The sequence below is a fragment of the Rattus norvegicus genome, chromosome 7 (assembly GCF_036323735.1).
Source record: "Rattus norvegicus strain BN/NHsdMcwi chromosome 7, GRCr8, whole genome shotgun sequence".
In the NCBI taxonomy this organism is placed as follows: domain Eukaryota; kingdom Metazoa; phylum Chordata; class Mammalia; order Rodentia; family Muridae; genus Rattus; species Rattus norvegicus.
The window spans coordinates 17,044,742-17,116,830 of NC_086025.1; the positions used below are offsets into that span (position 1 = coordinate 17,044,742).

General features: G+C 43.6%; 1 protein-coding gene and 1 pseudogene across 22 annotated transcripts; both read left to right on the forward strand.

Moving 5' to 3' along the window:
- Nucleotides 1–3,067: 3,067 nt before the first annotated feature.
- LOC134479832 (putative sperm motility kinase W) lies at nt 3,068–54,323 on the forward strand. 22 transcript variants are annotated; one of them, XR_010053608.1, is made up of 13 exons: nt 3,075–30,602; nt 41,460–44,150; nt 44,289–44,429; nt 44,689–44,906; nt 45,135–45,263; nt 45,351–45,465; nt 46,280–46,433; nt 47,718–47,755; nt 48,357–48,650; nt 48,967–49,174; nt 49,246–49,448; nt 53,465–53,651; nt 53,815–54,323. XR_010053608.1 is itself a non-coding variant. In XM_063264531.1 (2 exons), the coding sequence occupies exon 1, from the start codon at nt 29,121–29,123 to the stop codon at nt 30,597–30,599; it is 1,479 nt and encodes a 492-aa protein (XP_063120601.1). In that variant the 5' UTR covers nt 3,068–29,120; the 3' UTR covers nt 30,600–30,602; nt 40,444–41,439. The 22 variants fall into 22 exon arrangements, 1 of the variants encoding a protein (XP_063120601.1); XR_010053609.1 differs by having other exon boundaries at nt 48,357–48,525; XR_010053606.1 differs by having other exon boundaries at nt 44,711–44,906; nt 48,357–48,525.
- On the forward strand, nt 23,719–28,227 carry Ddx21-ps5 (DExD-box helicase 21, pseudogene 5; annotated as a pseudogene).
- Nucleotides 54,324–72,089: the final 17,766 nt, after the last annotated feature.

Genomic DNA, 72,089 nt, shown 5'->3' on the forward strand with positions numbered 1-72,089 from the left:
TGTCCTCTGGGAGAGCAGCAGCTGGAGTTCTTAACTGCTGAGTCATCTTCTACTCCCAGCCCCCACTCTTGAAGAAAAGCAAGTTTTAAAATAGTTTACACTTAACTGTACTCTGCACTGATGTCTGAAAGGGACCTCCGAGGAATACCCAGCCCTCAGCTACTCTGTCACACAAAGGCAGAAACACAGGCCTCCAAAATGTTCCTCAGGACCTAGCACTAAGGTCGCAGACAAAAGAGAATCACAGGCTGCTCACTGAGTTTCCAGCTGTCTGAGAGGATCCCAAGTAACCTTGACAAGGAAACAGACCCAGACAAGAACTGACACAAGCTCATTGTGCCTGGGGAAGAAATGCTAACTGCCGCTCTCTGAAGCCCAATCTTCCTAACTGGGTCAGCACATCAATCCAAGTAGATTCATTGTACACCCATTTTCCAGGATTATGAACACTATTCCGGGAACAATTGTTTAGAATTAGTACTTGGTGCTCCCTTTAATGGGAAGACGGAGGTTATCTGCTTAGTTAGGAAAGAAAACTTAGTTGCCTGCTGAAGTTGCTACAGTACAAAGCAGGCCTCTAGCTGTCAAACTGGGGGAGGAAGTAAGGCTCTGGAACTCTGCTGTCAGTAGGCCACACAGGTTGACCTAAGCTGCACAAAGTCCTACCACAGATGAGGGGAAGGTAGGGTGGAAGGTATGACGCAGAGTTTCTCATTATTCGTTACTGTTAGTTGATGTTACTATATTGCTTTCAAGCAGATTGGACTGGATCCTACTTCTCTCAACATAAACACAAGCACTCTACTACAGTAGCTGCTGCTGGTGTTAATTTTTTTCTCCCTAATAACTGCAGAATGACATCTCATTCCCTGAACTTCCATTTCTAGGATGCATCAAGTTTAATGCATTGCCTTGAATGAGAATTTGGACATTTACATTATTTATTTTACCACTGGATAGAATGTCTAAGAAATTTTAGGGAGCTGGGGCTACCAGTTAGTGGCACAATATATGTTCAGCATGCATGAAGCTCCTGGTCCAATCCTTATCATCATAAACATATAGTCAAAGTAACTACTTACATTTAATTAAAAACATTCCTTCTAGGGACAGGCAGGGTGGAGAACACGTTTAATCCTAGCACTCAGGAGGCAGAGGCAAGAGGATCCCTGTGAGCTTGAGGCCAGCTTGGTCTACAAATCAAGTTTCAGGACAGCCATGGCTGTTATAGAGAAACGATGTCTCAAAAAACAGAAAAACAAACAAATATGCTTCTGTATCCTATTTAGACTCCATAACCAATTATACATCCTTTGCTTCAAATTTTGGTGAAAAAGGTCATCACCATATTCCAAAGAGATTGTAAAATCTATATTATATATATATATATATATGTATATATATATATATATTCATGTATCATACATCATATATTATATATTATATTCTCTTTACAGCCCTGACTCACATCCACCTATGACTCCAGCTACAAAGGACCTTTATGTCTCTGTGGGCTCCAGAATTCACTACACACACCACCTCCCCTGTTAAAATTAAGATAGATCTGAAAAACTATTTAAAGATTTACAGTGCCATTTTTGTTGTTATAGATTTTGGATCTGATTTCTATGATCTGATGAGCTTTCTTCTTATTCAAAATAGAGAGAATTTAGGGGAAATGGCTTAGTGGGTAAAATGCTCACCACAGAAGTCTGAGGACTTGAGTTCTCCATATTCACATTAAACAACAACAACAACAACAACAACAACAGCAACAACAACAACAACAAGTACAGCTGTGATCTCAGTATTGGAGGTACTGGGTAGAGGATCCCAAGATCCCAAGATTGGCCAGTTATTCTATGAGCTTTCTGCTCACTGAATGAAGGTGGGTAAATGCTCTTGTTGCCAAACCAGCATGTGATCCCTGTGACCCACATGGTAAAAGAAAAGAATCAACTCCCAAAAATTGTCCTCCAACTTCCACACCAGCATCATGGTGTGAATATCCCTTCCCCAAATAAACAAATGTAATAATTGTTCTAAAAACGTAGAGAGTGATGAGGAAGGTACTTACTTTTGACCTTTGGCCTCTACAAGTGTGAGCATACACACAGACCCACACACACACACACACACACACTCACACACACACACTCACACACACACACACACACAGAGAGAGAGAGAGAGAGAGAGAGAGAGAGAGAGAGAGAGAGAGAGAGAGAGAGATTCTTTTGAAGATTGGGGCATGTGTATGTGTGTGTGTTGAGAGGAAAAGAAGGAGGAGGAAGAGGAAGAAGAAGGAGGAGGAGGAAGAAGGGGAAGAGGAAGAGGAAGAGGAAGAGGAAGAGAGAATGTGTTTATATGCAATATGGGCATACAGGTGCCTGTAGAAGCCAGAAAAGAAAATCTGATGCCCTGGTGCTGGAGTTACAAGACACAGTGAGCCACCCAATCTGGATGCTAGGAGCTGAACCCCAGGTTCTCTATAAGAGCAGCAAGTGCTTTTAACCACTGACTCATCTCTCCAGCTCCTAATATCTTTGAGTGTTGAGTAAAATTGAGGCGCGGTCTAAGAAATCTTAAGTCTAAATTGTATTATAAATGGAGATTTAATTCTAAACTATTTTTATAAGGCCCTTAGCTTATTGTAATTCTTAGAAATCTTGAGACAGCACTCTTGCCCTCTTAGGGGTAGAACATGCCTTAAAATGCACATGTTTATAGTAAGCAGCTCAATAGTGTTCGGGATCTGTACACATCGTGAATCTGTCACTGCTGTCAAGGAAGTGAGCACACTTATCCCTAGTCAAAGTTTTCTTCTGAATTTGTTTAGTCCCTCCCCTGTCACCCTTACTGCCCAATCTCTGACCTGTTTCTTATCACTACTAATCTGTTTACATTTATTTATCTAATAGAATCCTGCTGTGAGGAACGTTGTGGAGTCACGCTGGCTTTAGTTACCATCATCATTTTGAGGTTAATCTTGGTATTGCATACATGAACGTTCATTTGCCTTCACTGCTTAAAAAGCACTGTGTTGTATAGCTACATAACTCCTTTTTAAGTGTTCATGGACGTTCGGATTTGGAGTTATTACAAATCAGACTTTCAAATGTTTATTTATTATTTTTAAATGTTTATTATTTCTTTTATGTGTATGGTTGTTTTTGTCTGCCTGTATGTCCTGCACCATGTGTACCTGATGGCCTAAAAGACCATAAAAAGACTCCGGATGCCCTAGGACTAGAGTTACAGATGGTTGTGTCACATGGGTGCTAGGAACAGAAACTGGGTCATCTACAAAAGCAAACTGTGTTCTTAACCCACCTCTCCTTCTCTCAAACCCTTATGTATTGAGACGGGATCTCACAGGCTGATCTCAGCTCCAAATGTAACCAAGGATGACCTTGACTCCTGATTCTCCTTCTACTTCCTCAGAATTGGGATTACAGGCATGTGTCACCCCACTGTGCTACAAAGTGAGACTTTTATAGACAGTCATATACATGTCTTCATATGGACATGCACTTTTGTTTCTCTTTTATAAATGTATATATAGTAGCAGGCCTGGGGCATAGGGAAAGTGCTGGTTTAAGAAGTTGCTAAATAGGGGCTCACAGAGATGGCCCTGCAGCTGAGAGTGCTTCTTGCTCTTCCCTGGGACCTGAGTTTGGTCCCCAAGCTCTCAAGTATGGTGAATCCCTGTTGCTTCTAATGCCAGTATCAGGAAAATCTGGTCAGCTAGGGCAGCTGTACTCACATGAGCATTCACACACACACACACACACACACACACACACACACACACACACACACACACACACACACACACACACACACAGTCACACAGACAGGCTCCTAAAAATAAGTCTTTAAAAAAAAACTTTTAAAAGGTGTCAAGTGTTTCCTAATCTGTCAGGCCATCTCACGTTCCTCTGGTAGGTTACTCTAGCTTACCTGCCCCGAATCTTTCTCGGTATTTAACACGACCAGTTGTGGATATTTAACAGGAATCTCTGTGATATTTCCCAGAAAAATAGCCGGGCTTTCTTACTTATTGCCAACATAGACCGTCTCTCTGGAGAAACCTTGGTGCACATATATTTTCTGTGGTGCTCTGTCTGTCTCCTTTGCATTGCTCACTGCCAAGTTCTTGCATGGTTTGGGGACTTAGACTTGACAAGAATGGTGAAGGATGGAAGACAGACAGATGGGCACATGGACAGAAAGCTGTGATAATGTGGTCCAGACTCACTGCTGGAGAAACCTCAGCACCCTGGAAGCTCAGTGTGTTCAGTATAGAGTTGAAGAGAGGCAGGGTGACTGCATTCAGCTGAACAAGGACTGGGCTATTGTACACAGATCAAGGTAGCATGGTTTCTGGGTCATGGCTGTATCAAGCAGACAGGTTTAGCTAGTCTTGGTAGGAGTACTCTCTGTAGGGGAGCAGTCTTCCGGCTACAAATATCCAGGGCAGAACATTATGGTGGACGTTTTCTGAGCAATTCTTTTTCTCCATGCCCACCAAAAGGCTGGTTAGTGACCATTTCACTGACAGGAGTGAGTTCCAGTCAGGACCTGTCTCTGATTATGGCTCTCTAGAGTGGGAAGGTCAGAGCCATAAGCTTCTTCTCAGAACTGTGACAGACAGATCCCCTCCACCTAGTGAACACTGAATTACAGCCTGCAGTCCTCCACACCTGCAGGCCCTCCCTTCTGCTTCAAATAGATCTTAAAACAGCAAGATAAGAGGAACAGCCAGCTGCATCTAATGCTTAAACATTCTAGGTCATTTTCTGTCTCTGATGACATTTCACTTGACCGTAGCACTGCACTTTTTATTTGTATGGTGCTCATGTGCGATAGTCAACTGGTCAACATCAATAGCACAAGAAATCTGAATGGAGGAAAATGTTAATGAGTTAACTCCTGCATTAATATCCTATAGGATGGTATATAGGGAGTTTCTTCATCAATGACTACTATGGGAGCATGGTGTCCCATCTGGAGATGTGCCAATAGAAGGCATCATTATCTGAGCAGGAAAGTCAGGTCAGCATGCCAGTCAGCAGCTCTCCTCTGCCACTCTGCCAGCTCTCTTTCACTCCCTGCCTACAGGATCATGCCTCGTCTGAGTTTCTGCCTTGACTTCTCGTCATAGATGGACAATGGTCAGGAAATAGGAGCCACATTAAATCTTGACAATGGTCAGGATATAGGAGCCACATTAAATCATTTGTGCTCCTTGTTGCTTTTGGTCATAGTGTCTGTCAAATCAATGCAAAGTAACTTATGCCAGACACACATTTTTGTACACTGGTCCACATCAGGCAGTGGTTGTTTTGTGGCAGAGCAAGAAGGAAGGGAGGCTGATAGACCCTCCCCCCACTTTTAGAAAGGGTATTGTTGGGCAGAACCTTGGGGGATGGGCAAGCCTAACTGTCAGAAACTGTAGTTTAACTTACATTGCCTACTTTACTGCCAGAGATGAGGTACTCAGATACTCTGCCTTTATCTCCACAAGAGGTTTCTCACTTTGGAGCATGGAGGTCCCAAGTCAGGGTTTCTCTGTGTAGCCCTGACTATCCTGGAATTCCCTCAGTACACCAGGCTGGCAAGTAACTCATGGATCCACCTGCCTATGTTGCTGGAAGTAAAGGTGTGCACCTCCACCACAAGGCTTCCTCAAGGCATTTGCAATCATTCAACTACCAAATGTGGAGGGTCTAGTGACCATCCCCAGGCACCAGGCACAGGGATAGCAGCTAATGGGAAGCAGGCCCAGTAGCCCAAGGGAACAAAGTTCAGAGGGGCAGGAGGAATACATTTAGACACTCTACACAGCGGGGTGATGGTCTTTCTACAGCAATCTCCCCTAAGGTGTTCAGAGCAAAGGATTCTTTTGCCCGTAGCACATTAAATAGGCAGCACAGATAGCCATAACCCCCTTGGTTTGAGGGAAGTGGGAAGGGAATCAGCCATGTTTGGATTCCTTTTGGAGTTAAATCCTAAAAGCACAGATAGACATAACCCCCTTGGTTTGAGGGAAGTGGGAAGGGAATCAACCATGTTTGGATTCTTTTTGGAGTTAAATCCTAATGGCTCCATATTCTGTGTGCAGGCCCCAGCCTATTGGCCTCCACAGTTGAACAGTGAAGAGGCAGGAAGGACTGAGGCTGCAGTTGACCTGGCCCATGATGAAGGTCCTGCACTGGATAACAGTCACTGAGAATAACTTGGGAAGGAATATGAAGGTGTCCTGAGGAGGCAGATCTAGGAGTGCACTTGACCTTTCTAGAAGGCCGTCAACAAAACTGAAACAGGACTCTGAAGACATTCCTGTCTCCTATGATTTAGATGATGGAAACTGAGTGTACCAAATAATGAAATTTCACTAGGAGCCTGGACAGAAGGTGGCCTCTATGCCAGGTGTCAACACGCCAGTCACAGACAACACACAGGGGAAACAACATCAGGCCTTTGGCATCAGACACTAGAAAGTACTGCTGTAAGGTCTAGTGAAAGAACGCTAGAATAGGTGTACTGTCCTATCGTCCAGAATTACAGGTGTGAGTGAGACATTTATAGTGACCATAGTTTTAGTTGCTGCATAGCTCCATGGCTCTGAGAATGTGATACCTCTGTCCAAGGGAGGACTGACCTAGCTGAATCCAACAGCGAACACACTCTGCTGTATGGGAGGCCATATGCAAGCACAGACCTAGGACAATTACACTGACCTCAGAGGGTTAGGGAAAGATAGCACAGTCCTCAGGACAGCAGGATCAACATACCTCCAGGTACAAGGAAGACATTTAGGATGTCTGTTCTGTGAATATGAATTTGATGCTGGCGTCTTGGTAGTCCTTAATAAAACTAAAATTCTGTCTTATTTGGCCCTCTCCAAGTATCCAGAACTGCCTTTTTCCTGTACCATGCATGGGTCATAAAAATCCACCCTTCCTGGAGGCAGAGGCTTACAACCAGACCCCAAAAATGTGTGAAACCTTCTGGGGGCTGTGATGCTGGTGGTATCCTAAGTCTGCTGGGCCTATAGAGGCAGGGAGGAGTATCTCAAGAAATGAGAGGAAGGTGGGTTTTCCTAATGGGCTTTTGCTTCCAAAGAATGTGGTGAGGATCTGTTACATCTAAAGAGAAATAGGTTTCTCATCATGAGTTCCATGATAGGTTTCTCCGTCAGGAGAACAATTAATCATCAAGGCAGGATGCTTCCCATTTGGAAGAAGAGAGAGAGAAAGACTTTAAACATCCTCTGGGACTTCTCCTATAACTTTCCAAAAGTACTTTCTATAAAGGGATATGGCAATGCCACTGAAGGAATGAGAGAGCACTGACTTAGGGTCAGACCTCCAGTTCATCATATGTCCCACAGCAAAAATTCATTCATTCATTCATTCAGTTAGTCATTCTCTTCCTGTTTCTCTCACACCTTTGTCCTTCCCTCTTCACTGAAGTAAAATGTGCCTACAATGTCCCTAGTGTCCCCTACCCACGAACCAGTTTTCCAAATAACACAGTTTGTGCTTTCAGCCTACAATAGCAGGATTCTTTTGGATTTAGTTCTTTGACCTCAATTCTGTGTGTCATGGCAGTCACAGAAACGTTGGCAGACTGCTGCCTCCCAGAGCACCCAACTGACATGCAGTATATTTACTTCTTCTGCACTTGGGTGGTCATGGGTTTGTTTCTTTTGTTGGGATCCCTATTCTACAGTTGTGCATTGTTTCTCCTAATCAACTCCAAAATCCAGATGATCCTGTTTAAGTGAGCCATAGACATCATTATATTCACTAAGGTCCTGTTGCGCTATACAAAGACCCTGGAAGAATAGCTAAGTGAGTCTTCACATATTACTGAGAACTTGAGAGCTTGGAATAGCTGGGACGCCTCAGGAAAGCAGCCAAGAATTTCTTGCAGATTGCCCTCTCTAGACATGAGGAGACTCAAGCTGTATTGCAAGGGCAGAAGAGCACGGCCTCCTTGTGGACACCTAGGAAGATACCAAGGTCAAAGATCCCACTATACTCAGGGTGTGCCCAAGAGTAGTGATATTAGTCCCTGAGAATCCTTTGACATGGGTCCAGGTTTAGCCCTCATAGAGGATGACATAGGGACACTCAGGAAGAAGTACAGGGTTACACTGAAAATAAAGGGAGGAAGCCTGCCCCGAAATGCTGTCTCTTAGCACTTGTAGGACAAGAGGGAGGAGGGATTACTTAGAGTCAGTGAGTGTTTAGGACTGAGCTGGGCACTTCAACTTCTGGGTTTGAGTATAAATACAGATACTCAGAGACATTCTCTGACTTTTATGTTAATAGTCCACCATAACGAGTTCAGTGACATTGCCCTACGAATTCCACAGGAGGAAAAGCAAGCATTTTTGAAGAGCAATGTACATTCTAAGGAGTGCAGGTTCAAATCAGTATCTGGGTAGAGGTCACACAACAAATGAGATTTCTGTGTCTCCTCTTTCAGCAGCCTGCTGCCACCTTTGATCTCCTGAATCAATTATTCCTCCCATTGCATCTTCGCAATTCTTTTTTAAAGACTACACATTGTTTCCAGACAAATCTCTGTTTCATATTGTCCACTGCGTCCAGTAGACTGCTTCATACTCCAGCATGAAATGGATGTAATTTGAAATGCTATCTTAATCAGTTGTGACGAGTGATATGCCTAGGATATAAGCCTGGGAATATTGGCATTTCATAGAGAATATGTACTTTTCCCTCTCCAGAGTCTGACTTATGTCCACAATAGAAATCACTTTGTCTGTGGTAGGCTAGTTTTGTAGACTCAAGCATTATTTTTTTTTCTCTAAAGGACTGCTTGCTTCTGAGTGTGGATGGGGTTTGTTCAGGCCTCTTTTTCCTTTTATGTGTCCTGGGCTTACATCCTCAGGTTTTCTCCTTGGACCAGAGGAAAATGCATTTGCAATTAGTACTCATCAGGTGACACATGAGCCGATGCCCAGGGACATCCATCCCTGAACTACAGAGGCTGTCCTTCTCTTGCTTTTCATATGACGGGGGCTTCATTCTATCAGCACTTCAGTGCATGCTAAACTCACAAGCTACAGACAGGAGGCCTGTCTCTAAACACAATTCCTAGGTGTGAAACGGTTTGCCATTTCAATCTTTGGAAGAATCAAGATGGAACTCTTTTGAACTGCAAGAGGTAAAACAACCCCGAGAGTCCTGCCTTCATTCTATCCTCTGCAGTTTGCAAATAGATTGCAAGCACCTTATTACCAAAATGGCAAGGGATCTGCTCCTGAACTTTGCTGCAGCTCGCATAAAGGACAGCCACAGAGTGACACTGGGAAGCCTCACTGTATCTGGGGCTCTCATTCATGGGACAGCAGAAGAAAATGTTAAGCATGGAGACAGTTTCCCCCATGACATTTCTTCAGATAGGTGTGGTTCTAAACACAGCAGCCTGAACAGGCATGAACAGAATCAGTGCTTCTTAAATTATTGGGAAAAATTGAAGGAAAAGGAATTTTGAGGATAGAAAAATATATGGCCATGGACCAAGTCTTTGTGAAGGCCTTCAGCCAAGCCCACATTTATGGCATGATCCAGTAGTATTAAGTATGTCTTCATTATTTTCTCATACTGTCACTTCTGCACATATGATATGTGTGTAATAGAAGTCACAGCACATGGAGGGCTGAGGTGATTTGGCCTGCATAGTTCTCACTTGGAATAGTCTGTGACTTTTCCTCACTCATCTTTGGTTTCTCAATATCTTCTAGCAGAGGCCTCTCTGGGGCAACTGGTCAAAAATTGGTACATGAGGGGGTTTATCTGGCAAGGTAAGGGACATGGAACTTTGTGGGTTCCTGTTAGGATGTTGTCCTGCAGCTCACCCTGTGTGTTCCCTATACAGAGGATGTGCCCTGTTCTCTTATCCCAGACAGCTTCCTGCCCAGACTGCACTCAACATTACCATTGCATGACTCCCTCAGGACAAGGTCTGGGGACCAAAAGGGTTCAGGTTCACAAGTTACGGCTCTAGCCTTTGAGAAGAACAAAGTCAAACACTTGATGCTGCTGTCTGCATAAGCAGCTGGTTTGGGCTTTGTTTGGGGGTTGGGGGTAGTATTGAATGCCACTGCGGTCTCTTCAGATAGTTTCTGTTCCCTTTCTTCACACAGTTAGCAAGGTTCTTCTGCCAGGATTAATATTCAGTTACTTTTCTTTAAGAAAACAGATGTTCTCATGGCACAACCCTTGAAAGTTGAATTCAGATGCTGGAGAACATCAATATCAAAACAATGTAGTAAGAAGCTTCTCTGTGCCTTCCTTGCCACTATATGCTTTTCAGGTCCCTGCAAGGCCATGGTAGGATAATTTACAGAGTCAAGCCTTCACAGCTATACAGGAAAGCAGCATGTACTGAATGCCCAGGTTCTTCTTTCTGAAGAGATTGGCCATTAATTGAGGTTGAGAATTTTCCTTGACCTCTGCTGAGATATACAGGAAAAATCCCACCATATGGAGGTGAAATTGAGACAAGATAGGTACATAAGAGTCATTTCGTTTTACAGGGGAAAAAAACCACATCTCCCTGGACTATAGGAACCAAACCCCAGTCCAAAGCACAAACATAACCACACGGTGTTTTCCTTTTTTTTCACTTATACTTCCCTCATGAATGATCCATGAGAACAGGACCTGGAGAGGTGGAGAGTGTCCCTCTCAATACCTCAGCACAGTGCCTGTCTTGACTGTTGCCTTCAGAGCCTTTTTCTTCCTAGTGACAATGATCAGCACCTATGTAGGAGATTGAATTAGGTTGGTCCCCCTAGGGTCACGTGCTTCAATACAATTCCTAGTTGGGACAACAGTTTAGGAAGAATTAGGCAGTATAGTCTGGGGAAGAGCAGTGTCCCTGGGGCTGGGTTTACAGGTCTCAAAGCCCAGGCCATTCCAATTGATTCTATCTCTGCCTCCCACTTGTGATCCAAGTGAGCTCTCAGCTGTTCTGTTCACAATGGTTTTGATGATACCAGTAGATACTCAACTTGTAAATGAGTTTAAAGCACACATTCACTTTTATACGTTTGCTGCCGGGGTCCTGGTGTCTTTTTGCAGCGAATGTAAGGAACATGCAGACCTTAGTAGCTATTGCTTTAGTGGATCCAATGCACTGAAATTTACTTGTTCAAAAGTCAAAGCCAGTGGATATTTTAGTGCTCTTTGCTGTCGAGTCATTAATATATATTTGTGAATGCTAAAGGCATGTTATTGAAGGGAAGGGCGATCCACTGTCCTGGACACTTGGAGTACTTATAAATCTCAACCATTACAAACATGAGCGGTGATCCTGCTATCAGAGGCTTCAGAAATGCAGCTTATCCAAGCTGAAGCCAGTGCTGGCTGAAGCAAATAGAGAACAACTGCCCAAGTAACCCTTTCTTCTAAGTGACCCCACATGCTCTCCTGAGCATGGAGCACCTGTGAAGTCAATGTTGAATAAGATAGACTCAGGTAGACTAATTCTGTGGTCTTTGCTAATTCCACATCTGGGTTACACAGGTATTTGTTTACGTCTTCTCAGGCAATGCCACCTTGGTGCACATATAATGCTTTAAAGAAAAAAGATACAGGAATATTGATAAGAATATTTCATTTAGATCCTAGTTATCATGCTCTATTAGCTTCATATGTCAGTCTGCAATTTGCAAAATGTATTGATGTTTAATGTCTCAATAAACAATGTCAAGATAGTGGCGATACTTTATGTCCGGCACTCTCTGCGAAAATAGTTTTCTTTGACTCCTCCACTTGCAGCAGGCCCTCCTCTATTCTGAGGTCAAAGAAGTTTCCTACAGCAACATACTGAGTATCTAGGTGGAAAGGCTTTGATGTAACGAGGACCTGGTATAGATTAATTGTAATAGGATGGTGTAATGTACAAGGTCAATGTTGTGATGAACAGTGCCATACAAGCATACCATTTCATTTCTTAATGCTTCCTGCCTGTTTTGGAGGACCTAGGTTCTTGGAAGATATGGGTGGGTGGGGGGTTGTGGCTTTTCTTCAGAGACTTTTGAAATAACAGAAAGGAAACAGGAAACAACAGGGAAGCTCTCTCTTATGCCCATTCTGATGAGACACCCAATTTTCTGAGAGGGTGATGAAGGTTTCCTTGTCCAAGTCTTCCTTAGGCAACAGTGGAATTTCCTGTTCTGATGTGCTCATGTGTTCACAGGGGCAGACCCATCTACAGAATACAGGGCACAGGCAGTATCTGCTCCTCCTCTTGGGACAGTGTAGAGCAATGGAAAGCATGGGAGCTCTTCTTGCCCCCTGTGTCCTGACAGAGTCAGGGCAGCAGGTCCATGCTCTCCTGAGGGCTGGTAAAGGAGGAGGACACTGTTGGGCTCACAGGCCCCTCCGTTGGGTGGAATACAAGATATGAAGGGGTGTGCAGGAGTCGGGGTGGTGGAGCACCTGGATCCACAGGCTTGGATGAAGTCTTAGATCCATGCTCACATCTTGTGTCTGTTCTTCTAGAGTAGTTAGGGCCCCATCTTTTCCATTTACTTTTCTGGGGATTCCAGTTACTTGACATAAAACTCCATGATTCAAAGCCTGTCCAAAATGTTAGAATCTGGAGAAGTCACAGTTTACATATTAACTTCACATTCATTACCCATGAATGTCCCTCAATGTTTTCTATGGAGGAACTCAACTTTGGGGAAATTGTATCTGGGGATTTAGACTTCAATTTGCCAGGAGAAGTGAGTTGCAATGTCATAGGTCCCTGTGACAATATTTGTCTCTTCCATGGTGTTTACTCTCAGTGCCTGTGAACATGTGGTCAGGTAATATAAGAGCATGCCCAAACTGTCCGCATCTGCCTTTTTTGCCATCAAATGGCTCATCTAGTGTGAGGTCTAGAGCATAATTCCCTTGGACCCATGCTGCCTTTTCAGGAAGATGCAAAGTCTGCATTGAGGTTCAGGTCATCTCTGTCTATTTCTCATCAACCTCTGACTTGCTGAGGATATTCTGGTGTTTATGTCTGCACAGACCAAGTTAAGGCTATGTCAGTAATTTATGGCTGTCACTATTTGCACAAATATTTTTGCCCCTTCTTCCTGCTTGGGGCCTCCTCCATTATTGGTTCAAGAAGTCCCCTGCTGGAGCACACTCAGTATTTACATGGACCCCCTTTGTCATTAGTAGGTCCTAGAAGAGGCTAATGATTATAGCATGGTATAGTGAAGAAGGTCGAGGAAGTGATGCACCATCCGGTACTTGCCTAGAAACTCATGGGTTCTGTGTCCTGCCTTGTCAGAGGACCCATATTCTTGAGACATATGTAGTAGGGTTTTGTCCTCAGAGACTCCTTCAGAGAGGAACAGGAAATCACCGATATCTTGCCCAGTCCTTGAAGCACCAAATTCTCTGAATGGTTCATGAGGGTTCCTTGTGCAAGGATTCCTTAGATGGCAGGGACATTGTCATTTCTGGTGTGCTGATGCAGACACAAGGTGCAGACACATCTTGAGAATGGAGGGCATAGGCTGTATCTCTGCTCTTCTTCTTGAGAATATGCAAAGCAAGGTCAGGCATGGAAGCACTTATTGCCCCCTTTTTGCCTGACAGTGTCAGGGCAGAAGTCCTATGCTATCCTAGGGCTGGATATGGAGGAGGCCAAAGTTGGGGTCACTCTCCAGTCTCTTTGGTGGAAGAAGAGAATAAAGGGGTGTATTCATGATAGGTGTGGCATAGGTCACGGATCTCAGGGCTGACGGAAGTCTTAGATCCACGCTCAAATGTCTTCTGTCCCTTTTCTTGTGAATTTTTATTTGTCCACATCATTTTGCTAAATTTTTCTTTTTTATGGAATGCAATGCCTTGAAAATATAGAATTCCATCCTCAGAACCTGGCTATAATGTGAGAATCTGGATAGGTCACAGTCGAGATAATTAATCACATTTCTTTTACCCAAAAATGTCAATATTTTGAATGGAGGGCTTCTTTTACAGAAACGCTGTGGGTCTGCAGAATTAAGTTTTCATTGGTTAACAGAAGTGAGTTGCAATGTCATAGGTCGCTGTGACAATCTATTTCTCCATTCCTTTCATGCTGCTTGCTCTGAAGTGGTGGGACCCTGTGGTGATAAAATAAAGTAACCTGCATAGACTCGCCACATGTGCCTCCTGGTTCACCTAATGTGAGCTCTGAGGCATGAAATCCTAGGTCTCATGCTGCAACTTCAGTAAGGGGCGGGGTCTGCCTTGATGGTCAGGTGAGATGCTATAAATTTCACATTATCATCTCCATCTTTTCAGATATTCTTGCATTTTATATCTGAATGGAGAAGGTCAAGGGCATGGTACTACTTTATGGCTGCCACAATTGCTGAAAATATTTTCTTTGCCTCTTTTTCCTGGTTGGACCCTTCTCCATTATTAGGTCAAGGAGTCCCCTGCTGGGGCACACTCAGTATCTTCATGGACCCCTTTGATCTTAGTAGGCCCTAGAAGAGGCTAATGCTGTTACGATGGTATAGGGAAGAATGTGAACAATGCGGTGCTCACTCCCATACTTTCTTACCCATTCATGGGGTTCTGTATCCTGCCTCTTTCACAGGACCCATATTCTTGAAAGTTATATAGCAGGGTTTGGTCTCAGAGATTCCTTGATGTAACAGATCCTTGACAGGAAATCCCTCCTTTTCTTGCCCAGTCCCTTGAATCACCCCATTCTGTAGGTGTTAATAAGGGTTCTTTGTGCAAGTATTCTTTAGATGGCAGGGGCACTTCCTCCTCTGGTGTGCAGACACATGGGGCAGACCTCTGTTGTGCATGAAGGGCACAGGCAGTATCTCTGCTCATCTTGGGACAATGTAAAGCAATGGCAGGCATGGAAGCACTTCTTCCCACACTGTGGCCTCAATGTGTCAGGGAAGCAGGCCCATGTTCTCCAAGGGCTGGTTATGGAAGAGGCCAAATTTGGGGTCACTCTTTGCTGGAAGAAGAGAATAAAAAGATGTGCTCATGATAGGTGTGGCATAGGGCATGGATCCCCAGTCATGATAGAAGTATTAGATCCATGATCAAGTACCTCCTGTACCTGTTCTTGTATATTTGAATTTGTCCCCATCTTTGGTATAGTTTTATTTTTTCAAGGATACCAATTTCATGGAAATAGAAAACTCCATGCCTCAGTGCATGTGTACAATGTGAGATTCTGGATAGATCACAGTCGAGATACTTACTTCACATTTCATTTAATTACACAAGAATCTTTCTTAATGCTTTGAATGGAGGGCCTCATCTTTTTCCAAACTGTGAGGATCTGGTGATTCAGATTTCAAGTTGCCAGTAGAAGTGAGGTTTAATGTTATAGACTCCTGTGACAATCGTCTTCTTCATCTCTTTCATGGTGACTCCAGCAAAGGGATGGGTCCCTGTGGTGATAAAATAAAGGAGCACGCTTAGACTTTACCCATCTGCCTCCTTGCCATTACATGTCTCACCTAATGTGAACTCTGAAGCATAAAATGCCTTGGTCCCGTGCTGCCTTTTCAGTAAGATGTGCAGTCTGCAACGAGGTTCAGGACATGCCTGTTTTATTTCGAATCAAGCTCTGAATCTCTGAGGACAATCTGGTGCTTTATATCTGGATGTCAAGGTTCTGGCAGTACGTAATGGCTTCAACTATTTGCAGAAATATTTCTTTGCCTCTTTTTCCTGCTTGGGTCCTTCTCCATTTTTAGGTCAGGATGTCCCCTGCTGGAGCACACTCAGTATCTACATGGACCCACTTTGGCATTACTAGGTCCTAGAAGAGGCTAATTGGTGTAGCATGGTATAGTGAAGAAGGTCAAGAAGTGATGCACCATCCCGTACTTGCCTAGAAACTCATGGGGTTCGGGTCCTGCTTCTTTCATAGGACCCATATTTTTGAAAGTTATATAGTAGGCTTTCATCTTCAGAGACTCCTTAACACAACAGATTCTTGACAGGAAAACCCTGATACTCTTGTCTAGTCCCTTGAAGCACTCAATCCTCTGAGGGTTTACTTAGAGCTCCTTGTCTAAGAATTCCTTAGATCGCAGGGGCATTTGCTCTTCTGGTATGCTGATGTGGACTCAGTGGGTAGACAAATCTCCAGAATGGCAGTCTCTGTGTTCCTTCTCTTGGGACACTGTAATGTAGTGGCAGGCATGGAAGCACTTCTTGCCACTACTGGCCTTATTGTGTCAGGGCAGCAGGCCAATGCTCTCCTAGGGCTGGATATGGATGAGGCCAAAGTTGGGGTTCCTCCCCTTTCTCTTTGGTGGAGGAAGAGAATAAAGGGATGTGCTCATGATTTGGGTGGCATAGGGCATGTAAGCCCAGTAATGACAAAAGTCTTAGACCCATGCTCAAGTGCCCTCTGTTCCTGTTCTTTTAAATTTAAATATGTCCCCCATCATTTTGCTGTAGTTTTACTTGTTCAAGGATTTAATTTCTTGCAACTATAAAATTCCATACCTCAGAGCATGTCTACAGTTTGAGAATCTGGATAGGTGACAGTCGAGCTAAGTACTTCACATTTCCTCTCATTACACAAAAATGTCTCAATGTTCTCAATGGAGGGCCTTATTTCTGGGTAAACTGTAAGGATTTGGTGGATTAGGTTTCTGGTTGCCAGAAGTGAGTTGCAATGTCATAGGTCTCTGTGACAATCTATTTCTGATCTCTTTCGTGGTCCTTCCACTGAAGAAAGGGGACCCTGTGGTGATATAATGGAGTAGCATGTCCACACTCTACCCTTCTGCCTCCTTGCCATCCTGTGGTTCCCGTAGTATCAGTTCTGGAGCATAAAATCCTTGGTCCTATGCTGCCATTTCAGTGAGGGGCAGTGTATGCGGTGATGGGCTGGTGACGTCTATGATTTTACATAATCCACTGCATCTTTTTGGGTATTCTCGAATTTTATGCCTGGATGGACAAGTTCAATTTTTGTGGCAGTACTTTATTGATGCCCATAAGTGACCAAGTATTTTCTATGATCTTCCTTCTGCAACATGCCCCCCTCCACAATTTGGTCAAAGACGTTTCCTTCTGGAGCATTCTCAGAAAGTAGATGGATCTTCTCTGATGTTCCTAGAACCTATTAGAAGCTCTTGATATTAGAATGGTATAGTGTTTCCACTGTTGGTATTTGTGGCTGGATCCTTCCAATGAGATATTTCATGACCTCTACAGTTTTATGATCACTAAGGCCTGTGGTTTTGTGTTGCAGGCTGGATTCATGGTCTCAAATGCATGCTGGTCATTTGGGAAAAGTATCATGTAATGATTCCTGAGTTGTTTTTTTTCCTGTGGTGCTGGCCCTAAGGCTAGGTTTCTTGGATGGTTCCTGACAGTACTTTACACAATTTAAGGCTTGCATCCCCACCTTCTTCCTGATCTATTAATTTTTCAATTATGTATGTTCTCATCATTGAACTTTGCTCGTTTGTCAGACAGGGTCGCTCAGAACTCGACATAACTTAGATTCCATCAGATACTCCCATATCTACACAAATATCTCCAAGACACTACCTGACATACCCTTACCTAACTTTATAAGAAACTGGGGATAATTCTACCCTGATATAATTATACTGAATTTTCCTATCTTCTACTGTTCTCACACTTCATCTGAATGGTTTTGAGAGATGTCAATTTTGAGATATTGGTTCTGGGCCCCAAGAGTATTTTTCTTCCAGTTAAGAATTTTAGAGGAAGTCAGGGAAGCACTTGCCCAGAGGTATTCTACATTCTGGGAGAAAGGCAGTTTGCGAGGGATGCCCTCTATTTGGACAGGAACGTAATTGGAGATAGACAGTCTATTTACAAAAAAGAAAGGCAGTTGACAACAGATTTCATATGTACATGGAGGTAGGCAGTTGGAAAGAGATGCTCACTGTACAATAAAAAGGCATTTGGAGAGAAATGCCAATGTACAGATGAGATGGCAGTTGGTGTCAATTTTGGATGTTCCGCAGCTCTTCTCACAAATGTCTAGAGTTGACACTTGGATTGTCGCTAAGTTTGTCTCACTAATGGAGGCATCAACCAAGGAGATGGGAAAATACCTGCGGAGAGAACTGCCACATAGTAGAAGACTTACTCCCAATTTTAGTAGTTAAGTGCCCTCTGTATTCAGATATTCCAAAATTAACCCTCCTAATATACATAACCTTCTCTAGAAATCCTTCCATGTTCCTGTAGAATGTTTTCCATTAGACAGACACTGGGACCCCTGAAGACCTCAGGGAATATACAGGTCTGATTTTCCTTGCCTAAGTTTAAGGGACTCAAAATGTATTGAGTAACTTGAGCTGACAATTCTGACCACTCATTTCCAAACATTTGAATATATGAACCGACTCTTTATGGAACCATAATATAAAAGATGTTCATTTTGAACCACATCCCCCATAGGCAGGCTGGGGCCTCCCTTACTCCAGCAGAAATAGGCTTGAGGGGTTGCTGGACAAGGCAACATCTAGTGCTCCTGTTCTCCATGGGGCCAAGTGGCTGCATCCTTTATGGAGCATGAGCTGAGGCCACAGTATCTCAGCTCCACGTCTCAGGTTACTGCCTTACCTACTCCACCCCAGTGTACTTTATGTAGCCTTGTTAGAACTGAGAACGGAGAGACACAACAGTAAAGAATGGCAACTGCAGACCTCACCCATTAGGAATAGAAGGGTAAACTTGGTGGACAGACACAGATGGCTCAGCAGAGTGTTTACTTTCCTCCTGCCATTTCGGTCACAGTGAAGAGAAGGTGACTGAGGGAGGACAACAACAGGTGAGCTAGGGATATTTCTCAACAACAACAACAACAACAACTACAACAACAACAGCAACAACAACAACAACAACAACAACAGCAAGTGACTTTGTGATAGGCAGAGGACTCTGAAAGTATGGCAAGGCCTGTCTGCTAAGGCTAGGGTACATGTAGTGGCTCTGGCATCTTCTCAGCTGGCTGAAGAAACAGGACATGGTTAATGGAGGAGAGAACAGAGTTCATGCAAGAAAGATCCAAATCCTCCTGGACTGGGACAGGAAATAAACTTGAAATTGGGACATCTGTGTCTGTGATGAGAGTGAAAAGACAATAAAACCTAACTACCCCTAAAAAGGAGAGCAGAGTATGTGGGTCTGTCTGGCAAAACGTCCAGTAGTCTTCTAGGTGGGGAGAGGGGATTATTGGAAAGAGAGAAAATAAAGACTCAGAAACAAAGTTTATCAATACTGGGCATATGCACAAAAATTCCCCTACATACAGCAAGGATACATGCTCCATTATGTTGATAACACCCTTATTTATAAAACCCAGAAGCTGGAAACAAACCAAAAGTCCCTCAGTAGAAAAATGGATGCAAAAAAAAATGATTCATTTACACAGTGGAATACTAGTCAGCTATTAAATAATATGACTTCATAAAATTCTCAGGCAAAGGGATGGAGCTAGAAAATATGCTGAGTGAGGTAACCCAGTCACACAAAAAAAACCCACACTCTTTGTACTCACTGAAAAGAGGATATTAGCCAAAAAGCTCACAATACCCATGATAAAACCCACAGACCATATGGAGCTAAGGAGGAAGGAAGACCAGGGTGTGGATGCTTCAGTTCTGCATTGAGGAGGTTACAGGATTATTGCAGGAAGTGGAGGAATAAGGGGACCAGGGAGGGAGACAGGAGGAGGAGGAGGAAATAAAGGGGCAATATAAGATAGTGGAGGAGATGGTAAAGAGGAAGAGAGGTTTAGGAAATGGATAAAAATAGGTAATAGGCATGATGAACTGGAGATGGCCACCAGAGGGTCCCACAGACCAGGAAATGAGAGGCTCCTAGGACCACTGAGAATGGCTTTAGCCTAAATATGCAGAGAACAGGGAGATAGATCCTGAAGAGACCACCTCCAGTATATAGGCACAGTCCCCAATGGAGGGCTGAGCTTGCCCATCTCAAAGTATTTTACCCAGAAATGTTCCTGTCCACAGGAAGAACAAGGACAAAAAAATGGAGCAGAGACTGAAGGAAGGGTCCTCAAGGAACTTTCCTACCTGGGAATCCACACTGTGTGCAGACACCAAACCTGAAACTGTTGCCTTTGTCATGAAGTACTTGCTAACAGGAACCTGGTTTGACTGATTCTTGGGAGGCCTGGTTAGCAATTGAGCAATGCAGATGTGGATGCTTGGAGCTAACCATCAGACTGAACTCAGGGACCCTGGTGGAGCAGCTGTCACAGGGAGTAGAGAAGGACAGGTTATTGCAACCCAATAGGAAGAAAAACATTGGCCTAACAAACAACCCAGTGGTCCCAGAATCTAGGCCACCAAATAAGGAGTGTACAGGGAGGGATCCATGGCTACAAGTACCTATTTGTCGAAGAAAATATTTTCCTGATAGCAAGGGGAGGATATCCCCTTGGTCCTGTAGAGGTTTGATTTCCCCAGCATAGGGAGAAACTGGAGAAGTGGGAGAGGATGGGAGGGTGGGCGAGCACCTTCATATAGACATGGCAGAGGGGTGTGAGGGCAGATGTGGGACAGGGGTTGTGGAGGGGTAACCTGGAAGTGAGATAGCATTTGAAATGTGAATGAATGGAATGCTTACTAAATAAAAGAAATGAAACAAAGAAAAGCAATGGCCAGGGCTGTTGAGTCCGTACCGCACGAGTCTCAAGGTTCTCCTGGACTTGACAATAGTTTATAGTATCATGGGAATCAAAGTCCCCAGCCCACAGAGATGATGACTGATATGTATTCAGTATCTCTAAGCATATGGAGGCCTCTCTTTTTCTTCCAGTTCCTTCCTTTAAGATCAACAAACATTGATCCCATTAACATGAGCTTCAAGTGTGTCCCTCATAACCTTCCATGAAGCAGCAAATCAGGAAATCTGCTGGTAGACCCCGGTCTGATTGACTCTAGCAGACAGTCAGGCATTCATAAAAGAAGGCAAAATTTCTCCCCACAAGCAGGTGGGCCTTACCTCAGTAGAGTCACAAAGTTCCTGCTTGTACAGCATCTTGTATCCAGACAGAAAGCTAAACCGGAGCTAGGCACTATGCTAAGAATCAGTCTTGGGGTACGAGTTTTCCTCTTGCTTTCTGAGAATACATTCTCACCACTAATCTGTGTCCCATCCCTTGTCCAACTTTCATGGCCCCCTGGATCTCCCTATGGAGTTACCACTTGGAATGGTTGCTTTAGATTAAAGGTCCAAGCAAGGGTGAAGACCAGAATACAAAACAAATCATGGCTTCGTACTTCTCTATATACACAGACAGATGGAGAGGTATTGCAAATAATCTAGCAAAAGAAGACAGACTCCAAGCAGTTCATATGGTTACTGACCCTATGGATGCCTTAGCAGGTAGAGCCCATTCCACTGAGCCCCTGATTCAAATTATGCAGAGTTAACAAGTTAGAGGAACCCTGGGAAAAGCTACCAGAAGCACTGTCTTCCTAAACAGGCAGAGGCACACACACCTTTTCCTTGACAAACAGGATATGTCAGTCTTGTACCAGTGTGCATATACCTAGGGGAGGAAGCATTCTACCTCTTCAGATCCTATGTTCCATGAGGTACAAATAAAAGGGTCCTTCCACCTGCAACCACAAATGAGATATTCACTCAGAGGTCCTGTGGACCCACTACAAGCTGAAGCCGAACTCCTAGTGTCCATCTGGATGAGCTGAGCTCCAATGTCCATAAGAGATACGACCAAGGAAAGAACCTAGAATGTACCTTGTCCTCACGTTGGTTCATGGCTAGACATCTTGTCTGCATCCACTGCAGCATCACCATGTCAAATCCTATTGTCCCTCCATCTAGATTGAGAGAGAGTCATGACCACAACTTCTCTGCTCTCTGAAAGAGGCTCTGTTGGCGTAGAGTCAGGCAGCAGGCTGGCAGCATTGAAATTAACCGTATTGAATGTGGTGCTAGTCCAGGATAACTGCCTAATTATTTGAGCTTTGTACTTCCACCTCTGTTGCCCCAGAGAAAGGCCAATACAGCATGGAACATGGACCTTCTCTGTAATCTTACTAACATAGGACCAGACATCATTCATCCCTGTTCCTCTCCTGGTGTCTCTGGCTTGCACTCTAGGGTCTCTCGTAATTTTAGTAGCATTTCTCTTACATAGTCATGGTTATTTTAAACCCTTTTGAGCAGTTTCCAGTAATCAGGTACTACTTCTAAACTCACATCTTTTAACCATTTTTAGATTCTTTTCCAAGATCTGAGGAAATAGCAAACAACAGCAAAGTTTCCTACTAGGTCCCATGAATTCTACCATGAGCTTGGCAAACACTGTCGAGGGCCTCATGGTCCTAGTAAGTGTTGGTACCTAACCAGTTTAGAAGGAAATAGGTCTGGAGAAAGGTGTAGGTATATTTTTGAGCTTGACTTTCTTGTCTAAAACAAGACAGCAACCAAATAATAATAACTGGGAACCAGAGCTCACCATAGAGGAGGGACAAAGGTCAGATTTATAGAGTGGGGCTGAAAACACAGATACTGGTTTTGTTTTTCATGAGTGGTATGAGCAATCCAAAATTACCAGTGCCCTGAAAGAGGGGCAAATATTTAGTCAGCTGTGTTCAGTGCAGGTGTGAGTTGTCTTGCACAAGAAAGCTGCTCCTCAACACAGGAAAAGTGGTCAGTGCAGCTGGGTTATCTTAGTCACCAGATTCCAAAGCACTGGGACCATTAGTTGGCTACCTGACTCCAAAACAAGGACACTGTATTTCAGACGTGCTCTGGAGGTTTTCATGCTAAAAAAGAGACAACATAAGCATGCTCTCCAGTAAAACTCCCATGAGGCATGTCAGACACTGCCCAACATTGCCTGGCACTGCCACCTGTTGCCCATTCAGTGGTGTGGACAAGAAAAAGACACCCTCCTCTGCCCTTGTACCTCACCACCTATGGCATGCATAACACTTGACTCTGGTGTGACTAGAACAGGAGAGCAGCCCCTGTCATTCACCTGCTAGAACACTCAGGAGTTCAGGTCCTTAACCTTGCTTGGGCAGCACAATAGATCTAGCCCTGGATAAATGGGCTGTGTATGAAAAGGCCCCAAGGGTTCTGTCTCTTGTCTGCTAGGCAGTGGTGAGGATGATGGAGAAACCCCTCTCCCCTTATTCATCATGATGTCTGTGGCAGGCAGGAGAGCTGGCCCTGTGCTCATGTGTAACAGACCTGGCCATGTCCTCACTCGCTGCAATACTCAAGAGACAGGAACTGGCGCTTCACCTGAAGAATAGGGTGTCACTGGCCATGTTTTCAGGGACTACAAGTTAAGCAGTCTCCTTGAAGGGTGCTAAAGCCATCAGCCTGACAAGATACTTCTCAGGCACAAATCCAGGACTTTTAATTGACACCAATATCTAGCTATTGGTGAACTTCTGGAGTGCATGCAGGGCCAGTTTTATAGATCTAAAAGTCCAGAATGTCTATGATACAGATAACCACCATGACAACAAAATGTCTGAGAAGAGGTCCATTGAAATTCCAGTGTTGATAGAGTAGCTGAAGCCTCATACCACACCAAACAACCACCATAATGAAAATTTGCAGATGAGAAGGTGTGAATGCCATGGTGACATAGTATAGCTTCCACAACAATCATTTTCCACTATTATTGGGGAAGATGGCATGGGGTAAGTACGGACAGGAGAGGAGAGGAGAGGGAGATAGTGAGATTGTGTCTTGTGAAGGGAAATATATACACACACACAAACACACACACACACACAGAGAGAGAGAGAGAGAGAGAGAGAGAGAGAGAGCACACTGACAAGTGAGCAGGCGAAATTGAATAATGTTAAGCACTAGAAAGATCTTTAAAGCCAAAGTGGTAGTTAACTAGTCAATGTCTGAGAAATGGCGGTGTTGTTTGAAATACAAACTCACAGTGATTGTCAGCGTATGCATGAGAGTAAGCAAGCTCGTACCAGAGGGAATCTTATGAACAAGGAAGTGGGGATAAGGACTGGAAATCCAACTACAAAGTGAGAGACCATTGGCACTTGACAGCTGCTGGGAGAGGGAAAGGCTGTTTTTGATGCCAAACCCTGAGAGGTCAATGATTCTCCAACTCACACTTCATGACTGAGATTAGTTGGGTAACAAAAACTGGACCTGATCGAGAGATATGAAGGTAAAGGGAGAGGAGGAGGGAGGGGGAAAGGGAAGGGGAGGCAGAGGAGGAGCAAAACAGGGAAGGGAGGGAGAGGGAGAGGTTGAAGAAGAGGAGGAGGATCAGAGGGGATGAAAAGGAGAGTGAGACTGGTCTTCAGTCTGGACAAACCAACCTCTGTTGACTAGTTTTGTTCTTGATGCTTCCCTAGGACACTTTCAGAGGCACAGTGCCATTACCTATACTCAGCTGGAGCCCTGTTTTCTACATCTTCTGACTCCTGGATCCCCAATGGCTGTGACTGATAGGGCACACATGGGATTAATAGGGGACTAAGGGGCATTTGAGGACTCCCATCACTGAAGAAGGGTTCATCGTTTCTCAGAACTGCATTCACGGCTGTGATTTAATAGAGCTCATTGATGACAGGTTGAGTGTTTTCAGCTTTGCAGTGTGCCTAGCATTATGTCTTCATCTGCATCATGACTGTGATCCATATGTAATGTCTCACTAGGAAATATTTGATTGCAGAAGAAGGAAACCACACTAGCTGTGTGTAATTCTTGTTCCCAGTGGTTCAGCTTTTATCCATACTTAGAGGATCAGAACTTGTAAGATGCTCAACCACAGGTGCAGAGACCATCACACCCAGTTAGCACAGTGTCTGGTAGGGGAATCCACCTAGAGATGTAGATTCACAGGTCACCTCCACCACTGAGGCTCTAGTCAGGACCCGGAGCTGATTTACCTTAGATTCAGTTGAAGGAGATGGGGGAGGGGACAAAAATCACAGGAAGAGTCTGTGGTCTGAAAGACTTGCTTTCTCTGAAAAGTGTGGCAGGCATTGGTAATACTTATGTGACTTGGAAAGGAGAGTAGACACATGACTAATGGAATGACTCTAGAGCTGATAGGGAATTCTGTGACTTCCATTTCTCCTTCTGTGAGAAAATAATGAAGCCTTAAATAATGAATAACTTAAGGAATGGTTTGTCCTGGCTCAGATATAATTATGATATAGTATCTCAAGGTGGGAAAAGCAGGGTATTAGCAGAAAAAGCAACTGATTTCCCTGTGTTCATGGTCAGGAATCCCAGGCAGCAGATGCTTGAGAATCTTGTTGCTTTCCCAGTTTGATGCAGCTGGAAATAAACCCCAAGGAAATGTTCCAAAAATAATGCAGGATGGACCTTATGTTCCTTAGAGAAAAACATCTCAAAAACACAGATACTTGCCCAAATGTTTGCACCTAAGCGCCTGTCACAGTCACCAAGAAGGTTGATTTCTGGGAAGCTAAGGAGCCCATAGAAAGAAGTACTTTACGTTCAGAAAGTTTATTGTTTGATCAAGACAAATGCTGACCAAAAAAGGAGCTGGGAGGACACAGAGCACAGAGCTTGGAAATTGCGTGTGTTTGTTTGTACTTGCATGGCAAATGGAGGGGCACTATTGGAGGTGTGTGCTTGTTGGAATACGTGTGTAACTGTATGCGTGTGTTTGGAGATTCTCCTCCTATCTGCCTGGAAGGAGTTTTCCGTTTGCCTTTGGAGCATGATGTACAACACTCAGCGCCTCAACTGCGCTGCCTGTCTAGAAGTTGCCTAACTTCCCACCATAATGATTTGGACGGAAACTCACAACCATTGAGCCAGCCACAAGAAAATATTGTACATGACAAGGCAGTAATATATTACCTTTGTCATGGCGTGTTTTTACAGTAGTAGAAATTCTAACAGAAATTGCAGGGGAAGTAAGCATCATCTCTTTCCAAGGGAATAAATTATTGAGAGATGCAGAGTGGATCACAAGTAGAAGGCTGCTGTGTCGCTCTCTCTCCTTTGCACACAGTTGAAGGACTGTCAAACCTGCATAGCTCACACTGAAAAATTCCAGGAAACTCCCCAGTGCATCCAAGTAGGGAGAAGACAAGGCTGAGGAGAGCAAGGAGATGCTGCCAACGCAAGCAGGAGGAAAAGTAGAAAGGAGAAGCCAAAATCGAAGACAGAAGAAGCAACGAAAGGAATGGAAAAGACTTGTTCCTCCAAAGCAAAAGCAGTGAAAGAGAAAGGGCCTTCTGAAGTTGATGTGTGTTCTGCTAAATCCAACAAGGCCAAGAAGGAGGATGAGCCTCAAGACCACAATGCTTGTAAAAGCAAAACATCCCAGAAGAAAAGGAGTCCCTTGAGAAGAAAACAGCCAATGGGAAAAAAATAAAACAGAGACAAAAACCAGGAAGTTTCTGAAGCAGAGGCAGACATGCCCAAGCCCAAGGAGAAGAAAGGGAAAGAAGTTAATGAGACATGGGAGAGAAGAGCCCAGGCTCAAGAATGTCCTCTCCCATTCCGAACCAAACTCCAACTCCAGGGATGCTCCTGGGGAAGAAAATAGTAATGAGATAGAAAAGGAAATACTCATGGAGAAGAAAGGATTCTCTCTAATTTTCCCATACGCGAAGAGACTGTCAAGCTTCTCAAAGCTCAAAGCTTGAGGGGTGAACTACCCGTTTTTTCTAAAAGCCAAGACATTCCATCATGTATACAGTGAGACAGACTTCATTGCCCAGGCATGGACAGTAAGCAGGAAGACCTTCTCCTTTGCCATCCCTTTGACTGGGTAACTTAAAGGTGGACTTCAAGAGAGGAAGAGAGGCCAAGCCAATCAGATACTAGTGCTGCACCTACAAGAGAATTAGCAAATCAAATGAGCAAAGACTTCAGTGACATCAATAAAAGTATCAGTGTTTTTTATGGTGAAACTCCCTATGGTGGTCAACAAGAACAAGTGCAGAGTGGGATATCCTGGTTGGGACCCCAGCTCGTATTGAGGATCACTTGTGGAATGGCAAGCTAGATCTCACCAACCTTTAACATGTTGTCCTAGATGAAGATGACCAGATGTTAGATATTGGTTTGAAGATCAAGTGGAAGAAATTTTATGTATAGCATACAAGAACGATTCTGAAGGCAACCCGCAAACATTGCTTTTTCTCTGTAATCTGCTCTCATTGAGTATTTAATGTTGCTAAGAAATACACAAAACCAACATATGAACCGGTGGACCTGATTGGAAAAAGACTCAGAAAGCAGCCTTAACTGTGGAGCACAGGAGACAGAGAGGACAGTGGTGAGTGGGGATGTGTTCCGAGGCTACAGTGGTCATCAAGGGGACATGTTCAACTTCTGTGAAACCAAGAACAGTGGCAGGAGCTGTCACAAAAAACATGCATAAAGCAGGAATGCCCAGTCCTTACATGGGGACATTCTGCAGAAGCAAAAGGAAATCACCCTGAAACGTGCTGAAATGGCAATTTCGTGGGTTTACTGGCTGCAAGTGGGTTAGACATCCCCGAGGTTGACCTGGTTGTTCACAGCTGTACACCAATGGAAGTGGAGTCTTTGATCTTTCAATAAGAAGAGGCAGAGCTGGAAGGATAGGGGTTTGAACTGCTTTTACCAAAGAAGAGTACCAGTTACCCCAGGTGGAGTGGAAACCCAGCACTAAATTTGAGTGGATAGGTCTTCCTTCTGAAACAAATAATGAAAGCCTCCAGCAAAGATGCCATCAGACTATTGGACACTGTGTCCCCACTGCTGTTGGCCATTTCAAGTGGTCAGCTGAGACGCTGACTGAGGAGAAAGGAGCTGTAGAGACCTGGTAGCTGCTCTATCTCCACAGATCAGGGGCCACATCGGTCGACCAGTGCTCCCTGATCCACTGCCCAGCAGCCTTTGAGACCATGTAACTGCAGTGCTTTGTTGAGATGTCCAACTGAGCTATGCTTGGAAGGAACTTGAGGAGCAGCTAGGCAAGAACATCGATGCCAAAATAAAGGGGATGGTCTTCCTCAAAGGAAAACTGGAAGTTTGTTTTGATGTCTGCACTGAAGCAGACACAGAAACACAGGTGAAGTGGCACGGTTGGAGATGCTGGCAGCTCACCGTGGCCACTGAGGAGCCAGAGCTGAAAGGACCCCCAGAAAGATATCAAGGGGGCAGGGGCAGCAGATGGCAGCCATGGTGATTTCATGGGACAGCAGGGTGGAAGCAGGAACTTCCTGGATCAGGGCAGGGACAGCAAGGAGGAAGTAGAAACTTCAGAGGACAATGACCAAGAGGTGACAACAAAAGGTACCAGATCCACAATCAAAGGCCAGAAGTGGAGTTTATAGTAAAGTATTTGGTCAATGAGTAGAGCCAAGAAGAAACTCTTCACAATGGGCACCCCAGGGTCCCTCCTGCTCTCAAAGTCCCCAGTGCTTCATTCCTTTTAGATGATTTACCAGCTCCCCTTCCTTGCAGAGAGGTTTCTGACCTGTCTGAGTAACCGTCATTCTGTCTTCCTTTTGGAAAGAAATAGGAATGGATGGATGAATGAGTGAATGAATGAATGAATGCATAATGTGAGGACGACAAAGTAATCGATCTGATATTGGGCCCTCAATGCACTTCCCAGGTGCTGCTCCTCTAACTGGAGTCTCAGGAGCCAATAGAGCAGCTGGGGAGGTGATCAAATCTCTCTCAGGTTGCAGCTTTAATGCACTTCCCTGTGCAGCACAGTACTGCCTGTAATTGCTAAACAGTAAATATCTGTCTCTTTGATCTGCTGAAGAAGAAGCTCAGAGAGGCTAGTTTCCTTTTCACAAGAATGGAAAGTTCCCTGAGGCCCAGAGTGGAGACAGCCACTATGGTTTACAGCCTTGTCTGTTTGGTACATTTCATGCTGTGACCTCACAAAGAACCACTTGGATGTAAGAATGAGTGTCCTCTGTATAAGACAGTGGACCAGCCTGTTGAATTTGTCCATAAGGACCGGGGAGCCGGTTAATGTTGACCTGTGGGACTCCTTGATAGCTGTGTATTTTGTTAGTTGACGAGTTATTGTACCTCACAACTTGTGTTCACCAGATCACAGGGATGGACATCACTTCTATTAAGAAGACTTTGGGCAGTCAGTATAAGGTGGTTTTCTTTCTTGGACAGGGTTCATATGGCAGGGTGAGATTGGCCTGGCACCGGAGAACGCAGGCCCTGGTTGCCATCAAAACGGTAGAGATCTGTAAGAAGACCATCAGGGCAATCCTGTCCGAAATGACCACTTTGGAGTTACTGCACCATCCAAATATAATTTCCCTCTTCCAGATCCTGGTTACAGCGAACCAGATTCATTTTATTTTACAATATGCTCCAGGAGGCAACTTAGTAGAACTAATAAGTGAGGAGGGCCCGCTGCCAGAAGAAAAGGCGAAGAAAATGTTCGGACAGATCGTATCTGCGATAAGATATTGCCATAGTCTGGACATTGTCCATCGTGACATCAAGCCACAGAATATACTGATAGATGGAGAGGGCAATGTTAAGCTGATCGACTTTGGCCTGGCAGTCAAATGCAGACCTGGTACATTACTGAGTAGGCACTGTGGAACCAGGGGCTTTAATGCCCCTGAACTGGTATTACAGCAGCCATATGATGGCAAGAGTTCTGATGTGTGGAGTTTGGGCGTACTCCTATATTTCATCACCACTGGCTACTTTCCCTTCAGAGGAAACACCATCAATGAGATTGAGCAAAAGATTACAACGGGGACCTATACCGTTCCACATCACCTGTCTGGGCAACTCGAAAACCTGATACATCAAATCCTCACGGTTTCCCCAGAGATGAGGCCCTCTATAGAGGAAATTGAAAATCACCCATGGATCAAGAAATGCGAGTTTAAAATCCCGACAATGACTGACCCAGATTACAAAATTATAGAAATGCTCTGTGCGATGGGGTATAATGCCAATGACATCTTGGAATCCCTCCAAAAGAAAAGATACGATGAACCAATGGGGGCATATTTGAGCTTAAAATATCATGTAAGCAAAGGGTATGATCTTGGATATATCACTCCAGCCAAGCCTGGGGATCCGTGCCCTCCGCCACCCCCATCACCAGCACATCCCTCTGTCTTTGTCCTTCCTCTCAGGAGAAGGGCCAGTGAACCCATCTTTGGCCACCACAGACCTCCCTCAAGAGAACAGAATCCTCTTGACCTGATTCTATCAGGACTCAAGATGAGCAGGTGTGTCTCCATGCCTCCCATTTCGGTATACTATCCTAAGAAGGAGAGAAGCACTTCTACCCGTGCCCTCCACTCAACACCTGTGGCCTCCCCATGTGTCTACAACAACATGTCGGGAGTTGAAATAATCCTGCCACCTAAGCAGGACATTGAGATGAATACGTCATCTCCCCCTCAGACGATGGGATGGTTTAAGAGACTCCGCAAAGGAATCAGAGACTGCATTTCAAGACTTTGCTGCCTCCCTCGGGCTCCAAAGAAAAAAACCCAGCATAGATCCTCCAAGAGAGTGGCCCCCCTGAAAAAGGCAGCAAGCAGTACCATATAAAAGGTAAGCTAATGTGGGAGGGTGCACCTCCACTCTGAATTTTATTTTCTCTGTCTTTATTCATGTATTCTCACTGGAAATATCAGAGAGTATACATGGGGTCTCTTGGGTTAGGGAGAAGTATGTCTACTCCAGCTGGATAAAACCCTGCTCATTTCCGTACCATCTGAGGAAGAAATATTTTTGGAGAATGCCTAGGTGGTGTCTGATGTAAACGAACTAGCTATAATCAGCAAGTGATTGTGGGTACAGCCAGTCTGAAAGGGGGCATATTAGCCTGTTCTCTATGGGGAACATATTCAGATAGAGACTCTGCTTAGGGACCTAGTGCCTGGCAGAGTGACAGTGGTCAAAGTACTAAGGGGCCACCTCCATGTCTCCCTACAATTGAACTGGACAGGCAGAGTGTACTGAGTCCTGTGAGGTCTGACAATGCTGCTTGAATGAATACATTGGGATTCAGCTGTGGATACCCAGTTCTTATGTATCCTGCATGCAGCAGAGAGGGGTCAGTGTCACCAGACGTTCCAATCTGGCATTCAGAGACTGGTCGTACAGTCGTGCTAGTCTTTCTTACCATCTGCTAACCAGGGCTGAATAGCTGGTAGGGGATCTTCCTTGCTACAAGGGTCCAGGCAACTAAACCTCAAACTGAATGTCCCGGGACACAGACCTGAGGGCTCCTAGGTTTCTTTTCCTCCCATCATTTGGTATGCTACCAACAAGGAGACCTATGTTCCCTGCGAGTACAGCAAATGCCTGCTCCAGAATTCACAAGGAGCAGAAATGGGAAGTTTCCCTCCATAGCTCTGTTCTTGCTGCTTTTGCTAGGCATTCAGTGCAAGTGCTGGCTTGGTCAGCTCCTGGTCAGGCCACTGGGCATTCAAAGTGACATCTATTCACGTTCCCACATGTGCTACATACCTAGGACACACCTTCCCAGTATCTCATACAAACCAAGCTCACTGCGGTCTCACTCTAAAGCTCGAATTTCTTTGAAATAGCCATCCCCTTGAGAATCTACTGTGGTAGGCTTGGTGCACTGCATGAAGCATACAGCAGCAGTCTTGAGGGACATAGGAAGTGGACGTCAGGTGTGAGAGCTTAAGTGCCTCCAGGATGTGATCGTGCACCACATTCCAAAAATGCTCCAGCTTTGGAAAGTCCAGGCTTCTGTCTACCATGTCTGGTGTGAGTCTCAGTAATGGGCTGAAGGATGCCACACTGAGGTTTAGAGAACAAAACACAGTGCTTCTATCATGGAGATCACTCAGCCTGTGTGACCTGCTCTCCTGTGAGAAGGATAAGAGTAGGCACCCAGCGCATCTCTCTCACTGTGTCCAAGAAAGATGCAAAACTTGTGAGTGAACCTCAAAGCGGCTAAGCCTGGGAAACTAGAAGGGTTGCTCCCTAAGCATTTGCCATCTTTCTGACACTCAGTCCTCTTCCACATCTGAAGAGCCTGGAGCTGGGACTCTCCTCATTTGTCAGAGGTTAGCCTCATGACATATGTCCCTGCATTTCCATGGGATTTTGGGTCCATGGGGTGTGGGCTCTTCGTCATGGTTAGGGTTCAGTGTCCTAGCCATCCAGCTTGATCTTTGCATTCTGGGCGGAGCCTGTTCAAGTTCTTCTCCTACAGCATCTGTGTGTCCAGTTCATTGCTAGAGTTAACTCTTCTTTCATAGGCCTCACGTCATTCTTTCCTAACTGGAACAAGTCTTCCAGTGTCAAAATGAGATCTGAGATTCAATCCTGTGCTCTAGGTTTACTCTGTGTCATGCTATGATCAGTTATCCAGTCAGAAGTCATTGAATAAAAACGTGCTCTGTCCCAAGCCTTCACTCACTGCTGAGTCCAGGGATCTTTAGGCCTGACGACCTATCTGTCCCCAAGCAGCAGACAACCTGGCAGAGTACAGGAAAATCAGGAAGACAAAAATGATGGTGTAGTTCTGCATGAAAACAACTAACTTGGTAAGAGACCAAAGAGCATGCATGGTAGTCCAGGGCATCAGAAGAGACACTTTTGTGAGAGTTACAGCAGGAGAGACCCTGGAAGAAACCAATAGAAGGCACAGAGGGCCATGGAGGAAGCTGTGTGACATACAGCCAGCATCAATCTCTGTATATGATGCATATGACGGTGTCTTTTTCTGATAGTGCGGTGTTTTGAGTCACTTAAGAATAAACTGCAAGTTTCTCCTTTAGGTGAAAACTCCTGAAATTCCTCTTGACTTTCAGGCTCTCACAGTCTTGAAGGTCCACACATGGAAAAGACCTGAGGGGTGCACTCTCCTGACTCCTGAGGATTGGAAAGGACAAGATAGTGAAGAGATCAGTGGGAAAGAACAGAGTCAACAGACCCGGTGAGAGAGAAACCCAACCGCCTGGTCAGGTGGGCACTCCTGAGGCTGCAGAGCGGAAGAGACCACCAACACAGCTCACCCCTGCCCACATCCCTGGCCCAAGAGGAAACTGTATAAGGCCTCTGGGCTCCCGTGGGGGAGGGCCCAGGAGCGGCAGGACCCCGCTGGACCCTGAAGGAAACAGACCGGATAAACAGTTCTCTGCACCCAAATCCCTTGGGAGGGAGAGCTAAACCTTCAGAGAGGCGGACAAGCCTGGGAAACCAGAAGAGACTGCTCCCTGCACACACATCTCGGACGCCAGAGGAAAAAGCCAAAGACCATCTGGAACCCTGGTGCACTGAAGCTCCCGGAAGGGGCGGCACAGGTCTTCCTGGTTGCTGCCGCTGCAGAGAGCCCCTGGGCAGCACCCCACGAGCAAACCTGAGCCTCGGGACTACAGGTAAGACCAAATTTTCTGCTGCAAGAAAGCTGCCTGGTGAGCTTGGGACACATGGAAGCAGAATTTCTCTAGGACCCAGCACATTCTGTGTTTACCGGAAGTCCCCCACCCGCGGATCCCGGCCCGCAGCAGCTCTCTGCTCCCAGACCCGGTGAGAGAGAAACCCAACCGCCTGGTCAGGTGGGCACTCCTGAGGCTGCAGAGCGGAAGAGACCACCAACACTGCTCACCCCTGCCCACATCCCTGGCCCAAGAGGAAACTGTATAAGGCCTCTGGGCTCCCGTGGGGGAGGGCCCAGGAGCGGCAGGACCCCGCCGGACCCTGAAGGAAACAGACCGGATAAACAGTTCTCTGCACCCAAATCCCGTGGGAGGGAGAGCTAAACCTTCAGAGAGGCGGACAAGCCTGGGAAACCAGAAGAGACTGCTCCCTGCACACACATCTCGGACGCCAGAGGAAAAAGCCAAAGACCATCTGGAACCCTGGTGCACTGAAGCTCCCGGAAGGGGCGGCACAGGTCTTCCTGGTTGCTGCCCCTGCAGAGAGCCCCTGGGCAGCACCCCACGAGCAAACCTGAGCCTCGGACCACAGGTAAGACCAAATTTTCTGCTGCAAGAAAGCTGCCTGGTGACCTCAAGACACAGGCCCACAGGAACAGCTGAAGACCTGTAGAGAGGAAAAACTACACGCCCGAAAGCAGAACACTCTGTCCCCATAACTGACTGAAAGAAAGGAAAACAGGTCTACAGCACTCCTGACAAACAGGCTTATAGGACAGTCTAGCCACTGTCAGAAACAGCAGAACAAAGTAACACTAGAGATAATCTGATGGCGAGAGGCAAGCGCAGGAACCCAAGCAACAGAAACCAAGACTACATGCCATCATCGGAGCCCAATTCTCCCACCAAAACAAACATGGAATATCCAAACACACCAGAAAAGCAAGATCTAGTTTCAAAATCATATTTGATCATGATGCTGGAGGACTTCAAGAAAGACATGAACACACTTAGGGAAGCACAGGAAAACATTAATAAACAAGTAAAAGCCTACAGAGAGGAATCACAAAAATCCCTGAAAGAATTCCAGGAAAACACAATCAAACAGTTGAAGGAATTAAAAATGGAAATAGAAGCAATCAAGAAAGAACACATGGAAACAACCCTGGATATAGAAAACCAAAAGAAGAGACAAGGAGCTGTAGATACAAGCTTCACCAACAGAATACAAGAGATGGAAGAGAGAATCTCAGGAGCAGAAGATTCCATAGAAATCATTGACTCAACTGTCAAAGATAATGTAAAGCGGAAAAAGCTACTGGTCCAAAACATACAGGAAATCCAGGACTCAATGAGAAGATCAAACCTAAGGATAATAGGTATAGAAGAGAGTGAAGACTCCCAGCTCAAAGGACCAGTAAATATCTTCAACAAAATCATAGAAGAAAACTTCCCTAACCTAAAAAAAGAGATACCCATAGACATACAAGAAGCCTACAGAACTCCAAATAGATTGGACCAGAAAAGAAACACCTCCCGTCACATAATTGTCAAAACACCAAACGCACAAAATAAAGAAAGAATATTAAAAGCAGTAAGGGAAAAAGGTCAAGTAACATATAAAGGGAGACCTATCAGAATCACACCAGACTTCTCGCCAGAAACTATGAAGGCCAGAAGATCCTGGACTGATGTCATACAGACACTAAGAGAACACAAATGCCAGCCCAGGTTACTGTATCCAGCAAAACTCTCAATTAACATTGATGGAGAAACCAAGATATTCCATGACAAAAGCAAATTTACACAATATCTTTCTACAAATCCAGCACTACAAAGGATAATAAATGGTAAAGCCCAACATAAGGAGGCAAGCTATACCCTAGAAGAAGCAAGAAACTAATCGTCTTGGCAACAAAACAAAGAGAATGAAAGCACACAAACATAACCTCACATCCAAATATGAATATAACGGGAAGCAATAATCACTATTCCTTAATATCTCTCAATATCAATGGCCTTAACTCCCCAATAAAAAGACATAGATTAACAAACTGGATACGCAACGAGGACCCTGCATTCTGCTGCCTACAGGAAACACACCTCAGAGACAAAGACAGACACTACCTCAGAGTGAAAGGCTGGAAAACAACTTTCCAAGCAAATGGTCAGAAGAAGCAAGCTGGAGTAGCCATTCTAATATCAAATAAAATCAATTTCCAACTAAAAGTCATCAAAAAAGATAAGGAAGGACACTTCATATTCATCAAAGGAAAAATCAACCAAGATGAACTCTCAATCCTAAATATCTATGCCCCAAATACAAGGGCACCTACATACGTAAAAGAAACCTTACTAAAGCTCAAAACACACATTGCACCTCACACAATAATAGTGGGAGATTTCAACACCCCACTCTCATCAATGGACAGATCATGGAAACAGAAATTAAACAGTGATGTAGACAGACTAAGAGAAGTCATGAGCCAAATGGACTTAACGGATATTTATAGAACATTCTATCCTAAAGCAAAAGGATATACCTTCTTCTCAGCTCCTCATGGTACTTTCTCCAAAATTGACCATATAATTGGTCAAAAAACGGGCCTCAACAGGTACAGAAAGATAGAAATAATCCCATGCGTGCTATCGGAACACCACGGCCTAAAACTGGTCTTCAATATTAATAAGGGAAGAATGCCCACATATACATGGAAATTGAACAATGCTCTACTCAATGATAACCTGGTCAAGGAAGAAATAAAGAAAGAAATTAAAAACTTTTTAGAATTTAATGAAAATGAAGATACAACATACTCAAACTTATGGGACACAATGAAAGCTGTGCTAAGAGGAAAACTCATAGCGCTGAGTGCCTGCAGAAAGAAACAGGAAAGAGCATATGTCAGCAGCTTGACAGCACACCTAAAAGCTCTAGAACAAAAAGAAGCAAATACACCCAGGAGGAGTAGAAGGCAGGAAATAATCAAACTCAGAGCTGAAATCAACCAAGTAGAAACAAAAAGGACCATAGAAAGAATCAACAGAACCAAAAGTTGGTTCTTTGAGAAAATCAACAAGATAGATAAACCCTTAGCCAGACTAACGAGAGGACACAGAGAGTGTGTCCAAATTAACAAAATCAGAAATGAAAAGGGAGACATAACTACAGATTCGGAGGAAATTCAAAAAATCATCAGATCTTACTATAAAAACCTATATTCAACAAAATTTGAAAATCTTCAGGAAATGGACAATTTCCTAGACAGATACCAGGTATCGAAGTTAAATCAGGAACAGATAAACCAGTTAAACAACCCCATAACTCCTAAGGAAATAGAAGCAGTCATTAAAGGTCTCCCAACCAAAAAGAGCCCAGGTCCAGACGGGTTTAGTGCAGAATTCTATCAAACCTTCATAGAAGACCTCATACCAATATTATCCAAACTATTCCACAAAATTGAAACAGATGGAGCCCTACCGAATTCCTTCTACGAAGCCACAATTACTCTTAAACCTAAACCACACAAAGACACAACAAAGAAAGAGAACTTCAGACCAATTTCCCTTATGAATATCGACGCAAAAATACTCAATAAAATTCTGGCAAACCGAATTCAAGAGCACATCAAAACAATCATCCATCATGATCAAGTAGGCTTCATCCCAGGCATGCAGGGATGGTTTAATATACGGAAAACCATCAACGTGATCCATTATATAAACAAACTGAAAGAACAGAACCACATGATCATTTCATTAGATGCTGAGAAAGCATTTGACAAAATTCAACACCCCTTCATGATAAAAGTCCTAGAAAGAATAGGAATTCAAGGCCCATACCTAAACATAGTAAAAGCCATATACAGCAAACCAGTTGCTAACATTAAACTAAATGGAGAGAAACTTGAAGCAATCCCACTAAAATCAGGGACTAGACAAGGCTGCCCACTCTCTCCCTACTTATTCAATATAGTTCTTGAAGTTCTAGCCAGAGCAATCAGACAACAAAAGGAGATCAAAGGGATACAGATCGGAAAAGAAGAGATCAAAATATCACTATTTGCAGATGACATGATAGTATATTTAAGTGATCCCAAAAGTTCCACCAGAGAACTACTAAAGCTGATAAACAACTTCAGCAAAGTGGCTGGGTATAAAATTAACTCAAATAAATCAGTTGCCTTCCTCTATACAAAAGAGAAACAAGCCGAGAAAGAAATTAGGGAAACGACACCCTTCATAATAGACCCAAATAATATAAAGTACCTCGGTGTGACTTTAACCAAGCAAGTAAAAGATCTGTACAATAAGAACTTCAAGACACTGAGGAAAGAAATTGAAGAAGACCTCAGAAGATGGAAAGATCTCCCATGCTCATGGATTGGCAGGATTAATATAGTAAAAATGGCCATTTTACCAAAAGCAATCTACAGATTCAATGCAATCCCCATCAAAATACCAATCCAATTCTTCAAAGAGTTAGACAGAACAATTTGCAAATTCATCTGGAATAACAAAAAACCCAGGATAGCTAAAGCTATCCTCAACAATAAAAGGACTTCAGGGGGAATCACTATCCCTGAACTCAAGCAGTATTACAGAGCAATAGTGATAAAAACTGCATGGTATTGGTACAGAGACAGACAGATAGACCAATGGAATAGAATTGAAGACCCAGAAATGAACCCACACACCTATGGTCACTTGATTTTTGACAAAGGAGCCAAAACCATCCAATGGAAAAAAGATAGCATTTTCAGCAAATGGTGCTGGTTCAACTGGAGGGCAACATGTAGAAGAATGCAGATCGATCCATGCTTATCACCCTGTACAAAGCTTAAGTCCAAGTGGATCAAGGACCTCCACATCAAACCAGACACACTCAAACTAATAGAAGAAAAACTAGGGAAGCATCTGGAACACATGGGCACTGGAAAAAATTTCCTGAACAAAACACCAATGGCTTATGCTCTAAGATCAAGAATCGACAAATGGGATCTCATAAAACTGCAAAGCTTCTGTAAGGCAAAGGACACTGTGGTTAGGACAAAACGGCAACCAACAGATTGGGAAAAGATCTTTACCAATCCTACAACAGATAGAGGCCTTATATCCAAAATATACAAAGAACTCAAGAAGTTAGACCGCAGGGAAACAAATAACCCTATTAAAAAATGGGGTTCAGAGCTAAACAAAGAATTCACAGCTGAGGAATGCCGAATGGCGGAGAAACACCTAAAGAAATGTTCAACATCTTTAGTCATAAGGGAAATGCAAATCAAAACAACCCTGAGATTTCACCTCACACCAGTGCGATTGGCTAAGATCAAAAACTCAGGTGACAGCAGATGCTGGCGAGGATGTGGAGAAAGAGGAACAATCCTCCATTGTTGGTGGGATTGCAGACTGGTAAAACCATTCTGGAAATCAGTCTGGAGGTTCCTCAGAAAATTGGACATTGAACTGCCTGAGGATCCAGCTATACCTCTCTTGGGCATATACCCAAAAGATGCCTCAACATATAAAAGAGACACGTGCTCCACTATGTTCATCGCAGCCTTATTTATAATAGCCAGAAAATGGAAAGAACCCAGATGCCCTTCAACAGAGGAATGGATACAGAAAATGTGGTACATCTACACAATGGAATATTACTCAGCTATCAAAAACAACGAGTTTATGAAATTCGTAGGCAAATGGTTGGAACTGGAAAATATCATCCTGAGTGAGCTAACCCAATCACAGAAAGACATACATGGTATGCACTCACTGATAAGTGGCTATTAGCCCAAATGCTTGAATTACCCTAGATCCCTAGAACAAACGAAACTCAAGACGGATGATCAAAATGTGAATGCTTCACTCCTTCTTTAAATGAGGAAAAAGAATACCCTTGGCAGGGAAGGGAGAGGCAAAGATTAAAACAGAGACTGAACGAACACCCATTCAGAGCCTGCCCCACATGTGGCCCATACATATACAGCCACCCAATTAGACAAGATGGATGAAGCAAAGAAGTGCAGACCGACAGGAGCCGGATGTAGATCGCTCCTGAGAGACACAGCCAGAATACAGCAAATATAGAGGCGAATGCCAGCAGCAAACCACTGAACTGAGAATAGGTCCCCTATTGAAGGAATCAGAGAAAGAACTGGAAGAGCTTGAAGGGACTCGAGACCCCAAAAGTACAACAATGCCAAGCAACCAGAGCTTCCAGGGACTAAGCCACTACCTAAAGACTATACATGGACTGACCCTGGACTCTGACCCCATAGGTAGCAATGAATATCCTAGTAAGAGCACCAGTGGAAGGGGAAGCTCTGGGTCCTGCTAAGACTGAACCCCCAGTGAACTAGTCTATGGGGGGAGGGCGGCAATGGGGGGAGGGTTGGGAGGGGAACACCCATAAGGAAGGGGAGGGGGGAGGGGGATGTTTGCCCGGAAACCGGGAAAGGGAATAACACTCGAAATGTATATAAGAAATACTCAAGTTAATAAAAAAAAAAAGAAAGAAAAAAAATGAATATAAAATGAGAATAAAAAAAAAAAAAAAAAAGAACAGAGTCAAATAGAAATGGGGCTCATGGTGGCATCCCAGAGTCTAGAGGCCCCAACCTTCCTTCACATGCACCTGTAGATGTTTCAAACTCAGTGGTGGTTCTAAGTAAAAAGTGTCACCAGGTACATCTATGGATGTGTGTGTGTGTGTGTGTGTGTGTGTGTGTGTGTGTGTGTGCGCGCGCGCGCACCCTTCCTATCCAAATCAAAGGCTCCATAACCTCGAGACAACATTTTCAGTGTCATAGAAATATCTTTCTACTCTAAAGTATAGCTGAAAAGCAGCCCAGCTATACTGACTTGGCTTTTTCTCTCATGTTTCACCATCTATCCCTGGTCTTCTTAGATTTCTCCAGCTGAGAATTTTCAATAAGTTAGGAAGCTACTATGAGTCTTCTGGGATTAGGCTGCCCTAAGCTGGAGCCACAGTCCAACAAGTGTTCACCAAATGTTTTTGTCTTCATTGCTGCCAGGAACAGAGAGAGCAGTGGGTCTTGCTTGGCTGTGGAGGAAACTGTTGTGTAATTTAAAACTGATGTATGTAACTATTATGAGGGAAGTCATAGTAACTGAAAGTAGATATTTAGAGGCAGAAACAAGAATAGAGGTCATGACCTGTGCTCTTTACTGGCTTCTTCACAATGATTTCCTTGACTTCTTTCCTATTGCCAGATGAGCTACCATCCATAACTTCCCTAAACACTTAGTTATTAATCATGAAAATGTACTATAAATGCAGTAGACAATCTGACAGTGGCATAATGTAAACAAACATTTAAATCTCAAATGGCCTAAAGTTGACCAAATTTCCAGGAAAGTGTCCAACCCATGTGGGGAGGGGCAATCCCTTTCTTGCATGCCAGTCACGTCAGGGTGTGCACTTGTCCTGTCACTTGGATCTGTGGAAAACTTGAATATGTCTTTTGTCACACTTTCACTCAGGTATCTATTAGGTGTCTCAGCCACTCACCATCTCCTCATCAATTCTATCCTCCATTTGTTTAAGTTCTAGGATTTGTAGCTGCTGTGTTTATCTGCAGATGATGGTCAATAGAGTCCCTCTGGAACCTAAATTCAGACAGCACATAGAGTGTCTGCACTCTCTGTATCCCAGAGTCAGCATGAGACAAAGCTCAACAACACATGTGGACTCTTCCCTCTCACCCTAAAGGACATGCTGATCCATTAGCTTCCTGATACACAACATGCTGACATCCAGCAGTCAATGGCCTTAGCAGTTCTTAATGGCCACTGGCCCTCTCAAATGCAGTCTTTAGTCATTCAGGAAAAGGGAAAGGATCCATAACTTCTCCATTCTCTGTACTTGCTCTAGTGTCCTTCCCTCCTGAGTGCTTTCACAGTTCCCCTAGTTATAATCTACAAAGGAAGGTCTCATTTAGTCGGAGGTTCTGAGAAAGGATGATTCTGCCATTGTCCTGGGCACCTGGGTTTAAGTCCCCCTCACAACTAATTTCTTTCCCTCCTTCAGCTTCCCTCCTGCAGATAATGGTGCATTTGAGGCCAGGACATTCATGGATTCCTGAGTACAAGGAAAGTGGCTCATTGTTGCTAAGGATCCCAACTCAAATTAGCAACACCGGACTGAAAACACAAACTAAAATCCTCCTACCTGAGCAAGGTATGCAGAAAAAATGAGAGACTGCTGTTTTCAGGGACAAGTGTCCATATGGAATCTATAGTGATGATCTATGCCTGGCAGAGGAACAATGGTCAACTATCTAATGGGCCCCCTCAAAGTCTCCCTGCATCTCAGAAGAACACCAATGTCCAGAGCTCTGTGATTCCTGTATCACTGTGGAGCATCTGCCAAGAATGGACACCAGCATCAGTAGACCAGGGAGAGACTGGTTCCCACACTTTAGTTCTGCACGCCCAAACAGTAAAACAACATCCTATCCCCTAATGAGGTATGTACATAATGATAGAGGATTCTCCACACAAACTTGATTTACAAGAACAGGGCCTCTTTGGTAGCCACCCAAACCATCTGAAATCAGGCAAGAAGACGTGAGCAGTAGCCTTTGATCCCTGTACCTCAAGACCAAATAACACTCATTCTGATAGGATACATGAGCTGGTCCTCGTTTATCTTCATTCCCCAATTCCTTCTATCTCCTATCCGCATGAAGACCTTTCCTTCCCATGCTCTGATCGAATCTTGTTCCGCAATTCATGGAACACATTTGAAAGGTCGATCTGAACTTCCATGTCCTCATTGTCCGTATGGACCTTCAGGATGGACAGTCTCTGGAAGATCCTGTGACAGCTGCAGGATGGGCTGAGCAGCTGTGTTTGTCCATATCTACGGCAGAAGCACTTGAGCCAATAGACTACCTAACAGTGCCATCCTGCCCTTAACAATGAAGTGAGGATTCCCCTGTCTCCATGTGAACCAACCTGCCTACCTCAACACTGTGCTAATGTCGCTGCGGGAACACTAAGGACATGAGGACTATGAGAGTAGGATGCTGGGTGCAAAAAAACAATGAGTTCCCTTTAATACTGACTAAGATGCTCAGGCCTCAAAGGAGGTGGACTGCAAGGGTGAGAGCTGAGGGTTCCTTCTGGATATGAGTCAACACCAGCATGCAGGAATCCACCAGGATTGGACAGACGATGCATCTGACCGGAAGAGGGGAGTAGTAAGTTTCTGGCATGCACGGAAAGATCCCTCACTCTGTGTAATTACCCAGGAAATGAAATAGTCTTGTCTATGTGGACATCGGTGCCCAAATGAGAAAAATAGTGTATATATCCTGACCACTTAAAAGTCATGCTTTTTCTGAGAGAACCTCTGAGCTCGAAAGACTGTGAAATAGGATGTCTGCCTGTACCAGAATCTTTCCTGAGTGGAGAATTTTATCAGGAAGAAAGAGGCCCAGAGCATGTACATATGTTGAACTCTTGAAGGGCACCCAGTTTGAAAGAGAACATCAAAGGCCTGAATCACTGTGAAACATGCTGTCTGCAAGTACTAGAACACTTCCTGAGAGCAAGGGACACTGCCAAACCACTAGAGGCCAAAAGTTATGATGGATAAAGAGACAGGTGTTCTGGTGACCTGTAAGCCCATCAGGAGCCCCAAGGGTCACCTCCTGCTAAACCAAACATAACCTTTATCAGTGAAGGTCACTCCTGAGAAACCCTGTTGAGAAACCCTGCAGACAGGAAAGCCAAGGAGGCCTCCTCCTTCCCATTGTCATTGTCTTTTAAGGGAGCTTGAACAGGTTAGCTCCTACAGACTTCTTAAACTGCCTGGAACACTCTGCTAATTCTGTTTCCTGTACTCTTCAACTGAGTCAAGAGAAGAAAACAGATATTTGGAACTCTGATCCAATCAAATTAATATTCTGGTGATCAGAAGCCAAGACTGTACAGAGATTTCTGAGGCCTCTCCAGGAATTCTGTCCAGAATCCAGCTCTGGAGGACTTCAGTGTGCGAGAATGTGAGTACGTTGGATGGACTCTGGGGTCTAAGGAATGAAGTTTGTCCTCATTAGGACAAAAAGATACAAGAGGAACGCCCGAGTACATATAGAACACAGGGTGCCATGATGTGGAGCCCGAAGACAAGGGAGGCTGCTGAACACTCTAATGCCTGTATGAGTGAATTTCGACATGAACAGTGTAGCTGGATCTGTTTGCCTTCAGTTCAAGCTGCAATGTTGTCACCATCTCCTCTTAAAGCCCATGTATCCTTGACAAGGTTGTTCTGCCCTTCAAGCTCATATGATGGTTGGGCATGTAGGAGACCTAGCCTTCTGTCACCAAGGAAACAGAAAGCAGAGGAGGAATGCGACTGTGGGAGGCTGCAGGCAAAAGTGATGCGGGGCCAAAAATGTACCTGGAAGCTACATGGTACAATCCCTGAGGCCCTGTTCAGTCCTTCATTCTATTCTGGTGTCTTCCTAGTGACAGCCCTGCTAGCGAATGACAACTTCTCCCTGACTCTTCCCCAGCCTTGCTTCCCAGTCCTGAGACTTGAAGAGCACAGAGGAGGGCCTCTGTAGGTCAGTCACTGGCTCTGGACCATTGACCACTACCACTGCTTTTACTTGGGATGGTGTTCAAATTGTGGGATGTCTGAGAAAGCTGGGTTCCACGTTTTGCTATGCAACCTGTTCCTCACATCCTGGACTTTGCCGGCTCCAGTCCTCAGGTACTATCATGGAAGCCATTACTCTCTCCACAGTCCTGTCATTCTTACCCCCAAGGAGTAAGGATGTAGATTCACTCTAGATGTGAGCACAGCTTGTAAACTGTCTATGTGAATTGGTGTCATCTGTCCTTTTGTCAGTTGCCATTCAGTAAGCATTGTGACGTGTAAGGCTCTCAGGAGAAGCCAGATCCCAGTGGCATTAGTGTGACAAACAAGCTGTGCCCAAGTTGCTGACACTCTGGCAGAGTCCAGGACATCCAGGAAGACAGAGGTGGTGAGGTAAGTCTGCATCAAAACAGGTAAAAACAGTAATAAAACTGTCAGTTCCCATCCTTGTACAGGTTGTTGGGAAACACTGTCCCTGAGAAGACAGCTCTGTCGAACTGAGCCTGGAGAGAAAGAAGGCATGAGAAGGAAGGCAATGGCAGCCATGTGACAGGCAGCCATCATGAATGACTGGACCTGACAAGTGTCTGTGATACTGTGATAGATATTTATGGACACCCTAAAAGGAAATTTATTGTGTTTCATCTCTTAGTGAAATGATGTTCTCCACGCAGAGCACAGACCCTGGGAGTGTTGGGTATTGCTACCTGCCAAAGGCCTGAAGTGTGCACTACTGCTGTGCTGGTGGTGGGATTGTCAGAAGATGAGGAGGCCATCCTGATAGAGACAGTGTAGGAATCCCAGAAACAACAGCCCATGTTGCTGCATGTGGCTAACCATCGTTGATTTTGCATGTCAGTTTCTAAGCCGGTAAGGAGTGCAGATAAAAACTGTCACCAGAGGTAATCCTGAACCTTGGTTGTACACCAGCACTGTAGTTGGCTTTATCTCCCATGCAGACACTCAGTCTCCCTCAGCACACCCTCTTACTGTCCAGGAATTTTCTTACCTCTACAAATAACACACTGGGTTGTTACAGGTCGAATGACCTAGCCGAATCCTCTGTTCTCTTACATTCTGTCCCTGTCCTCTTTTTAGATATCACCAACTATGACTCTGACATCCAATGAAGCAGTCGAGGGCCATGATGCTTTTCTGACTGAAGCAACACAGCCTGGAGCCCAAATCCCGAGGCTGTGCACCAAAGTCTTTCCCTGTTTGTCACTGGTGAGCAGAGTCTGACCTGAAAGTCTGGACCTGATCTCTCAGTGAAGGCAAAACCACTTGACCTCTGATTTTGAACTGCAATTGTAGGTACTGCTGCTATTGATTTAAAAATCTAGTTCAATATGGGAAAAATACACTTTACAATCTCCTGGAACATTCTGTCTCAGAGAGGACCGTGTCTACACTTCAAAGGAAAGACCAGGTGAGGAAGATGGGGAGGTCCCATGTGGATTTCTCACTATGTGATTGATCTCAACCCACTTCCCAAAGTTCCTTTAGTTACAGCATCAAATTAGTAGGCCTAGCATGAATAGAGCCCTGAAGTGCTGATAGAGACTGAGGGCTCCCTGGGTGGCGTGTCCCATGAACAGACCCTTCAGGATCTTTGGTGTGGGCAGATTTCTCCTCACTCTTTGAACATCATAGGTTATGAATGCTCTCCCTGAACACTCCGATATTCACTGGTCAGTTTGCAGTCCTGCCTAGCACTTCAGGAAAGTTCTCCCACTCTGATTGACTTCTGGGATCCAGCTTCCTTTTCTATAGAGGGTGCTTAGTGCTGTAAAACAGGAATCTGACTAACACAGTGTGTTGAATAGCTGGTCTTCTGTGATGCCTAGAAGCAGCACAAGATGGGGCCACTGGACACAGTCATCCCTGTATCCTTCAGCACCATAGAATTTGTGATTAGTTATCAGCACAGAAAAACACTTTTCTTTGATTAAATCTTTTCTGATTCTTTTCTAAATACTAGAACTAAATACTCAATACCAGAACTGACCTGATTGTGTAGGAACATGGGAATATCCTCTAATGTTCTACCATATACACACCCTCTGCTGTCCTCTACTTCTGGGCACTTGATCCCTGTGACTGTCTTCCTGGGATGCTCACCCTCTCGTCTATTTACACATCTTCTCTCCAGAGTCTCAGTACAGTGTCATTATGTGAAGAAGTAGTGGGGACGCTGTCCTTATCATCCCATGGTATTCCATACTCTCAATTGTCCCTTGCAGATCCTGGTGCTTTCCCACAAGAAGTTGCTCAATGTGGCTACCAGGCAGAACAAACATAAGCCGGTGTCTGCAGACAGGAGGGCACCAACAATGTGTCAAGCAACCTCATTTGCATCGTCACAAGCATCTGCAGTATGGATATATGATCAACATGGTATGGCCCCTCCCTTCCCTGGTTGCCACCATCAAGTGTCATATAGGTCATCCATTTCAGTGCCAAGATTTAGAATTCCTCTGCTGGTTAGGGCTTGGGAAAGGTCCAAGTGCAAATGTGATGGTGTTTTGTGTTTTTGGTTATTCCTTAAATATGGGAAATCTGTGTATCCAACTGTTGCAGAGTGCCTTCTTCTCTTGCTCTTCCCCCATGCTTTAGGAAGGATGCTGCTAACTAATTGTCTCTCAGCAACATGGTGGCACACAGGAAGCAATGAGCTTAGTATCAAAATGCCTCTTGACATTATTGGTACTTCCTAGAAGGTCATTAGTGGAGAGATGTTCAGAGTTCTGACAACTCCTCTCTGCTGTCATCTGACATATGACAGGCACTGACAGAGTCTCTCTAACCTTTGAGAGGACACCCTGAATGCGGTTCTTAGAATATGAATGGAGATCAGACATTCATAGGGAGAGAAGCCATGCCCACCTGGTCCCACCGAGCAGGAGTTGGGAGCTACCGTTTGATAAATTTGACTGACTAAGAGAACCACCAGATAACTTCCACTGTTGTCTGAGTTGTTGTTTTTAAGTGTCAGTGTGATTATCTGAAACAAAATATTCTTAGTTTCATTTCAATCCAGTGACTTAACACTTCCTGGTATACTGCATTAGCACAGTGTAGCCAAGGCACTACAAAGGGGCTACCCATGTTCTATCCACAGGCAGGAGTGTAGAGAAATTAATGCATGCATGTAGGCTTGCTTGCTAGTGCTCATCTAAAGGCCTCTGCTCTTATGAAGTCTTTCCCTAAGCCTAGGGAATGGCACTGCTAAAGTTCTTGTTACTTCCCATGTCATTTAAGATCATGAAATTGATTCTCTACAGACTTGCTCACAGGAGAACATCATCTAGAGAATTCCTTTGTGAAGAGTCTCCCTCCAGGTCACGTTTCCTGTACTAATTGACAGTTATAAATAAAGATCATAAATTTCTCCCAGTGGCCACCTCGCCGCTCAACATTGAAAACTGTCAGACTTGTGACTAGAGGCTTTAGCTTCTCATTTTACCTAGGGTCAAAGCTGACATCTTGTAGAGTGTCATTTCTGGCCCTCTCAGTTTCTCCCCATATGATACCTGACAGTGTTTCCATTCAGCCATCAGCTCAACACTATGATGTATGTACTGTGTCATTGACTAGTACTTTCTAGGCAGAGATAAAAATTTCACAGCAGACTTGTTGGCCTTCAGGTTGATCTTTTTCTTTTTCTGTTTCCTCTGCCAGGTCGTTTGACAGTTGTGGAGCCCCTCCCACCAATAAAGGTTAGCAACTTGTTGGGCTTTCATGGCATTTATGGCAGCTAGATTGTGCTTCTTATAGTAAGTTCAAATCAGTGCTACTAGGTATGTATGATGCTTATACACCTTACCCTAATTTAAACAGATGGTGTGGGCACTGAGAACATGTAGCCCTGCAAAGCATTTTAAATTATTTACATATTTTCTCATTTACCTATTCACTCTCCCCTACATCCTGTCTGTAGTCTGTCTCTTCTCTCTCTTCTCTGGTTTTTATATCTTTTGTTCCGTCTTTTTCTCATTCTTGGCATCAGTTTCTGACTCTCTCCGTTCTCTTTTTTCCTGCCTAGCTGCCTCTTTGTCTATCTCTCTCTCCCTTGCTCTATCTCTGTCTCTCTTTCTCTTTCTCTCTCTTTCTCTCCCTCTCCCTACCCCCTCTCTATCTCTCTCTCCCTCCCCCCCCTCTCTCTCTCTCTCTCTGTGTGTGTGTGTGAATGCATGTGGGGGCAGGTAGCATGTATATTTCCTGGAGAGCCTGTGGAGGTCAAAGTTTAACTCAAGTGAGGTCTTTCTCAGACTCATAAAGGACCTAGTAACTGAACTCTACTACCTATTATTGGAAAAGCTTTTGTAGGTGAAGAACCCGAAGGATCTGAGGCTGTGCCAGTACATGCTGGAGAAATACTTGACTGGACTCGGGAGTAGGAGCCTAGGCATTGGCCCACAGATGTACTGTTCTCCTTTGGATACCCGTCGCAACAACACAATCTTCTCTGTCTACTGGAGTTGTCTTGGTTGTAGATTTGGAGATCCTCAATCTCTCAGCTTAGTTCTCTAATGTTAAGTCATGTCGACTCTTAGCATAGTACTTTATTTGCCACTGTTCTTTCTACCTTTATTTTTCCAGAATTTTCTATGGGTAAGTTATTCCATCTATAACACTTTATGATGTGTAAGCCCACACGAGGGTACCCAAAGCCCATACACAATGTACTCTTATTTACCTGAGAAGTCCAAGCCAGTAACCCCAATCTTAACTCAGTGGTGAGAAGGAACTTAAAACTTAGAACAGGACTTGTTTTCATTCCTTTCTTGTTAGTATCATTCACAACTTCTGTAGAAGTTGGGAGTCCAGAAAGCAAAGGGCGGGATTTTCTCACATGATCTTGACCCATGTTGGGTTTTCTGTCTTCCATCTCCACCTTTAACATTTAATATACCACATCTCTCCAAAGGTCATGCCTATTCTAGTGTGCTGCACTCAGTGACGAAGTTGGAGCAAGTGTCAAAAGAGTGAAGGCCAAGCTCTGACTGTGACAGAGAGTTTGAGATGGACAAATGATGCTTTGAAAAACACGTGACTTCTCGCTGGGACCTCCATCTCCTGTAAATAACCAACAACCTGTTCAAGGATCAATGTGCCTCTGACATGAGGACAACAAGGTAGAAGGGAGTCCTCAGAAGGAAACGGGTCTGAGGGCTAACACCGTAATGCTTCCAACTCTGTCTTCTAGGCATCACTAACAAATCTATATAGTCCTACCTCCCAGAAGATGAGTGAAGGTGTTACAGTTAGGATGATTGTTGACATGAGGCTCTCAGAGGTTCACCACAAATCGGAAGGACAAGATTGAGATTGCCATTCATATGGTCTTTCCATAGTCTCCCCTTGCAATCAGAATTGACCATCACTATGGACCTCATCTATTAGATGCAGGTAAGATGATCATCTTAGGAAACCTAGTCTTTGCTGCTGAGATACTGGGATTCCAAACAACTCTGAGAGGAGAGGGTACAAAGTGGAGCTCAGTCCTGCCTCTCATACCACACATAGCTGATGTCCTGAGGTTCTGTTCTCAGGAGGCATGGAGGACATGTATCTATTTCATGTAAAAAGAAACTGTTACGAACAGTCTGAGGTCCCTGTAATTAGAGCTGAGTCTTTGATTGTACCACATCTTAAGCAAGTGAGGTTGGAAACATTGTTGCAAATGACAAGAGCCACCACTCTCCCTGCAACTGTTGTAAGGGTTGTTCCCTGTACATCTTTATCCTATGTGATGCAGGTGTGAGTTAGATACTGACTAGAATAACAACTCAATGATTCTAAATTATTGATATATGGAAGGACAGGGTATTGGTTGTGTCTTGGTAAATGTACCCATGTCTGTCCATGACTGAGTTAAGTAATACACTGTGTCCTTGTGTGAAGGGGAAACCAAGGCCCTTCTGAGGTCTCTCCTGACAGTGACTGCCCCAACAACAGTGAAACTCATCAAGTCTCACAGGAAAGGGCCACATTTGAGTCCCTGCTTGACAGGCCACAGACTCAGGATCTTTCCTTCCCTCCTGGCTTATTTTGAAAACAGTCTCCTCCCCCGACACAGCCATTTCAGTCATTCTCACAGCCATCACTTTGACACAGTCTCGATATCTTCCAACTCATACCACCCTCTTTGTGTAACAGGGAAAGTTCTTGGTCATGCCCAGTGTCCTAACAATTCTAGAGTAAGCCTGCTTTACTGCACATTTAGACTTGTCACAGCAGGCTTCGTTCTTGTGTAACATGGGCAGATGTCGGCCATGCCCAGTGTCCTAACAACGCTAGAATGAGCCCACTTCACTTCAACTAGGCCTGTCACAGCAGGCTGTACTGTGAGCCGTGTGGACATCTTCTTCCTTCTGTATGGTTTCCATGTATAGTAGACAAGGGAATGATATCTCAGGATATCCCTCCACCATGTAAGTCTTCACAGCTTCTCCATCATGTCCTTGGCCTTTTGAGGTGAGCCAAAGCAGCAATTCCATCCATTGCAAAAGGCAGTAACTCTCACCCCATTCTTTCCAGACATGGCCCAGATCTCACCTCCAAACTATTTAGAGCACTTAATCCATCTCTCAATTCTCTGAGGTCCAGATTATGAGCTGGCACTTGAAGGGAATGCAGAGGTGACAGATCCTCTCATGATGATCCTCAGAGAATTTAGCTATTAAGACCAAAATAGAGGGAGACCATGACTGCAAGCTGACCTTTGTGAGCAACATATCCTCTCGGGACATGAAGCAATGACATTGGGATGTCTCTAAAGGGGCAACGCCCCATACTCTTCATAGCAGAGGCTTCTGTCTATTTAAAACTCGGGGGAGAGGTGGGCTCCTTCTCCTATAGAGGTGAGCAGGGTTGTCAATTTCTTCTGTCCCAAGACGGATCCGTGGATCACATATCTGATTCTTTCTGGTCCCTGGAAATCCCAGGATCCTCTGAATTTAACATAGGCAGCCACTGGGATACAGGTCAGTGTGGTCTCTAATGTTGCTGTTCCTCCATTTGCTGACATTGTGGATACACTGCAACCATGCTCTCTGGGTTCACAGAATGCTACGCTGTACTCTAAGCTTTCCCAATCTCAAGGGTGGACTCAATCTGGCTTGGTACTACCACTTTTTTTGGAGGTTGCATCCTGAAATGCCACGTGCTCTTCATAATGCCATTAAATGCTTTTACTATTGTTTGGTACATATGAGCATTCATGAAAATCAACACAAAACTCTACATACAAGATGTATTCAAAAACAGTAAATGCTGTTTTTCTAAGCCATTATACTCCTGAACCACTGCTCCATCCCTATGAGTTATCAAACCCCCAAGATTGGCTCTGTCGCATCTGGCCAGTGTTTCCTGGGGATGTCTCCTCCTGGTTCCTAGCAATGACCCTGCTGCTTTAGGCAGGCAGACTATGTCCTTTTTCTCAGATGGTTGTTGTGAAGGCCCTCTCACTTGTATTGTCTGATGTGCAGTCAGTATAACATAGCTTGCAAGAAGCAGTTGAAAAGACCACTTGTAATGTTGTGTCATGGGCTTAATTGTTAAGGAAACTCGTAGACATGAGACCGACGTGAGTAAAGAAAAAAAAAACTGTGAAATTCTATCAAATTCCCAGTGATGTGTTCAAATGTGTGATGCTCAAGATGGTGCTTAAGATTTGGAGAACTCATTTGTTAGTGTGGAGCCTAAATAGTCCTTTTTAAAAGGCTAGGCTCAGGCATAGCCAGGCAGAGTCCAAACAGTTGTTCTCCAGTACTGAAAGACAAATCTACTAAAAGCCTTTGGCATTCCCAGAACTGTGTAAAGACAGATGGTCCTACTGGATGTCACAAATGATCCTTTTATTGTAGGTAACTGTCATCTTTTAGGGTTTTATCACCTAATCTGTCATGTGTCCTTGCTGTCTCTAAGACTATGTCATGTTCCCTTCTTTGAAGTACCAGCCTTCCCATAATCTGGAACATTACAAAGTTTGGATGATGTAGCAATGAGGGGTCGGCTGGCATATGCCCTAAATAGAAGCTGATTGAGTTGTGGGGATTTCCTGAGTTCAAGGTACCTGAGTAGAGTGAGGCAGGACAAGTACCCACAGTCTGGAATCTGGTCAAGCTTTATATGTACACTGCTCTACTGTGGGTGGCAGTACAGAACGAGAACTGGACGCTTAGCTGGCTTGCTCCTCACTACTCTCTCACAGGTTTTCATCTTGGACCACACTGGTTCTGATCAAGGCACAGTCTAGTGTGTTATAAGTTTCTCTCTATGGGTTGGTTGATGAGTTAGGATTCTCAACGGATACTGTTTTGTAGACCATTGTGTGCCTCCATTTTGAGCCATGCCTTTGGCATCACCAAGTCATGTGATCCCTCCAGACTTCTTCCCAACATTTATCATCATGTATAAACCTTCCATCCATCTCTGAGAATTCATTTTCCAGAAAGTAGATCATTGTTGGATGGCAATGACATCTTTGGGCCCTCATAAGCCAATCCTGGTGGAGGATAGAGATCTGTCCGTCATTGGAGGAAAGAGTCTCTTCTGGTTCGTGATGAGCAGATTCCAGGCGACTTTTATCAAATGTACTATGTTGATCTAGACCCTTTGTTTGTTAAGTAAGTGCTCAGAAAGTTTATTTTACCCTCCTCACCCACATTTGCACAAAAGGCGTAAGAAGTCTATAGAAGTCTTTTGGGTCATTAGAGCCCTGCTTGCGTCTTTAGCAAGGTACTGCTCTGCGAAGAAAACTCTGGACAGTGGCATATCTGCAATGTGTACCTACATCTTCACGATGCTCCTATGAGACCAGGAAAAAGAGAGAGCACACAATCACATTAAAATATAAACTCTGTTGTATGACTGTTGGGCTGTGCACAGTAGAGTGGTCATTCTTCAGAAATACCATTTGAACATTTTTCAGCTATGGAGAAAAACCCTTTGGCCATCATCTTCACCTCTGGATGTGTTTATATTTGTGTCACAGAACTTGAGCTTTTGAGTCTCCAGGGGGAATCTTGGTTATGTTACTGCAGGATGTGCAGTGGGTCTCCTTGACTGTCTTCTGTACATTGATAGCACAGGTGATGCTTTCTATAACTCGGCGTAGGTCCCTGAAGGTGTAGTTGTGTCTCTCTCCCTCAGTACCCAGGATCTTCATGTTCTCTGTGCTCACCCCATTCTCAAAGTTTTGTAAAACTTGATCCCCAGTGATGGTCTGTCCACAACTGACCAGGCATTTGATGTGTACTTGAGGACACCCCTGACAGGTTGCTTCCAGTTTTTACCCCATTGTAGGGAGGAGAACAAAGACCTGGAGATGTCATGTTGTTCCATAGTACAGGCCATACAGAAGAAAACTGGGCAACCAATAGCAGAATTTCTGAGTGCTCAAACCCTGTCATTTTCTACAGGATGTCTAGCAAGCCTCTGGACAGGCAGCATGGCAGAAATCAACTCTTTCAAAAAAAAAAAAAACAAAAAAAAAAGGCTGCTGATGACACAGTGGATAGAGCACACACAAGCTCCCTGTCAGACTCCCTCAACTCCTGCATGTCTCCTTGGCTAACATTTCAGAGCTTCTGATCCTTCAGACATCAGGTTAGAGGGACAGGAATGGCAATGAGGGTTTTCTTATTCATTGGTAGAGTGGTAGAATGTCTGGTATGTTCAAAAACTATTGGGAAAGAGCTGGGAACATATCTTCTGAAAAAAATATTCCCTCCATTTACACAATCTCCTTCCTTTTGTTCTCCACATTCAGCTTCTTGATACTGAAGAGATTGTTCTACCTGATGAGCCCAGGCCTAGAAGATGGACTACATCCAAGAAGCCTGGCCCATCTAAGGCCAAGTCACATCTTTAAGAAATATTTGAAAGCATGTGTGCACAGGATAAAGGTGCAAGGACCAAAGTCTCCTCAGACTTTCCAGCATTCAGAGGTTCTGACAGACTCAGGTCAAAGGTTACGTCTGAAGCCTAGATCATGAAGAAGGCCCCACTCCACAGGAGAAGCCTGTGGCTGATGCTGTTGCAACCAGGACTATGATTGTGAAACTTGTGTCTGTGGATAACAGATTCACGAATCTTGTGCCCAGGTATCCACAGGCCTTTTTTCATACATTCCTTGGTATAACTTTGCAAGTCCTGACTTTGGAAGTGTTGGGTCCTTATGCTATCTCACTTGACATATAGTCCAAGAAAGATTTTTACCCCTTGAAGGGGCTGGAAATAGACTGGACTCACAGTTACCATTAAAACTGAAGTTCTGTCCTTTGTGGTTATTGGCCCTTTTAAAACTTGTTTGACTGGGAACAAGGCTCAGAGCCTGATATTTCCAAGATTCACCCCTACAAATTCAGATACCCACAGCTCAAAGCAGTACAGATACCACTCAGAAATGAATCCAAGGACAAGGTGTCTGACATGAGAATCTTACAGATTTATTTAAAGGTCCAGGACTCACCAACACTACACCTACGTGGAATCATTCAGGGATTCCAACATTAGAATTTGGGAGCTGCCATTCACAGAAATGACCCATGGGAGACTCTTACTGATATATAATGGCCTCCATGACCCACAGTGCTGTGACTGCCATGCTCTCTGTCAAACTCCATAGGAGGTCACCATTAGTAGAATACTAGTGCAGGGCAGCAGAGCAGTACAGTGGCCATAGGGTGATGTCATGGGTGGTTCCAGGAGATATTGACATGACACCACCCTCTACATCTAGAATTAAAGGAAGAGGAACACGGGAGGGAGTGTGTGATTGTATTCTTGGCCCAAAGTAGCCTAGGTGTCAGCTATCAGTCTGGAAGGGCACATCTGCCTCTGTATGGAGGATTCAGGTCAGGAATGTGACCGGGAACAAAGGGTCAATGCTCACAAGAGGAAAGTGCTTTACATGACATCTTGCACTACACCAGAACAGCCACAAGATAGCTTGTCCTTATACGAACTGGCACACCAAGAGCATAGGGGAAATCTCTGGAATATACAGGATAGGTTGAGTACCACACAGGATGGCTGACAAGCCAGCAGAAGTATAGGACACACGGAGATCAAGTGCCAGGTATCATGAGCTATGTATGTAGCTACACAGCTGGCCTGATGGGCTTTCTTGCTCTGAAGCAGAACCAAAGCATGGCCTGCCTCAGCCTCTACCTGTACCTTGGCTCTAGCTGCTTCTTTCTCTTGCAACTCACAGCATCATGAAACAACTGCCTTGGTTCCCGAAATCACATGGTCTTTGTTCACGTTAAAGGTAGAGCATGCAAGAATGTATTCTCCTCCTACCTATGTGCTGGACTAGGGACAGGAGACCAGATCCCTAGGCCTGGACTTCTGACCATTCCCATAGTGTATCAGGGAAATATTTAACCTTGGATTTCCTGCTCTTAGAGGCCAAAATAAACCTGTCAGTCCGGGAGTCTTATCAAGAATGATACTCTGGGATTCATCTAAGCCAGGCCTCTTACTCAACCCTTCTGCTGCCTATTTCCTGGTGCTAAGCATGGACCTCAAAGTCACCCTAAGCCTGCATGCTGAGGTCACACCCTGAGATGCACTTAAGACTGACCTGAGAGCTGCTCAAGAGGACCACACGGGTTACACCACAAAGAAAAGTCTATCAAAGCTGACATAGGCCAGGAATTTGGTTCCTGACTCGACAGTGCTTGTCCAGTGAGTGTTTTACACATTATATGGATCCCCAGGACCAGAGCCAGAGTTACAACGTCAGGGGCAGGATATAGTGTGCAATTAATAGCCAACAGAATCTTCGGTAGCAAGCTAAGAACCTGCAGAGAAACCTCAAACCCAGCCTACTGGATGGTGCCAAGATCCAGTAAGGAACACTTCCTAAGAGAAAACTCTTCCTGGGAGAATTGCAGCCCAGTAAATGGATGCTCTCACGATTCTCGGTGAAATAACTCATGGACCTTTTCCTTGTGAACAGGGAACTTCAAAACATCATGAGGTGAGGTGAGGTGAGGTGAGATACAGGGAAGAAGGCTGCCCTTTGGCTCAATCTGAGAAGTTAGGATGCTTCATTTGCAGGGGGGAGGATCTCAGGTGTTGTCCCTAAGTGACATCATCATCCTGGTGAAATGTCATGTCACTTGTTCTGAGACCAGTAGGCTTGAGTTGTAACTAATGCCTACACTTTTCAATTAGGAGAATTCCTGGAATTTTTTAAACCTATTTCATCCATGCCAGCTCTTCTGTCTTGTGGCAGACACCACTGACCCACATAAAACTACACACGTGAGTGCGCATGTGGACACACACACACACACGCACACACACACACACACACACCAACCCTGTCATCAAATGAATACAGGGGCTAGAAAACTAAAGACATGGTCCTCCAAAGCAGACCCTCAAATGTAGATACATAAACAAGTGTTCCCCATCCTCATCATCCTGGAAGAGGAATTTAAAGTGCTTTATGTGACCTGTGCCCTGTCCACCATGACAGGTAACAAGGAAACCAAGGTCAACAAACAACGGGTAGGACAGGGAGAATCATGGTGGCTTACACATTGATAGTGGGAAATGAAACTGGGGCCACCCAACTGGCTGCCAGCTATTTTGTCCCTCAGAAGGAGTAAAATAGGACAGCTGTCTGATCCATCGATGTGATGCAGGGATCCTCAGACATGCAGCATCATTGTTGCATTGTTCACTATAGCTCAGAAAAGGAACCAGCCAGGATGACACACCATAAGTGTCACCATGTCCTGTAGAGTCAGTCTCTCTCTCTCTCTCTCTCTCTCTCTCTCTCTCTCTCTCTCTCTCCTCTCTCTCTCTCTCTCCTCTCTCTCTCTCTCTCTCTCTCTCTGTGTGTGTGTGTGTGTGTGTGTATGCGTGTATGTGCAAGCTTCTGTGAATGCACTTGTGCATGCAATTTGTCTTATTTGCTTTCTCTTACCCATGGCCTTTTTATTTCCTGACACTGATTTGTGGGTCTCCATCCATTCCTCACTCTAACCTTGGGTCATAAACATTAGACACTATGTCTACTGATTTTGGCCACTATATCTCTTGTCTTCCCCTCTCAGAACTGGTCCACTCCTTACTGCTCTAGTAAGTGTCCAGTGTTTCCTGCATTTAATAAGTGGTTTGGGCTTTATTTGGGGGCATTATTTGATGTTAGGTTCTGTTCAGATACTTTCTGGTCATGTTCTTCACAGATGTGGCAAGAATCTTTTCCCAGGAGGAGCATTCAAAGATTAAAATAAAATACAGATGTCATCAGGACGTGGAATGTGAACATTAAATTTGGATGCTCTTACTTTTGGAGAACAGCAATATCGAGACAAATGTTGTACTGATGCTCCTCTGTGTTTCCAGGGTGGTAGGATTATGCCTGTCAGGTCCCTGCAAGGCCAGGACAGGCTAATGTTACAATGTCAAGCCCAGGGAGCTATGATTACTCCTGAGGTTTGTCCTTCTGAAGAGGCTGGCCATGCAGCGAGGTTGAGTATTTTCCTTGGCCTCTGCTGACAGGTCCAGGGAAAATCCTGACACATAGACTAGAAATTAAACCAAGACTGGTACATAGGAGTCCTTTGGATGCAAAAAACAGCTCTCTGGACAATAGGGATGAAATCCCAACCCAGACTACAGACTTATATACATGGTGTTCCTTTTCCCTTATAACTTCTGCAAAAATGCTCCATGCGAACATGAAATGGACAGTGCCCTCAGCACATCTCCACAGTGTTGGTCTAGACTTTTGCCTCAGGGCCTTTTCCTTCCTTCTGATGATGCTAAGGATCTCTTTAGGGGTTTGGTGCCCATAGAACCATGTGATTCAGTATTTGGTTCCTAGTGGGTAAACCTGTTTCAGAAGGATAAGGCAGTGCTTTTTGGGGAAGAGCTGTGTCCCTAGGGTTCGTTTTATAGATTTCAAAAGCCCAAGTCATTCCCAGTGATTCCCAATGTGCCTCCCGCTTGTGGTCCAGAGAGCTCTCAACTGTTCCTCTCACTATGCCCTTGCTGTGCACAATGTACTTTTTCTGTAAACGTGAGTCTGCATCACACACTATCTTTTATAAATTTGTTGCCTTGGTCATGGAGTCTTAAGGAGCAAAGGAAAGGAAGATGCAGAACTAGAAGCTCTTGCTTTCATGGATCAAGCAGGCTGACATTTACTCATTGAGTCAAAGCATGTAGGTACTTCAGTGTCCTTTGCTGTTGAGTTTATCATCTCATTTCAGACTGATGAACAGTAGGTAGTTGAAGAGAGAGGCGATGCATAGTCCCAGCCATCTGAGATGCCTATGAGCCGAAACAATGACCAGCATGGCTAATATCGGGTTACCTGAGGCTCCAGAAATACAGATTTTGTAAGGTGAAGCCAGAGCTGAGTCAGACATTTGGACATCAGCAGCCCTTGAGTCACTCCTTCCCATAATTGACTCCATGTGCATACTTCAGCATGGAGCTCCTGTGAACCCACTGGATGAGTACCCCAGACTTAGGTGGAATAGCTGTGTGGCATGTTTCTGCAGTTCAGCCTTGATACAGGACAGTGTTCTCAACTAGGGGCAGGGATCCCTGCAAGGTACTTAAGGAACAAGGGTTCTGCTCCATTCTTGTCCCTGCATTTCCTTCAGGTAGGAACAATTAATTCCGTGTTAATATTTTTGAGATGAGTGGGTGGCCCCATACCCGAGGGGTTAACCATGCCTAACCTCTGGATATGATCTCTACAGGATCTCGAAACCCACTGTTGGGTATTTCAACTAATGTGATCCCCATGTGTCCTGGGAGCCGCTTGCTTTGCTAGAATCTCAACTTTCTGGTGGCTACCCTAGTTCCCCACTCCGCATTGCTGCACACATTCTTGTAATTTTCTGTTCCTCTGTATTTCTCTGTCTCTTCTCACACCTGATCCTGCTCCCCTTCTCCCCACCCCCTCCCTTTCGCTTCCATGTGTCTACCTCTCTCTACCTCCTGTGATTATTTTGTTATCCCTTCTATGTAGGAATGAAGAATCCATACTTTAATCCCCCTTCCTTTTGAGCTTCACATGGTCTGGTAGCTGTATTTTTGGTATTCTAAGCTTTTTCTCCTAATATACACTTACTGTGCACGCATTTGATCTTTTGTGACTGGTTTATCTCACATAGGATGATATTTTCTGGTTCCTTCCATTTGCCTGCAACTTTCATTGTCATTGTTTTTAATAGCTGAATAGTACTCCATTGTGTAAATGTACTGCATTTTCTGTATCCATTCCTCTGTTGAGGGATATCTCAGTTGTTTCTAAGATTTCCCACAACAGTCCTGAGCATATTACTACTGTTTTTAGGGAGCTAGCCTTTCTGGCCCTACTCGAAAGATATCCTTGCACTCTGAAGGTTGTAACTCAAAGACACCAGAGATCACGTAGTGGGTCTCTGGCTCATAGATATTCTTGGAACATCTGCCCTGTACTTACTCAGCAGCAAGGTAATCAGAGCAAACTAAACTTAAAAAGGTGAACAAGATTCAGTGGACTAGAAAATTTAACAGCAGAACAGGCAAAAGGCTCTCACTACTATACCCTCAGGCACTCATGTGGCATAAAAGATTGGTGGCCACATATACCAAGACTCTGCAGGAAAAGATACAGCAAGAAAGTTAGATGGCCTGGAGTCATCTCCAGCTTCTTCTGACGAACAGAGGATGGTTTGAAAAAAATGATAGGATACTGAGGTGTCAAGACCTCCATTTCTTAGAAAAGTTTTCTCATGAAGTGGTGTCCTATGTCCAAAGAACAAGATTGTACATATGAATAAATTCTATAAATAAATAAATATAAACATCGTACTATGTTGGAAATTGAATAATAATTGCATTAGCTTTGGCTCAAAGTTTTTCTTGGGCCTAATGACGATTAGCACCCTGCTCCACTGCTCAGGACATGACACCCAGGCCGGCATCGATGTTGTTCTGTCCAGTGCTCTGGAATCCACAATATCCTAACTGTTGGGTTCTGGGGTTAAGGAGGGACAATAATTGTAAAAAATAACTCTGCTCTGTCATGATTTATGAATGTTGCCTAACTTCTGGCCAATAGAGATTAAACGTGTTTGGGTATAAAAATGATATTTTCTATGTTTTGGAACGTGAATCTATCCTTGCCTACTGAGTTCTCTATAAATAAAGAAGCAACCAGACTGCCAATCAGTCAGGCTGCAAGATTCCTCCAAACCACCATGACTGACTCACTTCTTTCTCTCTGACTCCTTACCTCCTCTGTGGGACCTGGTCATCATCAGGGCTGGCCTCTGAGAGCTTATAGTGTATGTGTATGGTCAGAAGTCCAGGATGTTACACAACTGCATAGGACAATGATCTATATGTCTTGTATAAGCATTGGAAACAGTCATGGATATCATATACGTTCATAAGAACCAGCTCTGGATATGTTGGACTAATAAGGCAAGCTGTCCTTAAATTTATGCACTCACATGGGATGTAATTGCAGATATCATGTTACTGTGTGAGAATCATTCCTCAATATTCATACATGCATGGTAAGGAGTGCATGGGAAGAATTCATGCAATACTATGTATCATGTACCTGCAATGGAAGGAAAAGAGGTCTTGGAAATTTGGAACGTATATGGATAAAAACTCTGGATATCACAGTCCTACATAGGAAAGGCCGTGTATATTATCCACATATGTAAAAAAACAATCCTGGATATGGTACTCTCATGGACGGAAGCAATAGATATCATCCAAAAAGGTGGGGCACAATCCTGTTTACTTCAAACCCAAAATGATAAAGTCCTGTATATATTTTACTTGCATGAAATTAAGTCTTGGATCTCACTCACCCACAGTGAAAGAAGTCCTGGAAATACTATACCTTCATGGTAAGAGGCACTGGATATCATATTCCCACATGGAAAGAATTCTTGCATATCAGGGACCCACATAAGAAACAGTCTTGGATGTTTGCTACTTGAATAGGAAGAAGTTGTTTATATCGTGTGTGTGTGTGTGTGTGTGTGTGTGAGTGTGTGTGTGTTTGTGATACTCCTAGATATCACAAATCCACATACCAGAAATTCCTGCATGTTGTAGATGAACATTTACCCGTATAGGAAGTAGCCTTGTTATTGGAATCCACATGAGAGACATTTGATATAATGAAACAGCAGGAGAAACAGTTCTGTTCATTGGATACCCACATGGGAAGAAGTCCACATATCTTGTTACTGTTTGGGAAAAGATCATGGAAATTATGTGGCATGATGGGAACAAGTCCTAAATCTGTTAAATTATGTTGTGACTCTAGGGAAATTCTTGTTTATATGGGAGGTTCCTGACCCTGTTCTGGGGACTTTTCTTGGGTGACTTCTGGTATGCTGTTTAAGAATTTTTGATTGTTAAGTTGATGTGAGGGGAGCACACATGCATGTATGTCTTGAGACAAGATGCGTCTTTACATTTTTTTTTTACAAAAACCTCTCTCTCTCTCTCTCTCTCTCTATATATATATATATATATATATATATATATATATATATATATATATATATATTTGTTTCATGAAAGAACAATGTATGCTGACGTTTTAAGACATAACAGAATAAGGTGTCGGGTTCCATAACAGATGGTTGTGAGCCACAATGTGGTTGCTGGCAATTGAACTAGGGAACTCTGGAAGAGCAGTCAGTGCTCTCAGCATTTGTCCACCTCTCCAGTCCCTGTTTTCATATCTTGAAGAAACAGATCTTTACAATTTTCACTAAAGGGGAAAAAGGAAACTTTCTTAAGGCTGGTGGAGCCTGTCCAAGTTTCTGAAGATGCCGATATGACTGGCAGGAACTAGTAAGATAAACAAATCAAAATATTTAGGGACCAATGAGATCTATAAGCCTATTAACTAGCAAAGCAATTTATACTTATGAACAAAATGAATACCGATAAACAAAAGAAAGCATTTTCCTACAGAAATGCTAGCGTTTATGAGAGAGAATTGCATCCACAGAGCCACATTTGAAGCCATGAATCAAGTTCTTGAGCTCATCTGCCTGAAAAATGATTGCATGATTGACATCATGCAGGGACACACTGGCTATACCTGGAAGACAATGGCATTTTTGTTATAGTTCTTAAGACAGGGTAAATGAAGAAATAAGGCAATCATTTAAGCTCTACTACGAGATATATTCCCCCCATGTTATTATTGTTTCCTACTTCCTGCATTTTTGTTAATTTACTACCATTATAATATAAGATAAAGTCTCAAGGTTAATTAAAGGAGAAACAGATCCAAGTTGCCCTAGGTATTGAACGTGCCTGACCTCATTACACACGTCAGAATTCTTTCTTGACTTTCAATGCTTATTGGATTTGATCCTGCCTGATTCTGCCATCCAGAGAAAGGTGATTCACTCAAAGTGAGCATGTCAAGCATTCTCTGTGTTCCTGTGTAATCTGGTTGATATCCTCCTGTCTGGGTGGTATATTTTAGGGGAAGAATACCCAGAGTTCACAGAAGGAAATGTTTCATTCGCTTCACAGCTCTGGTACACCCATTAAAGCAGTCATGAGAGGTATCTTTGGAAAAGAAAAGTTATGACATATATTTAATCATGCACATCCATATTTATGGCACTAATCCTTGTAAGCCTTTCCAAGGGACTCTCTTTTGATGTATGTTTTCTCTAAGATCCCTTCAATAATCATTTGGATTCTAATGCCTATTATCTACATAATCATAAAAAGTTACTGACAGTTCTAAGCTTTGGTGACCCTATTCATATGCTGAGGACCCTCACTGAGACATTTTGAGGGATAACAAGACTATTTGACATTACGTGGTGTCATATAATGGGAGTCTAAAAATGAGAATCAACTAAGAGAGCTGGACCTATTTCTGGGGGGAAAAAGAATGAAGGAAATCTCCATATAGGCAGACAGGATTTTCTTTGTCATCTTAATGAAATTCTCCAACTCTCCTATCGTTTAAGATCAAAGTATGTGGAGTGGAATCTGGTTTCAGCACTATTCTTGTCATATGTCAGCTACCATGTTTCTCGTCTTGCTTGGCTATCATTTCTAGATTATAAAGAGTCAGCTTAGTCACAAGATATTGTAACCACTATTTTGATATAATCAATATACTACATGGATTAATACTGTAGGTATTTTGTACTGGTTAATAAGACAGGTTCATTCATGGTCTAAATGGAAATTCTAGTTCCAACACTCATCTGAGTCATTTGGGAAAAGTTATTTGAGATGAGTTATTTGAGTTATTTGAGTTTCAGATAAAATAGTAGCTGTAGTCATTTGAATGAGAACAGCCCATAAAGGCTCACATGTTTGAATAGTTGGTCTCCAGGCAGTAGAACTGTTTAGGATTAAATCAGAAGGGTGACCTTGTTGGAGGAGGTATGTCATTAAGAGCCAGTTGAAAAGTTTTTTTTTTATTAACTTAAGTATTTCTTATATACATTTCGAGTGTTATTACCTTTCCCGGTTTCCGGACAAACATCCCCCTCCCCATCCCCTTCCTTATGGGTGTTCCCCTCCCCACCCTCCCCTGAAAAGTTTTTAAAGCCTAAATCTTTCCCAGTTAGCTTGTGCTTCAAGAAATAATTTGTTAGCTACTCTTGACATACCATAACTGCCTTCCTGTAGCCATACACCCTGACAAGATGGTCAGGTACTACTTTCCAAAACTATTAGCCACAAAGAAACTCCTTATTCTTTAAATTGCCAAGGTCATAGTGCCATATTATAACAATGCTAAAGTAACTGAGTCAGAGACTGACCTCTGAACATATTCGTGAATTTGTGTTCAAAAGTGTTTGCCTGAAATAGAAACATCCAGATAGAATGCAAAGGCACCAATCCATGGAACAGGGTCCCAGACTGAAGGAAAGGGGAAAGTGAATAGATTTATCTTTCTGCTTCCTGACTGCAGACACAGTAGAAGCAACTACCTCCTTGTCTGGCCAACATATCCTTCCCTGAGATATAAAATGTATAGTAATGTTGTAAACCCAAAGAAACCCTGAGTTTTCTTTTGTCAGGGATTTTATTACATCAATTAAAAAATTAACTAATTGTTATGTAAGAGCTCCAAGCCTGAAATGCCACATTGAAGAACCAGAATATTATAAATAATTTTACAAGGAGGTTTTGTTTATTAAAAGTGAAGTTGAGAAAAACTGCTTAGAATGTTATCTGGTATACAATAGCACCAAAACAGACCATTGAAAACAGCATAAATTTTATTTTCCCGAGAGGAGGCATCATTTCTGTAGATCTACTTGCTATTAGATGGTGTCTTGTATAATTGTCCATCTATTCTGATAATATCCATTGGAAAAATCATGTCAATACTCTTATTCCACACTACAATGATGCATTAAACCCTGCAATTTCGTGGAGAAGAAAGAGGTAGACAAGGGTCCTATTGAAAGAGAAAGATTTTCTGGATACAAGGAAGAAGACTGAGTACATGAGTACAGGGGCATGCACCCCAAGCATGTACTCTCTTCCAGCGTTTTCATGTGCTAAGTTCAACCTCAGAGGATTCAACGAGACACATTCAGTCCCTGGTGACATCATTCCCCTGCATAGATACACAATATGACTCACCACAGTTTTAGATAATGGTTGGGATGAACTTTAAGAGGGAGTAGGAGGGTAGACAATGAAAGAAGCTCCTAACAGGAATGGAAGTAGTCAGTGCTGCCCTATGAAGGTTGGGGAACACTGTTGGCCTGGCAGTCTGAGGGCTATGTTCTGTGATGCTCACACTGCTCTCCTGACACACACACACACACACACACACACACACACACACACACACACACAAAGGAGGCAATACTTAAAAACTATAGTGTGGGGACAGTTTTTATATTTTCTAACTTGCATTGTAAGAAAAATAAACCTTTTCTTCTTTATTTCTTTTTCTTTTTTAAAAAAAAATTTGTCCAGAATTTTTGGAGTTTGACTTGTAGTCGAACTTCTTATAGATTTATTATGCAAACTCAAAGGAATATAAAGGATACAGAGCTAGGAACATAGATTGGTGGTAGGCGGCTTGCTTAATATATATGAGGCCTTAAATTCAGTTTCCAGTACCAGAAAACAACATCACCAAACCCTAAAATACTTGGATTAATAAGATGGTTCATCACATAAAGACATTCACTTCTTACAAAGCCTGAAGACATGACTTCAATTCCCAGGTCTCAGACAAAAGGAGAGAACTGATTCCCAGTGAATGACCTCTAACCTCTGCACCTGAAGCTATAAGCAGTGCACAAAGTCCCAGTCCACAGTTTCCTATGCATACCAGGAGGATGTGTGGGTTCAGAACTCGTTTGGGCATAACAACTAACTCTCTTTCCAGATCAGTACAATAAAGGAGTGATGTGCAAAAAAAAAAAAAAAAAAAAAGAAATGATAGATTAGTAAAGGAAAACACCAAATGTAAAAAGTTCCTAGCTCTGGGGCTGGAGAGATAGCTCAGTGGTTAAGAGCACTGTCTGTTCTTCCAGAGGTCCTGAGTTCAATTCCCATCAACCACATGGTGGCTCACAACCATCTATAACCAGGTCTGGTGCCCTCTTCTGGCCTGCAGGCATACATATAGGCAGAAAGCTGTATGATGTATACTAAATAAATAAATAAATAAATAACTTACTTCCTGGTTGCTCCCGCCACAGAGAGCTCGTGGGCAGCACCCCGCGAGCGAACTTGAGCCTCGGGACAGCAGGTAAGACCAACTTTTCTGCTACAAGAGACCTGCCTGGTGAACTCGGGACACACAGAGGCAGAATTCCTCTAGGACCGGGCACTGCCTGTGTTTACCGGGAACCCCAAACCCACGGATCCCGGCCGGCAGCAGCTTTCTGCTCCCAGACACCATGGGAGAGATACCTCACCGCCTGGTCAGGTGGGCACTCCTGAGGCTGCAGAGCGGAAGAGACCACCAACAGTGCCCACCCCTGCCCACATCCCGGGCCCAAACGGAAACTGGGTTCCCACAGAGGAGGGCCCAGGAGCAGGAGGACCGCTACGCCTGAGACACCGCCATAATCTGAAGGAACAGACCGGATAAACAGTTCTCTGCACCCAAATCCCGTGGGAGGGTGAGCTAAACCTTCAGAGAGGCAGACACGCCTGGGAAACCAGAAGAGACTGCACTCTACACACATTACTGATTCCAGAGGACAACACCAAACGCCATCTGGAACCCTGGTGCACGGAAGCACCCGGAAAGGGCAGCGCAGATCTTCCTGGTTGCTCCCAGTGGAGAGCTCATAAGCAACACCCCACGAGCAAACTTGAGCCTTGGGACCACAGGTAAGACCAACTTTTCTGCTGCAAGTGACCTGCCTGGTGAACTCAAGACACAGGCCCACAGGAATAGCTGAAGACCTGTAGAGAGGAAAAACTACACGCCCAAAAGCAGAACACTTTGTCCCCATAACTGGCTGAAAGAAAACAGGAAAACAGGTCTACAGCACTCCTGACACACAGGCTTATAGGACAGTCTAGCCACTGTCAGTAATAGCAGAACAAAGTAACAATAGAGATAATCTGATGGCAAGAGGCAAGCGCAGGAACCCAAGCAACAGAAACCGAGACTACATGGCATCACCGGAGCCCAATTCTCCCACCAAAACAAACATGGAATATCCAAACACACCAGAAAAGCAAGATCTAGTTTCAAAATCATATTTGATCAAGATGCTGGAGGATTTCAAGAAAGACGTGAAGAACTCCCTTAGAGAACATGAAGAAGCCTACAGAGAGGAATCACAAAAATCCCTGAAAGAATTCCAGGAAAACACAATCAAACAGTTGAAGGAATTAAAAGTGGAAATAGAAACAATCAAGAAAGAACACATGGAAGCAACCCTCGATATAGAAAACCAAAAGAAGAGACAAGGAGCTGTAGATACAAGCTTCACCAACAGAATACAAGAGATGGAAGAGAGAATCTCAGGAGCAGAAGATTCCATAGAAATCATTGACTCAACTGTCAAAGATAATGTAAAGCAGAAAAAGCTACTGGTCCAAAACATACTGGAAATCCAGGACTCAATGAGAAGATCAAACCTAAGGATAATAGGTATAGAAGAGTGAAGACTCCCAGCTCAAAGGACCAGTAAATATCTTCAACAAAATCATAGAAGAAAACTTCCCTAACCTAAAAAAAGAGATACCCATAGGCATAAAAGAAGCCTACAGAACTCCAAATAGATTGGACCAGAAAAGAAACACCTCCTGTCACATGATAGTCAAAACACCAAACGCACAAAATAAAGAAAGAATATTAAAAGCAGTAAGGGAAAAAGGTCAAGTAACATATAAAGGCAGACCTATCAGAATCACACCAGACTTTTCACCAAAAACTATGAAGGCCAGAAGATCCTGTCCTGATGTCATACAGACCCTACGAGAACACAAATGCCAGCCCAGGTTACTGTATCCTGCAAAACTCTCAATTAACATAGATGGAGAAACCAATATATTCCATGACAAAACCAAATTTACACAATATCTTTCTACAAATCCAGCACTACAAAGGATAATAAATGGTAAATGCCAACATAAGGAGGCAAGCTATACCCAAGAAGAAGCAAGAAACTAATCGTCTTGGCAACAAAACAAAGAGAAGAAAAGCACAAAAACATAACCTCACATCCAAATATGAATATAACAGGAAGCAATAATGACTATTCCTTAATATCTCTGAATATCAATGGCCTCAACTCCCCAATAAAAAGACATAGATTAACAAACTGGATACACAACGAGGACCCTGTATTCTGCTGCCTACAGGAAACACACCTCAGAGACGAAGACAGACACTACCTCAGAGTGAAAGGCTGGAAATCAAATTTCCAAGCAAATGGTCAGAAGAAGCAAGCTGGAGTAGCCATTCTAATATCAAATAAAATCAATTTTCACCTAAAAGTCATCAAAAAAGATAAGGAAGGACACTTCATATTCATCAAAGGAAAAATCCACCACGATGAACTCTCAATCCTAAATATCTATGCCGCAAATACAAGGGCACCTTCATACGTAAAAGAAACCTTACTACAGCTCAAAACACACATTGCACCTCACACAATAATAGTAGGAGATTTCAACACCCCACTCTCATCAATGGACAGATCATGGAAACAGAAATTAAACAGAGACGTAGACGGACTAAGAGAAGTCATGAGCCAAATGGACTTAACAGATATTTATAGAACATTCTATCCTAAAGCAAAAGGATATACCTTCTTCTCAGCTCCTCATGGTACTTTCTCCAAAACTGACCATATAATTGGTCAAAAAACGGGCCTCAACAGGTACAGAAAGATAGAAATAATCCCATGCATGCTATCAGACCACCACGGCCTAAAACCGGTCTTCAATAACAATAAGGGAAGAATGCCCACATATACGTGGAAATTGAACAATGCCCTACTCAATGATAACCTGGTCAAGGAAGAAATAAAGAAAGAAATTAAAGACTTCTTAGAATTTAATGAAAATGAAGGTACAACATACCCAAACTTATGGGACACAATGAAAGCTGTGCTAAGAGGAAAACTCATAGCGCTGAGTGCCTGCAGAAGGAAACAGGAAAGAGCATATGTCAGCAGCTTGACAGCACACCTAAAAGCTCTAGAACAAAAAGAAGCAAATACACCCAGGAGGAGTAGAAGGCAGGAAATAATCAAACTCAGAGCTGAAATCAACCAAGTAGAAACAAAAAGGACCATAGAAAGAATCAACAGAACCAAAAGTTGGTTCTTTGAGAAAATAAACAAGATAGTTAAACCCTTAGACAGACTAACGAGAGGACACAGAGAGTGTGTCCAAATTAACAACATCAGCAATGAAAAGGGAGACATAACTACAGAATCAGAGGAAATTCAAAAAATCATCAGATCTTACTATAAAAGCCTATATTCAACAAAACTTGAAAATCTGCAGGAAATGGACAATTTCCTAGACAGATACCAGGTACTGAAGTTAAATCAGGAACAGATAAACCAGTTAAACAACCCCATAATTCCTAAGGAAATAGAAGCAGTCATTAAAGGTCTCCCAACCAAAAAGAGCCCAGGTCCAGACGGGTTTAGTGCAGAATTCTATCAGACCTTCATAGAAGACCTCATACCAATATTATCCAAACTATTCCACAAAATTGAAAGAGATGGAGCACTACCGAATTCCTTCTATGAAGCCACAATTACGCTTATACCTAAACCACACAAAGACCCAACAAAGAAAGAGAACTTCAGACCAATTTCCCTTATGAATATCGACGCAAAAATACTCAATAAAATTCTGGCAAAACGAATCCAAGAGCACATCAAAACAATCATCCAACATGATCAAGTAGGCTTCATCCCAGGCATGCAGGGATGGTTTAATATGCAGAAAACCAACAACGTGATTCATTATATAAACAAACTGAAAGAACAAAACCACATGATCATTTCATTAGATGATGAGAAAGCATTTGACAAAATTCAACACTCCTTCATGATAAAAGTCCTGGAAAGAATAGGAATTCAAGGCCCATACCTAAACATAGTAAAAGCCATATACAGCAAACCAGTTGCTAACATTAAACTAAATGGAGAACAACTTGAAGCAATCCCACTAAAATCAGGGACTAGACAAGGCTGCCCGCTCTCTCCCTACTTATTCAATATAGTTCTTGAAGTTCTAGCCAGAGCAATCAGACAACAAAAGGAGGTCAAGGGGATACAGATCAGAAAAGAAGAAGTCAAAATATCACTATTTGCAGATGATATGATAGTATATTTAAGTGATCCCAAAAGTTCCACCAGAGAACTACTAAAGCTGATAAACAACTTCAGCAAAGTGCCTGGGTATAAAATTAACTCAAATGAATCAGTAGCCTTCCTCTACACAAAAGAGAAACAAGCCGAGAAAGAAATTAGGGAAACGACACCCTTCATAATAGACCCAAACAATATAAAGTACCTTGGTGTAACTTTAACCAAACAAGTAAAAGATCTGTACAATAAGAACTTCAAGACTCTGAAGAAAGAAATTGAAGAAGACCTCAGAAGATGGAAAGATCTCCCATGCTCATGGATTGGCAGGATTAATATAGTAAAAATGGCCATTTTACCAAAAGTGATCTACAGATTCAATGCAATCCCCATCAACATACCAATCTAATTCTTCAAAGAGTTAGACAGAACAATTTGAAAATTCATCTGGAATAACAAAAAACCCAGGAGAGCTAAAACTATCCTCAACAATAAAAGGACTTTAGGGGGAATCACTATCCCTGAACTCAAGCAGTATTACAGAGCAATAGTGATAAAAACTACATGGTATTGGTACGGAGACAGACAGATAGACCAATGGAATAGAATTGAAGACCTAGAAATGAACCCACAAACCTATGGCCACTTGATTTTTGACAAAGGAGCCAAAACAATCCAATGCAAAAAAGATAGCATTTTCAACAAATGGTGCTGGTTCAACTGGAGGTCAACATGTAGAAGAATGCAGATCGATCCATGCTTATCACCCTGTACAAAGCTTAAGTGCAAGTGGATCAAGGACCTCCACATCAAACCAGACACACTCAAACTAATAGAAGAAAAACTAGGGAAGCATCTGGAACACATGGGCACTGGAAAAAAATTCCTGAACAAAACACAAATGGCTTATGCTCTAAGATCAAGAATCAACAAATGGGATCTCATAAAACTGCAAAGCTTCTGTAAGGCAAAGGACACTGTGGTTAGGACAAAACGGCAACCAACAGATTGGCAAAAGATCTTTACCAATCCTACAACAGATAGAGGCCTTATATCCAAAATATACAAAGAACTCAAGAAGTTAGACCGCAGGGAGACAAATAACCCTATTAAAAAATGGGGCTCAGAGCTAAACAAAGAATTCACAGCTGAGGAATGCCGAATGGCAGAGAAACACCTAAAGAAATGTTCAACATCTTTAGTCATAAGGGAAATGCAAATCAAAACAACCCTGAGATTTCACCTCACACCAGTGAGAATGGCTAAGATCAAAAACTCAGGTGAAAGCAGATGCTGGAGAGGATGTGGAGAAAGAGGAACACTCCTCCATTGTTGGTGGGGTTGCAGACTGATACGACCAATCTGGAAATCAGTTTGGAGATTCCTCAGAAAATTGCACACTGAATTGCCTGAGGATCCAGCTATACCTCTCTTGGGCATATATCCAAAAGATGCCCCAACATATAAAAAAAGACACGTGCTCCACTATGTTCATAGCAGCCTTATTTATAATAGCCAGAAGCTGGAAAGAACCCACATGCCCTTCAACAGAGGAATGGATACAGAAAATGTGGTACATCTACACAATGGAATATTACTCAGCTATCAAAAACAATGTCTTTATGAAATTCATAGACAAATGGTTGGAACTGGAAAATATCATCCTGAGTGAGGTAACCCAATCACAGAAAAACACACATGGTATGCACTCATTGATAACTGGCTATTAGCCCAAATGCTTGAATTACCCTAGATGCCTAGAACAAATGAAACTCAAGACGGATGATCAAAATGTGAATGTTTCACTCCTTCTTTAAAAGGGGGACAAGAATACCCTTGGCAGGGAATAGAGAGGCAAAGATTAAAACAGAGACTGAAGGAACACCTTCAGAGCCTGCCCCACATGTGGCCCATACATATACAGCCACCCAATTAGACAAGATGGATGAAGCAAAGAAGTGCAGGCCGACAGGAGCCGGATGTAGATCTCTCCTGAGAGACACAGCCAGAATACAGCAAATACAGAGGCGAATGCCAGCAGCAAACCACTGAACTGAGAATAGGACCCCCGTTGACGGAATCAGAGAAAGAACTGGAAGAGCTTGAAGGGGCTCGAGACCCCATATGTACAACAATACCAAGCAACCAGAGCTTCCAGGGACTAAGCCACTACCTAAAGACTATACATGGACTGACCTTGGACTCTAACCTCATAGGTAGCAATGAATATCCTAGTAAGAGCACC

Coding starts and splice junctions, on each gene's coding strand:
- LOC134479832 (XM_063264531.1), top strand. CDS start 29,121: ATGGACATCACTTCTATTAAGAAGACTTTGGGCAGTCAGTATAAGGTG.